Source organism: Semicossyphus pulcher, unplaced genomic scaffold, assembly GCF_022749685.1.
Source record: "Semicossyphus pulcher isolate SPU_LCO1_2020_fin unplaced genomic scaffold, fSemPul1.0.p SCAF_18, whole genome shotgun sequence".
Taxonomy (NCBI): Eukaryota; Metazoa; Chordata; class Actinopteri; order Labriformes; family Labridae; genus Semicossyphus; species Semicossyphus pulcher.
Genome location: NW_027211691.1, coordinates 19779147 through 19851235, shown reverse-complemented (window position 1 = coordinate 19851235; position 72089 = coordinate 19779147). Strand labels below are relative to the sequence as shown.

General features: G+C 41.8%; 1 protein-coding gene across 1 annotated transcript; it reads right to left on the bottom strand.

The window, feature by feature from the left end:
* Window positions 1-44766: 44766 nt before the first annotated feature.
* On the bottom strand, window positions 44767-49635 carry LOC138596138 (dermatan-sulfate epimerase-like protein). Its single transcript, XM_069667753.1, has one exon. The coding sequence runs from the start codon at window positions 49484-49486 to the stop codon at window positions 45830-45832; it is 3657 nt and encodes a 1218-aa protein (XP_069523854.1). The 5' UTR covers window positions 49487-49635; the 3' UTR covers window positions 44767-45829.
* Window positions 49636-72089: the final 22454 nt, after the last annotated feature.

The window sequence follows — 72089 nt, the reverse complement described above, 5'->3', positions numbered from 1 at the left end:
AAATCTGACATAATGACAGAACCTTTTTATAAAGAAAGGCAAAACAAAGAGAGGGTATACAATAGTGTGTTTGTAGCGTAGTAAACAATAGCATGCCATATCTGCCTGCTGTGTATATGAGCCCTGTGCTGTGACACGAGCTCTACTGTAGGTAATAAACTTCACCTCGGCGTCATAAATATCCTCGGCTTGTTTATTGCATCTTATCGCGCAGCGTGGTCGACAATGCATCATTAATTTAAGAACCTTTCTAATGAATGTGAAATGAAAGACTCTCCAGCAGGCGATTTCTGTGCACTTATCACGAGGAGGGACTGTGGTGGCCGCAGAGTCCTTACCTGACTGTGCTTGTGAAACTAGTGAGCTCTGCCGTCCCGCTTTGCTCGCCTCTCATCTTTCACCCGTGACAGAAATTACATGATTCAATGGGCCCGTGGAAGAACTGATGGGCAGCCGGCTCGAAAATGTTAATAAACACACTGTTTTATATAGCGGCCTCCCATTTTTCACCAACAAATACAGCTTTAACCTTGTTGCGTTGCCCCCTACGTCTGCTGCAGAGGTTACGGCTATACTGACATCTGCAATTCAATTCAAACACCCCCCCCCTCCTTTCCTGCGCCCGCGTGCAAAAAAAGACACGTGAAAACAGCTCAAAATGAGATTCAAACATTCTTGTCCTTGTCACTTTTGATCTCATCGATACAGGCGGTTCGTATGAAAGCAAATAAAAGGACGGGTAATGATTTTCAGTGGTGGTGCTTGACCTTCCAAGTACCCTAGTGCTTGTCCTCGAGGTAACGCTCCGGTGCTTCCTGAGGCTAAGCCCACCAAGCAGAACACATCTAGGATCCCCGACAAATGCTCCCATAAAGAGCCTGTTTTCAGCATCACTCAATGCACTTTGACAAGAGCGGCGTGCATGCTCGTGTGTGCGCAGAGGGAGACAGGACTGCATGAGGAAGTTCATTGATTAATGGCATTTGCATCTATACTAGATAATGATTTGTCTGCAGGAATCTAAAAACCCCACAAGAGAACATTTATGGTTCACTGTATTATCTCACATAATGATGTTATGGGAAGTTATGCACAAGCCGCTTGTTCGGATCGATGAACGATGTGCAGCCGGAGTTTCAATCTTCCTCTCCTCCGGCATATCAAACGGCAAATTTGCGGCGAATATTCCTCAGGTTCCTTTCATACTGTATTGACCTTTCACTGTGATGGATGCTCTTAACTACAGTAATAAGAGTTTCACACTGTGCGGGAGATGAGTCAGAGCTCCTTTTCTCTTACGGTGGAAGCAGTCTTGAAGACAGACTGAAACACTGCAGCTCTTTAATTGATTGTGAACTCTTATTTTATCGTATAAAACGAGTTCCTAAAATTATTGCGGCTTTTTTTTTTACTCTTTCAAAAAGATTTTAATATACAAGGATTTTTACATTACTGAGTGAATATTGGAATAAAATTGTTGCTTTAATGATTGGGCAATGTAAGGACAAGGTCAACTACGTGCTCTCTGTGTGTATTAGTTTAAAAGTAGATTGCTGTACAACCATAAACCATCGGTTTGAAGGCAGTGCCATCTAGTGGAGGTTTTCTGCAAGTACAAAAGCTCTGCCTTGTATGAAGATGATGGTTTAAGGAACACGACAACATTCATGGGGAATTTGGAGGCTGAGTCAGCACGACGTGTTCTGCTGGGATCCCTTGGGTCCTGCCACTCATGTGGATGTCACTTTGACACGTACCACCTACCTAAACATTGCTGCAAACCAAGTACTTCATGGGAACAGTATTCCCTAATGGCAGTGGCCTCTTTCAGCAGGTTAATGCGCCCCGGCCACACTGCAAACACAGTTCAGGAACGGTTTAAGGAACAACGAGTTTGAGGTGTTGACTCGGCCTTCAAATTGCCCAGATCTCAATCCAGTCGAGCATCTGTGGGTTTGTGCTGGACAAACAAGTCCGATCCATGGAGGCCCCACCTCGCAACTTACAGGACTTAAAGGATCTGCTGCTGACGTCTTGGTGCCAGATACCTCAGCACACCTTCAGAGGTCTAGTGGAGTCCAGTGCGTCGACGGGTCAGGGCTGTTTTAGCGGCAAAGTATAAATCCTCAAATTTTACATTAAATAGATCTCTGGCACTGAGATTTTTCATCACATTACATGAAAGAACATCATAAAGACTAGATTAAACTTTGGGTGCAACTGTATTTGTGAGGCTCTGGTTTGGCTCGGCTGGTCGCAGGTTCACGACTGGTCTGTGATCATTTTGTGCATGTCGTCCCCCGCTCTCTCCTCTTTTCAGCTGTAATATATAATAAAGACAAAGGACAAAAAAATCATATTAAAAAATATTAAATAAATAATTGTTCTGTATTTGTTTGTGTGTTTGCACTGTGATGGACTGGACCTGTCCGCCCTTTTTCACACAAATGCAAGCTCGGATAGACATTAGCCTTCTTAACGATTTTCAAAATAAAAGCAGGAAGAAGAAACGATCAAATGTACATTTTTTTTATAAAATATTATCTAACCATGAAAAGCCCCCTTTAGATTAAAAATCTCTTTTACTGGGCACCGGTTTTGCACAGCAGTTAAATCGGCGACCATATACCGTGGCTATAGACCCTCGGCCCCCTGCCGCGTGCCATTCCCACTCTCTCTGCCACCATCCACTGTCCTCTCTCTAAAACAAAGACATTAAAAAAAATTTCTCTTTTACAAAAGTGTCTTTGCCAAGACAGCAGCGATACATTTAGACAGTTAAGTTACAAACACAATTCAACACATCCTCCAACCTTCTTTCATCTGAGACCTGCTTTGAAAAAATAAAAGTGGCCAAGAGCTACTTGCATCACATCGCTGTAACCGCTGGTGGCGCCCCTTGTTGATTCTTTTGTCGACTGACACGTTGGTACCACAGACGAGGAAGACACACTTGTCCTTCACAGTCATGAATAAAAACTCGCTTTCCCAAATTGGAAATAGTACGTTTGAATGTCGACCTGTCGATGGAGGTTCTTTATTCTGGACAGTTCTTTATTGACAGCCTGTCCTATTATTTTGTATTGGAGGGGGCGGGACATCTGTGTATTTGATTGAACTGAAGTGGGAAGAGGCTTTCAAGGTGCATTTTTAGTCCAGAGTCTGTGAACCTCTTGGCGAGCGACTGAAATCAGGCCTGTTGGAGACCCCTGATCTACGACCTGATGCATCTTCCTCCAACGCCTTCAGTCTACTTTTTAAAAGATTGACAGAGATCAGCTCCCCCAGACCCCAAAAGCCTCCTGCAGCAGATTCCAAGCTGCAGGAGCAGCGTACCTTACACACTAAACTAAGTGTTGGGAATGGGTCAGAGAGCTTCCAGCATTTTTCAGATGAATCATTTTACTGAAGTAAGAGGGAGGCAAGTTATGAATAAGGATGCCAGTGACTCAGTCTACGGGTGGACGCTGAAGGCCAGCCAGTCGGAGCATACAGGGAGCAATGATGAGTGAGGGCCTTCAGGTTTGTAATGACCCTCAGTGCTCAATGGTAAACTAGAATATAAAAACATATTAGGATTAAATGTATGTTGATGTAAGTAAGTTTGCCTGAATAAAGTATTCATGTGCTGCTATGGTGTTTTAAACATAACACAACACAAATTATAAGAACATGTAAGAACAAAGCGAAGCCAGTGTTGTTTTCTTTGTATTATATGTTTATGGCCACTAGGTGGAGCTCATCATCCATTCCTTATTTAGGTTTAGAGCAGATTCAGCTTCAGTTTCTCGCGTCTTTGTGTTATAAATAATGATCATGTGTAAAGTTGTCCAACTAAACTAATAAAGAAAAAAAGCACACATGTCAAAGAGAGTCTAGATGTGCTCACACTACACTGAGAAGAGGTTTAACAATGCTAAGTAATGCATGTGTACCTGTGTCTGTAAGGTTCCTCAATCTGATGTGTTGTGCAGCAACATTAATGCAGGTTATATCTTGTGCTGCTCGCACCACCAGGACGATGTAAGCCATTGTGTAAGTTAACTGTTTGCACTTCTGAACAAAGACGCTTGCTGAGAGAATGCATCATCTAATAAGCACACATATTGACAACACAAACAGCCCTGCATCTCCTTTACTTCATTAGTGCTACCACGATGCAGAGCCTGTTTGTATTTACTTCAGCAGGATTTGACGGTTCATAAGACTGCTCTGAAAGGCTGTCCACCATGTTTGTGTTGTCAGCTTCGGAGGAGAAGCTCGATTGAATAGAGGATTATGAGATTCTCAGCGGTGACTGACCCAAAGCAACTGGTTGGCACTGATAAGTATTGTTTCTGTTAGTTATGTGAAGGGAAATTAATAGGAAGGAGAAAAACTCGACGGTGTATTGATATAAAATTAGTGCAGTTTAGTACGAGTTATTTTCCTTGTCATCAGTTTTAATGATATTCATAAAAAACCGAGTGAAATAAATTGCTGTAAATGATCAGAGTCGTAATGAATGAATCCTAATCAGTGAGCGAGCACAGTGGACGGGTGCAGCTTGTTGGTCTTAATACGATGCTTCTGATCCGAGACAAGAACAAACATAGTTTGCATAATAAGCTATATTTTAAAACCATCACAGTTGAGCTTATTATGTCTGACATTTAAAATCTGCCCGGAAATGCAAATGAGGGGACTAAGTGGTTCCCTGCCAGATTTTCAAATTACAAATCAGAAATTTATTTGCAAAGAAAAGACAAATGGGAGAAACAGCTGAGCCACTGAAAGTCATTTTCAAGGTGCTGTGCGATCGCTGCTCAGAATATAAAACATAACTACAACAAGTTGTTCAAAAATGATGCTCTGCATGCTGAAAAACTCTTGATGAGGCAAAGGCAACTACCTAGCTTAGCTTAGCTTAGCATAAAGACTGGAGACGAGGGAAACAGTTAGCCTAACTCTGTCCAAAGGTAAATAACAGCTCTATGTTATATCTTGTTTGTTAAATGGAGAAACTTGAGGATGAGCAGGAGCAGTGCGATGGTCAGCAGTGTGAAGCTGGCAGGCAACCAGCGGATGATCCGAGAAATCACCGCTCCCTGCAAACACACAGATCCACACGTAAACACCTCTAAGACCACTAAGTGTAATTTTTACTCTTTGTTTGTTGTGCAGATGAAACAAAAGAGGTTTAAGTTGATACATGTTGAGCTTCAGAGGGGTTTTGTTTGACTTAAGCATATTTGTTTTACCGTTGGACAAAGGCTAGCACGTTCACACACTCTCCATTCTTTATGCTCAGCTACGCTAACTGTCTTCTAGCTCCAGCGTCATGTTTAAGGGACAGATGTGAGAGTCGCACTGATATTCAAATCAAACTTTCAGAGAGAAAACAAAGAGTTCAAGTGGAACCAACACTTCTGGGTTATGTCCCATAAATCCCACTGCCATTTTTAGATCCCTAACAACTAAAAATCCAGCTTTCAGTATGAAATGACTCAACAGCATTTAGCGTAGGTCATCCAATATGTCTCGATAAGAACAAAGCAGATCTAATGTGGGTGTTTACTCAATACTAATGTATTTTTTTCAGTCTTTCAGGAACACAAATTCCCAGGAAATTTAAATGATCCATTGGCGAGTCAAGTGGTGGCAAATACACCAGAAATGTTTGTAATTACAGCAAAATAGAAAGGACTGAATTGTAGGGAGGGCTGACCTGAAGCATTAGAAAAACAACATTAAAAATAGTGATGGTAAATGCTGTGGATATGAGCCATGCTGATGTGTTTTTAGCATGACCAATGAAAAAAATGGGAAATGTCAGATTGAGTTACAGACGCCAGCGATATCAGCACTTCGACTTTCTACACGCTTATGTCCAACTATTCCTAAAATCATAACCTTCCTCAAATTGCTGGATGACATGCGTGCTAAGAAAACTCCACTTCATAATTTACCATTTATCCGCGTGGTCTGCCATATGTGGGAGTTTCGCTGCACATTAGTCCGTTCAGCTGAAATTGCCAGTGGAGTGAGAATCAGCTGCAGCTCCTGAAACGGACACCGAGCTTAGCAGGTTGTGTTTGTGTGTGTGCGGCCTCCTTGGAGATAAAGGGGGAAGCACTTGTAATGGATACTTAGCCCTGAATGAGTTATTGGCTGTTTGTTATTCTCTGTTCAGAGAACCAATTTGAGGGTTGCAGTGCAATTAGCTATTTATGCACAGTGCCCTGAAGAATAAGTGTGGAGACACCTAAGTGGGACCATCCAACACTCAAAAGCCCTGAACACACCACGGTAATACTAAACATTTCCTTTGTGTTTGGCCTGGCTGTAAAGTATCATCGTTGGATTTTACAGCGTTTCAAGAGGAGAGAGCGCCATATTAGCTAATAATAGAGTGTATTACCCCTCCACTTAAAGAGCCACCATTAAAACTATAGGCAGGTTATGTTATGGCGCCATTGGGGAACATGGTCTGCTTCAAGTTCCCATAAAATATCGAACTGTGTCATGATGAATATTCATAAATTGCTTTAATGAAGACCTCACATTGATTAAGCTCTTTCTAATGGGCTGTATCACAGTGAATGCCAGAATATAATTGGATTACGGTGACTTTGGGAAGTACTTTGAGACAGTGCCCACATTGGAAATGAAGATGTGCAGCCCGCTGACGGCATAATTGACAAGGATGAAGATGGATGGATCCAGGCGACTCCCTGGCTCTTCCTGCCCAAAGCAGAGGAGCATACAGCTGTGCCCCACCGCACACCCAGGCGAGATTTAATTAGCTTCAAAGGCCTGTTTTAGAGAAACCTGTTCCAGCCTGGAGTCAGCGAGAAAGGAAAAGATTTGTATCCAATTAGGTTTCAGAGAAAAGAGAGCTGGCACCAAAATTAGATGCAACGTCAAGGCAAGCTTAAAGAAGTAAGTAATTTAGGCCCATTTTATCAAATAGCTTAAAGTACAGTTTTTGAATTCAGTAAAAGATAAAGTAAAAATTGGTTTTAAAGTGCATCAGAGCAGATGCAAGATTGCTCAGCCCTTTGTTATTCCAAAGGCATCAAATACTCACAAGGTGAGATACGATGCGATACTATACGTTATTGTACCGTATTTTTGGTATCATAAGATACGATATGATAAGATACGGTATGGCACAATAAGATACGAGATGGTATAGTATAGTACAGTACAGTAGATGGGATACGATGCGATACGATGCGATACTATGCGATACTATACGATGCGACACGATACTATGCGATACTATATGATGCGATACGATACGATGAGGTATGGTACGGTAAGGTAAGGTACGGTACGATAAGTTATGATACGATACACGACAAAAGGCTGTGACACAATATGATATGGTATAGTATAGTACAGTACAGTAGATGGGATACTATGCGATACTATACGATGCGATGCGATGCGATACTACATGATGCGATACGATACGATGAGGTATGATACGGTAAGGTAAGGTAAAGTACGATAAGATATGATACGAAACACCACAAAAGGCTGTGACACAATATGATATGGTATAGTATGGTACAGTAGATGGTATACAATGCGATACGATGCAATGCAATGCGATACAATGCAATGCGTTATGATACAATACGATAAGGTACGGTACAATAAGATACGAAACGATAAGGTACAGTATAATAAGATGCGATATGATACACTACAAAAGGCTGTGATACAATATGATATGGTAAAGTATGGTACAGTGCGGTACAGTAGATGGGACACGATGCGATACGATACAATATAGTACGGTACAGTACATAAGGTACGTGTAAGGTAGAGAAAAATCGGTCGATAAGAATCGGTCGATCCTGGGAACTTTTGTTTGTGACCTTAGCTAAAGCTATGTTTAACCTCACCTATCTTCTGGAGAGGAGCCACACCTGGTTGTAGGATTTGAGTGGATCAAGAGATTTATGAGTGACATGGGAATCTCTTTGATGAAGGTAATACACGGATAGGAAGAGAAGCACGAAGACTGACAGGTTAACTTAAGATGGTGATCAACAGACTATTTAAACCATGTTGGTGTTCGATGAGCGAAGAGTTCAGTACACTTTCTCTCCTTCAGCTGAATCAACCAGCCTAATTGAAGATTGACTTGTGGTCCGTGTGTGTGTGTGTGTGTGTGTGTGTTTCTGACATTTCATCTCCCGGTCAAGGAATCTTTCCTATCAGTACGGTAGATGGGATACGATACAATAACATCCACTACTGTACCACGATACGATGAGATATGATACACTTTATCGTTCTTGTAGGGAAATTTGTCTAGGACTCAAATTTTTTTAATTACATAGTAGCAGCGTAGCTCATACCAATTACTACCACAGATTATCCATAATGAATTAAGCTTAAGTCTCCAAATGGGATTGTGTGCGTCTCTCTTTTCATCCTTCAATGGTAAATACAATAATTCATCAATACACTCCTGATTGACGGAGCTCATTGTTTTCAAAGCTCACTATAATACATATAGTAAATGTAATGTATCCGTAGCCAGCAGAGCACCAGCTAACGTCAAAAATCATCCCTGTTCAGATTTCAAAAACATCTTTATGCTAAGCTCATTACGCCTTAAGAACCCCTCTGTGTGCTCCTGAACTTCCACATATATAAAGCACACCGCCGTGCCAAATTATGCAAATCCCCCTCTGTCTTAATCAAGTCTACATCCCATTGAAATGTAAAACCCTGCATTAGTCCTTTACACCGGCTGACGGCCCCGTCCAGAAGCATCACCGCCAGGCAGAGAAATCGCTGTAGTCGTACATAAACTGCTTTGTGCGGCGTCTCGCGCAGACTGGGACAATGGCTGCTGGATATTTTATCACCGCGAGAGGCAGGAACACAGCTGTAGCATGTGGTCGCGGAATGTGCACTAATGAATGAGGTGATAGGCAAGCTGCAGAAGCAAAGCTGACGTCTCCCGGGCCTGATTAGACTGTCGCTTTAATGGGCTTTTTGTTGGCAGATCTACTGAAATGTGCCCGTTTGCTCGTCTTTGTGTGGATAAATGCTTGATTCTCGTGTAGATTTTAGAGCAGAACTTTTTGTTAAACGGGGACTAAAGTGGAAGACTTAGGTTTTGTTTGAGTTTGTACTGAATCTGAGATATATTTCCCTTCTTTTCCTTTTGCATACGCGCTGTTTACACTTCAGAAAAGGTCAACACTTCATTTTTGTTTGATAAAAACGCACAACTAACCACCTCCATCACCCAGTTTCTCCTCCTTTCATGTTATTACAGCCTCCTCCCTTCATGAGTGTTTGCTGAATTACTCAAAGCCTATACGCTCAAAGTCTTAGCACAGCTTTGCTAAATTGCAGCCGGGGGGGAGCACGAGTGGGAACATGAGGCAATTCTCCAGCATCATCGACAGTCACCTGGTAGAACCTTTTGAAAAGGAAACATGCATAAACACGTCTTTTTTTACGAGTCAAACAGGTACTTAAGAGCATTTAATGTGAGAGAGTCCTGTGGGAAGGTGCCGTGATGTGTGTCACAGGTCAGCGCGTGTTAAAAGGAGCAGGAACAGGCTTGTTTTTAATGATGACTTCACACGGTAAGCTGAGAGAAGCATTAGTCCTTTTAATGAAACTTGATCATGTAAAGTCTCATTTATAGTTTAATATTATAAACTACGAGTTACATGTCTATTGCCTCTTTAAAAACGTTTAACAAAAGTAACCCAGTGAGCACCAACCGGGATTTCAACGTTGAAATTTGGTTGAAAACGGTAAAATCTGAGACCGAATTCAACCGGCTACAGTACAGTTACAACATCAACGTGTCACAAGCACATTCTTGTTTTATAATGTTGAGAATTTGTTCATTTCAGCTATGAAAGGGCGATCGGGGTCGCCGATTTACCCGCTAAGCCAGACAACCCAAAATCTTTAAGTTTTAAACATTCCCAACTGAAGGAAGAGAAAAGAAGACTGAGCATGCCTAAGTACTTTGCTGTGCAGCTCTGACTACGAAGGCAGAACGAACCCAGGATGCTGACGTAGTTCATTAACACCTGACGGAAAGTCATGCCTCAGAAGACGCTGACGAGTTCATGACTTGAAAGCAGCTCACGTGAGACTGAATCCAGCTTCACCAATGTATGCAATCATTTTTTCGTTGGCGACTGTGACGCACGGCTCACTTATACAATCATTTTAGCTGCTATGAGATTTGAAACATCATCATCAACATCTTCTAACAGTCAGTGAAAAAACTTTTGAACCAGTTTCGAACGTCTTTTCAACGAGGGGCCATACTGTGCGTTCACACCGAACGCGAAGAGAATACTTGCCCCGTGCAAGTTTGACCGCCAGATCAAAATCAGGCGATTATCCGCCCTTCGCTTCCGGAATGGATGAGAGGAAGCAGGGCTTATCTCCATGGTTACCTACGGCGTCCAGAGAATCTAGATGTTGATAGGCTTATGCAACACCACGTGACGTGAATTAGCAGACGAAGTAACATTTTTTCACCTCGCGAATTTGCGACGTGATCATTCGTGGAAATTTTTTTCAACTCACACGAATTCGTGTCTACGCAGATTTGCGTCTATTTGCGTTCGGTGTGAACGCACAGTTCGTCGTCTTTTAAACGTTTTAAGCGGAAAAATGCTCACTATGAAAAATCCTGCATTTAAAATCCTTCAAAGTAAATATTCTTGCAAAATAAAAGTATTATATGTAAAAGTATTAATTCTGTATTTTAGTGTCTCATGATAATGACATTGTAAGATTAGCAATTTAATGTGTTAGCAGCATTTTACTGTTAAAGCTTACCATGGTGGAGCCAGTTACAGTTTAACCTACTGGTTCCCAATCTAAGGGTTGAGCCCCACCAAAGGGTGATTAACTGGGAAGGAAAAAAGAAAAATCCAGCCATGATAAACAAAATGTTTTAATCCTCTTTTGTGAAAGGATAGGTAGTTCCACCCATGTAGGACTCTAACTGTTGTCACGATGAACCATACATCATCTTAAATATGACATGGGTCCCTACATGGCCTCTGTTGTTGTTATAAGGCAAGACAAGGCGGGGCAGCTTTGTTTATACAGCTCGTTTCAAACAGAAAGGCAGTTTAAAGTGCTCTGCAAACAAATGCTAAAGAAAAGCACTGAACTGTAGAAGTGGTGAATGGTCAAAGATGTTGGGAAACACTATTTACTATTTAATCTTTAACCATGCATTGTATTTTATTAGAATGTTGTTTGTATTAAAAGTAATGAGTAACTATTTCCTGTCATTTCGAAACATGTTTGAAATATATTTCTGTTGAAATAGCAACACATTGAGATGCTAAATTAAAGTACGTCAAAATCCACCAGATTTCACATATTTTAGTTGATAAAGACGTAAAAAGGATGATAAAGCTGAGCAGCTGCAGTTACCCGAGGCAGCCAGAAGATGGCAGTAATGACAGCCGCTGCTCCTGAGGTGGAGTCTCTGCCTTATTGATTGTCTCATATCCATTGATTTGTTTACCTGCAGCAGACAGGTACTCTATCAAGCTCATATTAGAAGCTTCATGAAAACAGATTTTTTGGAAGTGTGAGCTAAGCTACTCTTGTCCTCGCTATCGACAGCCGAGCACATGATCGATCACCGCTCTCAGCGCCATGAAGCCACTCAAAAACAAATAACATCTGCCAGAATTTAGAGCAGAAGAAATCTGTTACTCCTCACATCCTCCGTACAAATCCTCTGTTTATAGTTTGCTGCGGAGAATCCCATCATGCAACTGTGCTCATTTCACTAAATCTGCCCTGATCAGGACGATTAAACGCTCATCCGGTGTGGAAGGAGTAATCTCTGTCCTGAGTCACACAAACTGCCTCCGGTCGCAGCCTCGTTTTTAAGCTGCACGGCTACGGAGCGTGACGGAGAGAGGGGAAAGGTGTCCAAACGGCTCCTCGCATTCATCAAAAGTTGCAGCAGCACAGACAGGGAGGAAAAAAACATGACAAATGGGTGGTCAAAGGCTTTGCCATCCTCAGCAGGATCCCTTTGGACCGCAGAGGGTCACAGAGGGCAAAAGTACACACTTTTTTTATACTCAAGTAGAAGTACAGGTACAGGTGTTAAAGAAAGAATCTGGTAAAGGTAGAAGTGCTGATTCAACTGAAGTGAAGTACAGGCTCTTACATGTACCAGAATAAAACAAAAAGTAGCCCCCTGAAGGACATTCCTACCAGATGTTTCTGTGCAAAGCTAACTGAGCCTCACGCCATGTTTGCAAGACTATTACATCCTTCTAACTTCTAACAAACCAAAAAATTACTGAAAATAGTTTTGATTCAGCTCTTAATCTTAGGGATGCACGATATTGAAAATGACATATCTGCATGCTCGATGAAACCCTAAAAGAGCTTGACGTAATGCCACGACATTAACTCAGTGTGCGTACGCACTGCCTGCGCAAAGTTAGCAACAATATACAAATACAGACTAAAAAGCCGCAGAAACTCGAGCCAGTAAGTTAAACAACTTTCGCAACTCTTGACGAGCTAACACTTAGGTCACATTCTCGTCATGTTACCGGACTTCACAACATCAAACACGCCAAAAATACACTCGCGGCCAAAGCCGACATTAACAGAGTGCAACATAAACATCACTGCAAAACTAACTTACATATTCATGGACACACACAATAAAAAGAGTCCGTCGGGGATCACTGATGTTTCCATAGTAGGTGCAGTAAACAAGTCCGGGCATGTCTCCCTCACTGCCGTGTTTCGGGAGGATGCTGCATACAGGTGCGCTCAGAAACATTAGCGATCAGACACGTGACCTTTTGTACGATGCCTCTTCTGTCAAGCGTGAAGAAGGGTCCAAGATGTGTGCGTTTTTTGGCCACATCAATAAGAACAGGCATGAATTCCACTACAGGGGAGACTTGATGTTCTCTGCAATTAGGTGGAAAAAAACGTGCCTAATATATCGGTATCGAAATCTGCATATGGGATATCGGCGAAAAATCCAATATCGTGAATCCCTTCTTAATCTGCTTCGTTTTCAAGTCTCAAGACAACTCCAAGGCCCTCTCTTTTTAAATGGTTAAAAAGCCTTTATTGTCACAGCATGATTATGTAAATGCTAAAAACAAACTCTGTCGGGTATTGTATCTAGCCTTTGTCACTGGGGCAAACAGAGGAATAAGAAAAACAACATTGTGACTCCCTGACAAAGGCTAGATGTTTGTTTTTCAGGTATACATGAGCATGCTGTGAAAATAAATTTCATTTGTTCAGAAAGTTAAAGGCCATTTTTGATAACTTTGTGTATCCTCATCCTAACTCGTCGAGTCCAGGAAGCCTTTCTTTACATTATTCTCATTTTCTTCCTTTAACTTCGCCTCCAATGTTTGCCTGTTCACTTCTAATCGAGCTCTCCCTGTCGGTCACAGATTTCACTGGGGTCGAGTTTCCCTCTCGTCTGTTTAGTCTTGATAAGTGTCTTACGGGGCTGCAAGGTGTCGCCTGTTAGCGCCGTCGGCTCGCAGCTAGAAAGCTCCCAGTTTGAATCCCGACTCGGGCGTAGTGGGCCTATCTGTGTGGAGTTTGCATGTTCTCCCGGCTTCCTCCCACAGTCCAAAGACATGCTCGTTAGGTTCATTGGTGGCTCTAAAATTGCCCGTAGGTTTGAGTGTGAGCCTGAACAGGATAAGCGGTATAGATAATGGATGGATTCCTTTTACTGTGTTTTCCTCATGTGACGACAATCATGCGCTGATGAATAGGCCTCTGGATTGTCTTTTTTCTATAGGTTATTGTCTGTTCTTTGTAGGGTTAAAATAGGTCTTGATGTTGGAAAAGTGGTGCACAATGAGGTAAAGTAAATATATTTGTGTAAAGGTAAAAGTAAAAATGTGTTCAGGTAAAGTACACATACCTGAAAACTCTGTTTAAGTACAGCAGCGACATATCCAAGGGTCATTAACCGGGGAGGTCAGAACAGGGAGAGAGGGAAACGACACAGCGTGACTCTGGGCCGTGACCTTGCATCCATCGTGGCTCTCGAGCTCCGCTTCCTGTCCTTCATTCAGTGTACACCCACACACATAATCTCTCTCCAAACAAAGCCTGAAACGCTCTGTATAAATGTCCACAAGCGAACGCCTCAAACTGAAACCAAGAGCAGAAACGATTTATTGTACGAGAGAGAATTTTCAATGTGGGTCAATGTCTCTGTAACGTGACGGCAATATAAGTTTGACCTCGGCTGAGGAACGAGGGGGCGGGTAAACGGGTGACATATGTCGTCTTTAACGGCACGAACGGCTCACAAGGTTGCAGGAAATGTGTCGAAGCACGAATCTTGTTAAAGGCGTTATTTACACAAATCACCTGCAAATACAGTCTGAAAGAAAAGTGTGTGTCGACCTCGCTTCTATCGCCGCTTGAAGCCTCCGGAACAACACAAACACGTCTCGTGCGCTGCCATTAGAGCGACATAAATGAGGGATAAATGCTCCCTGTCACTTGCTCTTTGTGTTCGTCCTTTTCAGACGAGTCATTTGAAAGCTTTTTGTCGTCGATGTTTTCGAGAAGCCTTTGTTTTCATCGCCGCCGCCCCGTTGTGCTGTTTTGATAACTTTCACTTTTGAAGGATGTGAGAGAGCGAATGAGGCAATCAGTGTTCCTTCGAGAGAGAGGGGGGGGGGAGCTCCTGCACGAGCGGCCATGCAATATTAATCCAATCTGCGGAGGTGGTTTGGCTTCCAGGCCGGCCCCCTCCTCCCGAGGGGACTTCTCCATTACCTCTCTCAGCTTATCTCCCGTTCCTCGCTACTCCATTAAAAAGCCTCGTCCGACTCGAGCAAAAGTTCTGCTGGATTTCTGCACTCGACTCGTTCCTCTCGTCCTCTCTTGAAGATTGAAGCGTTTCTGTTGTATAATTGATCAATGAGGCTCAAGCTGCTTTAACAATGCACCATGAATACATTCTGTTTCATGAGTTATCAGACAAAATGAGAAAAGTCTTCTCATTATTTTCATGCTGCAAGTGAATGTTAGAGGACGGGACCTGTGCTACGTGTGACATCAGTTTTTTCAATATTAAGGCAGGTGCATTAAATAAGCTTTTATAGATATTTAGCCACAGGTAGGGAGTGTTAAAAAATGTGAAAGTAAAATATTTATAAATTTATGCTTTGGAAGAATGACAAAAAAAATCATTTTTCTCTTTCATTCGATTCTATCCGATTCACTCTTTTATCTCTAAAATGAGCAGCTCTGAAAGAAATTGAAAAAGTCTCACATTTATTCCTGGAAAAAGTCTGATCTGTTAAAATATTAACTCACAGTCTTTACAAATGCAGCAAGAAATTTAAGGCAGGTATTAAAAAAAAAAAAAGTAGGATTAAACCAAGCGAAAATATTCAGCAGCTACCTTGACATTTTACATTTACAGGGCAAAAAAAAAGGAATATGTGTTTGACGTGTGTTTGTGTCAACCTGAAAAAGCCTCCAAAACCATCAGTCTTAAAGTCGTACATTAGGGCTCCTTCAGAAAATCTTTAACACATCTACGGGCTTTATGGTTAGTTAGATACTCTGTGACAGTGAAGAAGAAGAAATCGTTTAACGTTGCTGCTCTGTACAAAGGCAATTCACCATATTTACACAATGGCTATTTTCCTCTGAGGCTAAAATGCTGTTGTCACATATCTACGTCTATGTTATATGTTGCAATTTATATGTATCCATCCATTATCTATACCGCTTGTCCTGTTCAGGGTCACAGGGGGCGGCTGGAGCCTATCCCAGCTGTCATTGGGCGGCAGACGTAGTTCACCCTGGCCTGGACTGATCACCAGTCAATCAGGGCTGACACATAGAGACAGACAACCTTTCACGCTATCACTCACGGGAAATTTAGAGTCACCTATGAAACTAACGAGCATGTCTTTGGACTGTGAGGGGGAGAGCATGCAAACTCCACACAGAGAGGCCCACTTTGTCCAAGCCGGGATTCGAATTGGGAACCTTCTCGCTGTGAGGCGACGCCCCTAACCACTGCACCACCGTGCAGCCTTTAATATACAGTGTGTAAGAAATATGAAAAACATCATCTAAACATATATAATGGCATATTTCACAGTAAAACGTTAGCTTTAGCTACCGTAAGACAACAGCTAGTTAGCATGAGAGCACTTCCTGGCTAATAGTACCGTTGGATTGATTTACATGATACGAAAGGAAAGGTTTTTATTACTAAAGTTGAAGCTCATTTTTAATACTTTATATTTTGTTAAGAAGCTAAATCTATAGTAACTATATATATATATACTGTATATGTTGTGTTAATACTTTGAATCTGCCCACTAACTACAAACAAAACTGGAAGGGACGCGTGAATGCAGCGTTCAAATAAATGCAAAGAAGAAGGGACAATATTTGACATTGAAACGTACTGGAGAAACAGATATGGAGATACTGAAGTAAAGTACTTAAAATAATGTAATCAAGTACTTTCAACCACTGTGCACAGTAAAATAATAAAGTTGATCATTACTGCCAATCTAAACTAAAAACCATCCTTATTCCTCAAACAACCCCAGAATCATCACTGAGCCAGCTTTAGATTTAAACTTTAATCTGCCCTCAACTTTTTATACAGAAACTGTTTCACAGATTTGTAAGTTTGAGTGGAAAGTTTTTATTCTGGGACAGGCTGACACTGATTTTAAAGTATATATAATTCATAAGGACTCCTTCTAAAGCCTGTCAAAGCTGGCAGATTGGATTTAAAGTGCCTCTAATACTTTGATGGCCTAAACGCCACCATACATCGTAGTTAATTAGGAACGTTCACTGCAGACATGTTTGCAGAGCGAGGCAGACAGATGATTAACTGCCATCTGGCCATATATTAATAACTCAATTTCTGTTGTGACGTGCCCAAATTGGGAACAACATGGCTGAAAAACCAAACTTCAGTTTGTATTTGTATTGTGGGCTTGCAGAGGATAATTGAATGTACACAGGGTGTGAATATGCGAGACGCGGCAGGAGAAAATTAACAGCTCTTGTCCACAAGGCCTCTTTAGAGCGACTGTATCCCAATAGCGCAGGAACACTCTCGAGTTGCACTATCAACAGTTTTAAATATTTAATCGCGTCTGTCACAGGATCTCACTTTTGACATTGACGCCAACCTCTACAAGACGAGCTGCCAAGTGTTTCCATTACATGACCTCTTATGCTCCTTAGACAAGCCTTTCTCGAGCACGGCACTTCAAAGATCAAACGGTTTAAAGTTTAATCATAGCAGAGGGAACAAACAGAAGCCCAACGCTAAAGCCTAAAACGTTCTGGTGCTGATTCTGAAACCTGAATTAGCAACTAATACTAGTGTGAGACTATAAAAAGAGTGTATCCCATTAACCCTGTATGCAAGTGATATGATTGCTATCACTTCTGTGTTGTCTGGCTCTGAAAATGTATGACAGAGCACTTACTTTTACAGTCAGTCATTATTAAGAAAGAAACATATGTAGAAATCTAGAAATAAATAATTATGTATGTAGAGATTATTCAGTGTTTTTACTGATTTTAATTACCTGGTCTGTCTGTTTTGGAGAGGAGGAGAGCTCTGCGTTTAATTCTGCTCCTTTAAAAAACCCCAGGAACAACGAGCGATCAAGGATTGCTAACCGAAAAACAAGCAAATTGCTACAAACAAGCTAAGCTAACGTTAGCAGGGTCTTTGTATCTGCTGTGTCCGCTGTAGCATCCAAGAAACTTTTTTATTCTTTTAACTATTGCACTGCTTAAATTAGTGTAGCTCTGATTAACATTACATTCTCTGTTAGCGCTGCACTGTTCTTCGCTAACAAAGCTTAAAAAAAGGCGGGAAATCAGTTCTTCTTTGCTGCTCTAAAACAGTAGTTACCAACGGCAGCCGTAGTGCGCCCATGGTGGCAGTATAGTGCTGATTACTCTGTAGACAATCACTACGGAGCGGTAAAGAAATACGTTATTTCATACAGGGCTAATAAATGATAGTATCCTAAGGGTGCACAGACTAGCTAACTCGTTAGCCAATCCCATTTTAAGGCAGTCTCAGAGGCATTTTAGAGAGTGGTATCAGAACAGCTCTACCCAACACTGGTGTCCCCTAACTAATTTCTCACTTCCACAGTAATCATAGCTAGGAAAGGCCAGGAGGAATGAGAAGGCTCTGATCAGTTGTTTTGACAGTCAGTAATTACTGAGAAAGAGTATAAAAATAAAGAAGTGAATAATTATGTATGTAGATGTTATTCAGTGTTTTCACTGGTCTGTCTGATTTGGAGAGGAGGAGAGCTCTGCGTTTAATTCTGCTCCTTTAAAATCCCCTGGAATGACGAACGATCAGGGATTGCTAACCTACAACCCTACAAACAAGCTAAGCTAACGTTAGCAACGTGTTTGGATCCGCTGTGTTGGCTGATGCGTTCGAGAAGCTTTTAATGTTAGACTGCTTTTATTAGTGTACTTCTAAAACAGTAGTTACTGACGGCAGCCATAATACTTTCAGGGTGGCAGTACAGTGCTGCTTACTTTGTAGACTACCAATATGGAGCGGTAAGTTTATGTTTATGATAAATGATGATTGACTGAATGATGGGTGCTCAGACTAGCTTACTCGTTAGCCGATCCCATTTTCAGGCAGTATCCAAGCTATTTTAGATCAGAACAACTCTACCCAACACTGCTGTCCCCTGACTAATTTGTCACTTCCCCAGTAATCATAGCCAGGAAAGGCCGGGAGGAATGAAAAAAAGCCCTGATAAGGAGTCTAGAGACAGCCTTATGAGCTCCGGGAGGGTGTTTTTGCCTTGTTGTCACCTGGACAACCACCTCGCTGACAAACTTAACACTGAGCATCAGGGACTCTGCGGCGGATCCCAGCGGCAGCAGTGTCGCTGTAAATAGCATGTTTTTCTCCCATGTGTCCTTGTTCCTGTTGTTGGATTTTGCTTTGAACAGAAAAAAAAATAATCAAAAGGGTTGCAACACAATCAACAATCCTCCGAGTGGAGTGAGAAAATAGCAGCTCTTCGTTACACAAAAAGCTCTCTGAGAGACACAGCACCATTAAAATGCAAGGCTCCCTGGAGTTAACCTGTTTGCTCTGCTTTCTCTGTCTTCTTTTTTTAAAAATCACACCCAAAATGATAAACAAACATTCACTTCTGGATTCCTGAACATTTGTTTGGCCTATTTTCCGACTTGCCATTATTTTCTAAGCTTATCATGTTTTATTCATTGGGTCAGATTTTGATTTCAATAATCCCATTGTTTTGCTCCAAAAAGTAATTTACATTGCAAATGAGGAATCCAGTGCGCTCATTTTTCTGCGTTTGACAGTCCTGCCAATCCTTCCCCTCGTATATGGCCGTGCTTAATTCCTGCTCATTTTTTAATTACCACTGCAGCAGTTCAATATCACAGCCTGATTAAAATGTTATAGGACCTGGGTTTGGCAGTAATTACAGATTGGCTGGCCGGAATGTGCAGAGTAAATTATTTTATTTGAGGAACATAATTACATCTACAAAATGCATCACTGTGAACGATTTAACAGCACCTATCGGTTCTAGAGGGGAGGTTTAATGGGTCATTTTTGCAAGCCCTACTGGACATTATATTGACTGGGAATGAGTTAGGATCCTCGGATGAATTCAGCGGCAGCGGCGCTCGTGGCTGTTGTGGAAAAGCTGTGGAACGAATCTCTTTTGAAATAGAAGCAAACTGTTTTTATGCAAAGAAACCAGTGATACTTTTTTTAGCCCGTGGCTTCTGTTTCATGTTTTGATGATCCTAGAGGTCATTGAAAATCTTTCATACTGCAAATTAAAGTTTTATTTATCACAGTCATTACTTAACACTTGCAGGCACACATTTGTGCTTTAAGAGAAATGTGTAAATATAAGAGTTACAGTAAAGATAAGAACATAATGAATATAAAAAGCCAAACATTTCAACATTAATATGAGCATAAATTAGTTTTGTTTGTTTCATAATCTCTGTATGTATATATAGCCACATATCAGGTTAGTCAATAAGGCCTATGAGAATTTATCAAGGCCCAGTAGAGTCAAGATACAGTCAGTGAAACTCACAAAAACTCCCTCCACAAAAAAACATTTGCAAAGTTTCTGTGTTTTCGAGCTGGCCGTGCTCTCTTCGTTACCTCTGCTGTATTTTTGATGTGTTTTTGCCACCAACTGTCAATCAGGCTATTGCATGTTGTTGCCTCATTTCCACTGCATAGTGCAGCATGGCTGAACCTGAATGGAACCATGCCTTATTGGTTCGTCAATGACAAAGCTGTGGGTGGATCCTGGTACCGTAAAATCCGGAATATAAGATGCAGTCTGTTTTGAGGGGTATTCAAGAGGGTAAAAAAAGGTTATGAATAAAAACTTGAATACAAGTTATTTCAACACTATTTATTTTCATTTGAAAAACATAAAAAAGACACAAATTATAGCCTACCATCTGTTTTCGCCATGTCGAGTTTGCATGACTGCTAGCTACCGGTGCGGTTGTTGAGCTCAATGTACAGTAACGTTGATTGTTGTGAGGGTGGCGGCTGCACTCGCGATCATGACGGTGCATGTCCATGACGAAGCTTTAGCTAGATTATAGTGCCGTCGTCTGGGTGAAAAACCGTAACACAATAAAATACCTCTCTACATTTTATACTGGTTTATTGGTCGCAACCACAGACTGTATAAAAAGATGAACGACATGACAGCTCCCTAATAGTGAAGCTTAAACATCTCTATCGCCCCCTGCTGACTGGTGGCAGTATAGGTCATGAAGTCTGCCTCCTCCATGTTAACAGATGGGACATGAGTCTGTCATTATAGTTCTTATCATGCTGATTTACCTCCAAGTGTTCATTTTTCTGACAAGTTTATTTTTAATTAGTTATTTGATGCTGTCAAAAGGATGATTGACAGCTCTGTTGACAAATACGGCTCCTGCAGCCGATCAGAGTAGCGGAGGCGTAACTAAAACAATCACTACAGTCATTGAAGTTTACATATCTATGAACGTCTGCTTCAGACCAACACAAGAAACTGTTCTGCTGTTAAATACGCCGACGTGCGGCATCCTTGATGTTATCTTGTAGTAAGTGTGTGTTTTGGTTAGTGGAAGTGGCTACAGTGGTTTCACCCTGCCGATCTCTACTGCGCAACTCTGGCTCCAAATGACGTCACCATCGCAAGATGGCAGCGCCCGCCATGGGGGCTATTTCGGCATCAGTTTCATACAATGAGAGCAGATGGAGACGCAGCATACAGTCATTGGTCACATCGGCATATAGAACGCAGCCCACTTTTTAGATGAAAAAAAAAGTATAAGTGTGTCTTATACACCGAATTTAACGGTACTTTTTTGTTTTTAGGTATCACCTCAGTTGAACTTCCAAGCTAACGGATCCAAAGGTGGAATTAAAACACAACAGACCACTGATTGGTTCTAAAGAATCATCACTAAAAGAGTCTCCTGCCTGACACAGGACATCCCGGAAAAACAAGCTACTTTTACATATCAAGATCAAATGACAAAAGTGCAGACATCTGTTGCCTTGATAATGCTACGCAACGCTATCACGAACTGCTAAGATCCCACCTGAATAAGTACGCGGAAACAAATGTAAATCAAGTCAAGACCAGTCTTAACATGCAGTGTAATGGAGTTTTTAATGGAGGAAGGGGATGTGCAACATGTAGCTTGCGTTGCTAAATAAACAAAACAAAGGTATGCACTGAAAACACTGCTCCATAGCGCTACTAGTGGTAATAAATCCCCCTCAGGACAGACTTATATTCTTATATCGATTATATTATCACCATGCTCGTTCCCCCGCGTTTGAGAAAACACAGCAGAAGTAGTAGATCGAACAAAATGACCAAACGCGCAAGAAAACTTATTATGTACCCTCTAAAGTAGCGAAAACGTGACACACGTATTTATGTTAGTAAAGTTTTTCCAACTGCTTCACCTTAAGTCTATCCCAACTTTTCGTGTGCTGCTGCCCAGACACATGCAGCTGGTGCTGTCTTTTATATTTTTCACCCCTGCCCCTCAGCCAGCATGAGCCTGCCACTGGTCATCAGTATTCTGTGTAGATGCATTGTTCTATTGTCAGAGCCTTTCAATACAGAGCCTGTCTTATCTAACTTCTGCAAAGAGTAATGAAGGCCCCACAAAAATGTGTGCGTGCGTGCTGAAGAGAAAATTATTCAACAGATAAAAAATAAACTATAACCTTTTCACCTTTGATTTGATTAGTGCTGAAAAACTAATCCCAAGCTAATTATGATTCATAAGCAGAAAGTGTGAAATTATTGGAAAAGTTGCTACTACAAATGTCAGACTTCACAATAAAATACTAAACAGGACAACCATGTAAAACGCACTTTAATAATATAAAAGAGGAAATGCTGTTGATGTTCAAACTTATCATATTATGACGGCATAATCGTCTGTGTATCCACCTGCCAATTTCTTATCTCTGTGGCGCCACAAAACTGGAGCACAACAAAAGCAGAGGCAAGCGTGTACGTACATCATCAAAAACATTCAGAGATGAGAGGAGATGCTTTGATCTCACTTTTTGGCTCCGCACCTGGAATCAGGAGGAGTTTAAGGGTGGTAGAAAAAAAAGGCCCTTTCAGATAAACAACACTTACTGTCAGAACCTTTCTAAATGCCCCTAACAAGACCTCTCACTGCTTTAAAGTATCCACAGCTCTCCTGACAAGGTCCTCATACAGGAAATCTATGGTATAACATTAACCCCCTCCCCGTAGAATCACATTAAGTAAGTAGTTTCCCATCTCAAAGAACTATTACAAACATGCATCACTGTAGATGGCCCCTGTTCCCAGGATTGTTTGCCAGATCTATAACAAGATCTGCAGGTTTTTTGGAGCCAACTCTCTGCTGCACCTTGAAGCTGGGTTATGACATACTGCAGCATGTCTGCACCAGTCTGCACTAAATACATGTTTTGCTTAGAAGTTGGACTCTAAAGGTGTTTTGTATTCGCACAAACCTGGGAAGATAAAAGAGCAACAGTCTCCGCCCGACTGAAGGGAACATGGAGGTGAGCACGCACAGCTGATAAAGAAACAGCTTGACATTTTGGGAAGTGACCTTATTTATTCAAGTCAAATAAAAGGATCAATACAACTCTCATGTCTGTCCCCTGAATATGAAGCTGAAGCCAGCAGTCAGTCAGCTAAGCTTAGCATAAAGACTGGCAACAGGGGAAAACAGCAACTATTATTTATTGCTTGTTTGATTTGTACAAATATAATGTGTCAGGCAGTTCCTAGCCAACTGCTGGAACTGAACTGTGTGACCTTTGCCGCTAAGCTAGCTGCTTATCTCTGTTGTGAGTATCTATGCCAAGCTAGCTAGCTAACTTGCTGTTTGCAGTATTTTTACACACAACTTACAGGTATAGCGAGGTATCAATCTTCTTATCTAATAAGATTTTTCCCCAAGGCGTCTGAAGCTGGAGCCAGCAGTCAGTCAGCTAAGCTTAGCATAAGACTGTCAACAGGGGAAAACAGCGTCCACCTACCAAGCAACTGTTATTTATTGCTTGTTCAATTTGTACAAATACCCAAGTAAAAAAAGGTAATGTGTCACAACTGAACTGTGTGACCTTTGCCGCTAAGCTAGCTGTTTACCTCTGTTGTGAGTATCTATGCCAAGCTAGCCCACTAACTTGCTGTTTGCAGTATTTTTACATGCAACAAACAGGTATAGCGAGGTATCAATCTCTTTATCTAATTTTTGGCAAGATTTTTTCCCAAGGCATCTGAAGCTGGAGCCAGCTGTCAGTCAGCCAAGCTAAGATTAAAGACAGAAAATAAGCAAAAACAGCTAGCCAAAGGGGAACAAAATCAACCTAACCAAACAGAAACCTATGAATAAAAAGTAACAATATGTAATTTTACAGGGGTTGTGTGCTAGGAGACACATTATATTAGCTAAGCCACTAAGCTAACAAAATGCTTAGCTAGCTGTTTCCCTCTGTTTTGAGTATTCATCCCAAGCTAACTAGCTAACTTCTTTCTGGCTGTAGCTTCATACTCAACAAACAAGATTTAGCTCTCTCTCTGACATTAACTCTTCATTAATGTCAAACCATAACATCTAGAGCTACACACCGACAAGTGAGAAATGTTTTAAAGGAAAAAATAAGAATCTAAAACCAACCAAAAGGCTGGAGATGAGAAAAACAGCTTATAAAGCTGAGGAGTCAATCAACACAGGTGTCATCCATCCAGCTGACGGCCTTTCTGACACTCTCCTTCAGGGATATATCAGCACACACAAGCCCATGTAACACAATCAAGCAACTCGAGACAGCTGTCACAATACTGACGGAGAAAGTGAGGTTCTGAAATAGCAAGTATTGATTGTTTGTCACCCATTAATAACTGCCGAAGCTCACAGTAGATAATTTGACAGAAAGATGATAAACCTCGCCTACTATAGAGGACTTAACACAACAAACAGCAGACATATATGTTATTCTAACTCAGCATTTAAGTTACGAGCTTGTTTTCTTACACACAATCTTAACTACAACAATAATTCCCACTATTTCACTTTAAAAAGGCAAAAATGGTGTCACTGAGTTTGAGCAACGTGTTTCTGAAAAGCTTCTGAATTTAAAATGCTTTTGAGAGAGAATTGAGCCAATGAAAAGTCACTGTTTATCAGAGTTGTTATGAAAGTTCCTGTGATTGTCTTTGATGTCTCGCTTTGAAGCCTCTTTGAAGCTTCCCTGCCAACACTGAAAATTTGACTGCTGCTTGAGACCTACAGCCACATGTGAGCGTCTGTGATCACCGGGACATGAGCTGTACTCATCAAGGGTAGATTATATGGACTCAAATATGGAGGATATAAAAAATTCAAGCACACAAGTATCTTGTGGACATAAATTTTAGTTTCTGCAAGTCTTAAAATCTGTGTACTTTCTTTTTACTTTGGCAGACGTGCCACGAACACTCAAATATATGGTATTAATCCATTTATGTTTCTCTTCATACACTATAGACCAGGTTTGCCCTGCATAAAGAGAGCAACACCACTGTGTTAATCTTTTAAAGGGACTTAAATAAAACCTGAAGTTAGAGTAGAAAGGTCAGACTCAAAAGCATTTACAAAGGATCTTTCTTTAACTCAAGGACAAGGCACGATAATGTTGGAATAAAAAATGAATGAAGATCTCTTAAGAAATTCCCCCATCACTCAAGATAACCCATAAGATTGGAAATGTCAATTGTGAATGTCAATGCCCAAGTCTTGATCCTTTTTTAATGCTGCCGAAGCAAAACAAGGTTCAGCATATTGATAGATATCGATCATTCAACGCGTTACTTGTCCATCAGTTGCAAAATATTGGATTCTGCTAATGAGAACTTTCTTGAACCAGCAAATGACCTGTTTTATTTCTTCTTCTTTCCCCATCAAATATTAACCCAGCATCCCTGCCAATAACCCTGATGAAAGTCTGTCATAAATTGGCATGGCAACCAAAGAAAACACAGCTAACCGGGTTGGTATTGACATTACGTCTGCCAAACGTTGGCGCTGCAATCAGGCTGGGCCGAGAAACCTTGATGAAAAATGACATCAAATAAAGAAATCTAATTCTCAGTCCTTCTAGTTTCCACGTTGGCCGTGAGTGAGATGGTATTATCGGATGGGCGGTGAAAAAAAACCTCCAAATGAATTTCTGAATTGTATACCTTTATGTTACCTTGAAATGGCTGTCATTTATGATAGAGGGTTGTTATTTGACAATAAGTAAGTGTATTAACAACATCCTGGCTCCTTTGAGAATGGACGATGTTTATCTCCTTTCGTTCACATTAAGTCGTCCTTGAGAGAAAATACATCAAGTGCCAAGATGAGAATACATATGGATGGTCTTTATCTAGCTACCTGATGCTCAAAGGTTGGTAAATTAAATTCTGCGAGTTTTCAGTGAAGGGCACAATTCTCATTTGCTACGACCACACTCTGAGAAGAGCAAACACTATTACGAGCACCAAAGCAACACGAAGGCCGGCAATCTTTAAAGAGAATCTGATTGATTTTCTCAGGAATAAGCTATTATCTACAATCAGCGGTCTTGAGATGAGAAAGGGCCAGTTAAAAGGACACAACCGAGGCGAATACACAAAGAAAATCATGAGGGTAGTTGTGGCTTCAAGCTTCATCTGCTTTTTTTACACATAATAGAGAGCAGAACATAAGCGTGTCAGAAGAGGACAAAGGCCACGGACTCATTGAACTTTTTACACTGCATGCTTCTGAATTCACCTGAAAGCAGACGATGGTTACCGCTGCATTATTCCCAATCTTAGTCCTGTCTTTGGGTTTGTAGCCCCCTCAGTGCTGAAAACAATATTTTTTTTATCTTGCGTGCACAAGATTATTTGTTGTTTCCACACTAGTGCACCCAATAAATTGTCTTGTGTGAGCAAGATCCAAATCTTTTGCTCACAAGACACAAACACATCGTTTTTTCAGGACCTTGGGACAGCATGCTTGTAGGCCTGCTAGCAGCATGGCTGTAGAAACGGCAACTTGGGTCATCGGAGTGAACTATCCCAACTACTGGATTGAATTCTAAGAATTTTTGGAAGAAACTCATGGCCTCCAGAGGATCTTGTAGACTTTTTACAACCATGAGGCATTATTGCCTTTGAAAGAATATGTACGAATATATGCTGTGCTTTCTGTTCTGTGCTAATTAGCAAATGTTAGGATGCTAGCACATTAAAGTAGAAAGGTGAACATGGTTAATACTAAACCTACTAAAGATCAACATATTAGCATATTAGCATTTTTACCGTCAGTATGTTTTACTACATGTGTTTAGTATGACACCAGGAGTGGGGCAGACCAATTTAGCATATAATCATTAGCACGTTAGCATAGTAGCAATTTTACCATTAGTATTTTTGGCTGACCGTAGGGGTCAGCCCTACACATGGGTCTGTATGTGACTGACTGAGCGACGGTACTTTCACAGCCCTTGAGAGAGAGAGTTGCGACATCGCAATGGCGGATCATGAAGCATATTGGACCTCCACTGACGCGACTCTCTGTCTATACGGCTCTGGATACTTTGTTCGGGGAGTAGGCAGGGCTGCTCGTCTGCTGCTCGTCCGCTGTCCTCACCTACGTCTGCAGGGCGAACCTCCTTTCAGACACGTTGTCATCGGCCTCCTAATGACAGTCCTTGTACTTTGCCCACAAAAGCGCACATTGACCTGATGCAGTCAGCCACATACTAGGTTTTGACCTAGTCTTGTTACTACATGTGTTTAGTATGATATCAGGAGTGGGACAGACCAATGTAGCATATCAGCATTAGCACGTTAGCATAGTAGCATTTTTACCATTAGTATTTTTCTACATGTCTTAGTAACACATCAGGAATGGGGCAGACCAATTGACGGAAGGGAGGAAGAGCTTTTTTAGTGGCCCCTTTACCTCGATCAGACAACTCACGTTTGTAATAGTTTGAAACGTTTATTGCAGCAGCAGAACACAGCTTGTGTTCGGCGTCTTGGCTCGGAACTCATCGCTTCTCGCAGGTTTATTTTACATGCAGAAATTTGAGGAGTGATGAGATAATATTTTACATATTAAACCCACCCCAGCCAGAGCCTGCAGGTGGATGCTGGGGCTGAAAGTAAGAGCGCAGTACTGGTTCAGCGCAGCGGTGGCAAAGACAGAGCAGAGGGAGAGACTGGAAATCTTGCAGCTTAAATAGACACCAAATTGGGAGGAAGTGTTTGTCAGGTGATTGTGGAGAATGACGCATGTCGAGAGTGAAATCAGTGAAGCTCAAGTTGCATGCCTGAACTAGCTCACGTGCGTTGCTTTATAGAAATTGCCAAAGTATGCTGACACCGAAGCATAAACCCTGTAGAGTTTAGTTAAAATATGTTTCTGTACTATTATTTCAACTTCACCAGTATTATATAGGTATTTACTTACCCAATTAATAATAGATAACTGACTTCATGGTGTTTCCCTCATGTATCTGTACATCATATTGTGCCTTCTGTGCACTCTCTCCAGATAATGGGAGAAGGATTCATCAATCAGCCACAGATGCTTCTGCAGACGCCAAAGCTGTGCATTTTTCTGTCAGACAAATAAAAAAAACAAAACAAAGACAAACACCAAAGGTTCTATTTTACTCACCTAGCTGCCTGCTTCTCGACGAAGGCCGTTTGATTGCCAAGACAATGAATTATTCAGTTGCTTCCAGTCACAACAAATTAAATACAGGTTTTGTCCAGTTGCAGTCGTCCATACATCCTTCTCTGTTTCTGGCAAACCTGCAAATGACCACGACAAAATTAGAAGAACAGACAGCCTCACTGCATTAATGCGTCTGTTCGCTAGATATCGTTTGCAGTATTTCAGCCCTTGCACAGTTGGCTTTTGGAGTTCTACTTAACAGATATCCAGCGTCATTAATTAAAGACAGGATTAGCAAGATAAAAACAGCAAAACTTTGCTTTAATTTTGGAAGTTAGTACACAATTTAAAAAAAAAGAGAGTACTGGGTATTAACCTACTTCATGATGTCAAGAAAAAGTATGAGCTAAACTCCACATTTAACTAACCAAGGAAGAGAACTAAAGATGTGAAAATATAACTATATCTACCAATTCCAGTTTTCCTTTCTTTTGCAGGACTTTATTACACAAAGCCTGTAAGCTAACGTGATTATCTAGTTATGGTACAATTGCCTTTAATGGTTTCCTACTCTTTTCATGACGACCCTTTCCCCTCTTACTGCTGGAGTAAGGAGAATATTTTTTTACACATCCATATCCCGAGAAAGGAGGAAGTTCGATGTGGAAAAAATGAAACAGCTGAGTTTGTGAACGTAAGTGCTGCGTTCAAGTTAACACGTGAAATCAAAACCTGTCAGGCGTTTCAGCAGACATGGGCACGTGGTTAATGAACTACATTATGTGGTATCGAAGTTGGTTAATGCCTCAAGCAGCAGAGAGGCTTTCACTTCAGTCTGTGGAGTAATGGATTATTCGGATTGTCTGGACCCGAAGAGTGAGAAAGAGGAATGATCTCAACTGTGTTTTTTTAATTTGTTGAAAGACTCAACGCCACTGTCTTGATTAAACTAAGCAATTTGTTGACGTGTTGTGTCTGGGTTTTTTGGGGGGTAAATTTAATTGTAGTTTTATAATCCAAATTTAAAATTGGATTGCATCAAGTAGAAATGTTGATGTTTTCTCTTATCTAAATATTCACACACTACAAGATATATTTTTAGGATAATGTGGCAGAGAGAGTGACAAACTGCCTAATGTGATCCCCTGTGATCTGAAGTGAACTCACAGGAAGCAGGTGTAAACAAAACTTGCTCTGGTTGTAATATCTAACAGTGAGAAAAAGAATAGAAGAATTCTTAACAAGTCTGGATGACAAAATGTTTTGGAGACATGGTCAACACAGTTTTTTTCTGCATCAGCGAGAAGAGAGGGTGAGATTTAACCTGTCGATTTTCTGTCAACAGTAGCAAAGACATGTTAGCTATTGTCGTTAGCCAGCTACTGTCGTTAGATATCTACTGTTGTAAACTAGTTACTGTTGTTAGATAGGCCTATCTGCTGTCGTAAGCTAGTTACGGTCTTTAGCTACTGTTGTTAGCTAGTTACTGTCATTAGAAAGCTACTGTTATTAGATAGGCCTATCTACTGTCGTAAGCTAGTTAGGGTCATAAGATAGCTACTGTTGTTAGTTAGCTACTGTCGTAAGCTAGTTAGGGTCATAAGATAGATACCGTTGTTAGTTAGCTACTGTCGTAAGCTAGTTAGGGTCATAAGGTAGCTACTGTTGTTAGTTAGCTATTGTCGTAAGATAGTTACTGTCATTAGAAAGCCACTGTCATTAGATAGGCCTATCTGCTGTTGTAAGCTACTTACTGTCATTAGATAGCTACTGTCGTTAGCTAGCTACTGTCATAAGCTAGTTACTTTCATTAGATAGCTACTGTTGTTAGCTAGCTACTGTCATTAGCTGGCTCCTGTTGTTAGCTAGTTACTGTCATTAGAAAGCTACTGTCATTAGCTAGCTACTGTAGATGGCTATTTTCTGTCGTTAGCTAGCTACTGCCTCAGAGGTAGAGTTTTTGTTGCTTAGTTAATAGAATAAGCTGCTCCTTAATTCTCTCCTTCTCTCTCATTAGCTTATGTGGTCTCATTCTGATTGCTCTGATGCCATAATTCAGATTTTTAATCGTAAAGATCACTCATGTACGATATTATCAGGACAGCTCTGATAAGTTTAAAAATCGTTCAGGAATTTTAAAACTGGATCTATGAATGCCTCAAATCTTGGCTGAAAGTTGATACCAAGGTCCAAACCCAGTTTTATCCTCTGATTATTGAAAGGGGTGAACTGGTTGTAAATAGGTCCAACATTCCTTTAGTCTGAGCCCTGCCTTAGACTGATTATTTTTTCTTTAGGAGTAAAAAAGCCTATTATTTGCTCACACCTGTTTACCTTGCACACACCTGCTTTCAGTGAGTGCACCAGCGGATAAGGCACTGGCCTGAAATGTCTACGAGGCAGAAAGACGTGAAACTGCTTTCGTGTGGCGTTTAGTGTCACATTCTGATGGTTTCAGCGCCCAGTCATGACATTAAACTGACTGCAGCGTGTTTTTTCAATACTTAAATTATTCTGTTTATCTATGTAGTCTCCTGAGGGAGCTGAGAAAGGCTTAAGACTCCAACCTTTAACATGAATGTAAACTGTGTGTGACTGCAGCCTCAGCTCGGGGACTCATTATGCTGCCACAGAGCCACACACACGGAGGAACAGCAAACAGCACAACAGTTGTGTTCTTTGCATAACAATCTAAACTCCTCACTTTGCTACTTTATACTTTGGAATTTTAAGACATGTTTGCTCGGGTTACAGTTCAGCAATGTGTCTGTTTCCATTGCTAGCATACTGCCTCAGGGCTTCGGTTTAACGCCAGGTTTACCTCATACTTCATAACACCTCATTGTAAGGTGATGGGAAGCTATCCCTGCATATGCAATGATGGAGTCAGTAAATGTCACATCAAACTAAGGGGTAAAAATGAGTTTATGTCCTTTAAGCATTTTAAATGTGAGTCAGTCTGTAATATATTCTGCCTTTATGAATTTCAAATCAATGTGGGCTTATATATAAGTCATTTGTTATTGGCAGTTGCCAGGAGGGCTTGTAATTTCCCCTGGCATGACTTCAGACGGAATCCTGATGGCAGCCTTGATGGGTTTTAATGGGAGTTGAGTGAAGAGAATGGATGAAATTTGCATGTTGACAAAGGATGGAAGGAAACAAGATAATGGAGGTTTTGTAGCCCCGGCCCAAATCAGACGGTTGGATCTTCCAAAGTCCACATTTCCAGAAGGGACGTGTCACGAAATGCTGATAGGGCCTGTCCAAAGCCAAGAAACACAGGTACGTTTTCCTACGTGAGACAAATAAGGCCCGGGTGTGCTTGAAACAAACTACAACATTTGTAGTTTGACCACATCTAAAAGATTTTATAGCTAGACCTTTGTCTTTAAAGAGTAAAGCAAGACTTAATGATTCTTTAAATGTTAATGGGCATCGAATGGGATGTCTCGAAGGCATTTATGGTTTTCACAGTCTATCAGGTTCTTTTTTTATTCCTCAGATTATTTCACTAGAGAAACTTCACACACTGGCAGAGGAAACGTTGTTCAATGTTTCCTAAGGATAAAGAAAATACGTTTCGTCATCATGCTGTAAATCACAAGGCGTTTACAGGAAAACAAAGCTTTTCTGATAATGTTTCCATTAAACTGGCGCACAATTTTGCCAGTAGCTTATCATGAATATCACATCATGAGTATTAGATTGCCTGTATGAGTGTAAAATAAAAAATAGGAGGAACGTTGGTTTAAATCCAGAGATCACTGACCTGTGAACAGCACAGGAAATGCTGTAAGTCTTGTGTATAGATTAAAAAATGTAACACTTTTGACCTACTGTGCCTGAGGGTGGTCGATACTGTTGTGAAAGGATTGTGTATTTTCCTCACACTGCTGCATTAGGGATGAATACCGTATATATATAATTGAATTGAACACGTTTGAGTTTAAGTAACATCATTACTCTTACTTAAAGTAGTAATCTCGAAGATTTCAGCTTCATTCTCTTTGGCGGCACCTATGGCGATAAACGGTAATTGCAGGAGCACACTTCTCAGATATCCAGACAGTGCTGCATGTGTGACGTCCACGGTTGGCTCCGGCTCTAACTCTTGATTTTCCTGGCTGACGGTCGCTTTCCTTTTTAGACTGTTTGCCTTCATCTGAGCGTCGAGTTTGTTTCTTTTTCTTTGGATCTTCACTTCTTTTTGAAGATTTATCTGTAATCATACATCTTTTCTTTGTTTGTTCAGCCATAGTAGATTACTGTTTACTCGCAACACTCGCAGAGAACGGAAAAGCAGCCGCTTAGCTCCGCCTACCCTCTCTGGCAGACCAACCACTGCTGGCTGATGGAAAACGCGTCACTAACTGGGCGCCGCTTGTGATTTTTTTCCACAAAAGTCGCCACAGACACCCAGTCTGTAATACTGCTAATGCAAAGGCTTTCATCAGTGGGCCATAGGCTCAATCACCATCGTGTTACCTCATTCGGTGATAGACAGTGATTTAACAGACATTTATTTAAATGAAAATCTTCGAGATTATTACTTTTTGGCGTAATGAACCTTTATTCCAGTTGCTGCTTATATTTTCACTTTGTAGACCATCTGATGAACCTCACCACTGATTATCTTGGACATGTGTGACTTTATTAGTTGGCTATGAGCACCTGAATGCATCATTAGTTTTAGTCACTGTGAGGATAAACTGTTCAACCTTGCCTTCAGATCAACCTCAGAATTGAAACTCGGCTGCTAACTCTCTTTAGTGTCGTTAGCAAGTGATTACTTTTGCTAATTCCTTTTGGTCCTGTTGCTCATCTTTTGACAGCTTCATCTTTTATTTACACCAGTCGCCCCGTGTCGCAGGTGCAACAGTCTCCAGACACAAATGTCTGTTGTTGTTTAATACTAACTGACACTCTGCAGATTGCCTCAGGTTATTACTCCCACCTGGACCTGTGCTTACACGAATAATATCAGTTACAGCGTCCATATTTGTGATTGCATACAGTACATGTTTGGCTGTGTGTGCCTGTGCAGAATCACAATCAAAATCTGCGCTATGCGGCATCTGATGAAGTTGTTCACACAAAATTAAGCTACTTACTCCAACTGTGCACGCATATACGCCCACGCACGCACACACCCTCCCCTGCTGTGGAGGATATTTTCAATTAATCAGCCTCTCTCATCAATAATGCATCACCCCTGCAGCCAGTCACTCTTCTCCAGCCATTTAATGAGGCAGCCCAGCCAGAGGGACACCATCCACACATTACTCCCATTATAGTGAAAGCTCAGGAGCAAAGCCGCTGTGACCACGGCCGCTTATTAAAGTAATGCCATCATTTGTGCCTTCGAGTCAAATCAAAACTGTCAAAGACTGTTTGCAAAAGAACAAAAATGACAATGAGTAAACACCCCGGGAGCGAGTGTGCGGCCGTGTCACCTCTCAGTCACCGGAAAGAAAAACTCAGGTTGCTACGGCGGGAATTCAGGAGACCAGAGGAGGTTTGTCAAGAGTGATGAATTATTAAAACCAACTTTGCTGTGACACAGGAGACTGTCCCTGCTTGATAACATTTTTAAAGTTTAAATTGCGGCGCTGATTTAAGACATTACCCCCGAGAGTGAGGACAGCAGCTGTTGAAGATAAATCTTCACATACTGTAAATTCTTTGCTACATTCTGAGCTGCAAAGTCTCTAAATTAGTCGTAATGTTGTACAAGAGTCTAAGCCTATCATGCTTCTTTTTGGCATTCACAGCAGAGAGTGATTAAATGAGGAATGAATTGGCCTGGCTTGTTACTTAACTTCAAAAAATAATTCTGGCATTGAAGCAGCCACCATTAGCTTCCTGTTGTCTTTGATTTTACTGATTCATTTGGTGGTAAACAAACATCTCTGGTATTTTCCACCTAATTAAAAAAAATGAGAGTGCTGTCTGCATTTTAAAGACACTCCGTGTTTTTAAACTTGGAAAGGCACCGACAGCTGCCGCGTTTCTAGCTTGGAGGCAGTCACTGGCCTGCCCCGAAGCGACTCGCTACTGGTGCTAACAACCCAGTTTTTCAAAAACTGCACACTAATGTGACTGCTTGTATGAATTTAAAAACCTACTGTGCAACAGATGATTTCTTTTAATGAATCCTGTGAAACCAGGTGTGTAGTCTTTTGTAAAGTAGGATAGTAGTTAGGATGAAGTGAGGTAAACGGTTGTAGATTACTTACTTACTTACTAGCTCTCTCGTCATTCAGAGCGTGTTTTAGCCTCACATATCTGACCACTGAACTGCTTGTAGATTTATACCCACCAAATTTAACAACTGTACATTAGCCGTACGCTAGCTAGCAATGAATATAAGCAAGCTAGCTATCAATAAATCTAAGCTAGCTAGCATAGAATCTAAGCTAGCTAACAGAGAATGTAAGCTAGCTATTGGCAGACGCAGACTCTGGCTCAACTCTTTCAACTCATTTTCCCCAAATTTCTCTAAATGTTCCTTAATTCTCTTGTAAATGAGGCAGATAGATTCGCTAACGCATTTTTTTTTTTTACATCTTTACGACAATTTAACTCGTCTTTCCACTGACTTCGGCCTCTAAACACTGTTTTACACTGTGTCTAATCACACAAAGAAGGCCTAAAAAAAATTGAGGGTACTTCCAACATCATAAAACATTGCTACAAAACAAAGCTGACTGAAAAAAAATTTAAATTCTACATTGTTGACATCCATGCTGCTAGCTGGCAGACAGGCTAGTGCAGCATTTACGTCCTTCCAAAACTTCCAAACAAAAGCGCGCGTTTTAGCCTCACATATCTGACCACTGAACTGCTTGTATATTTACACAAACCAAATTTAACAACTGTACATTAGCCGTTCGCTAGCTAGCAATGAATATAAGCAAGCTAGCTATCAATAAATCTAAACTAGCTAGCATAGAATCTACGCTAGCTAGCAGAGAATGTAAGCTAGCTATTGGAAGATGCAGACTCTGGCTGAACTCTTTCAACTTATTTTCCCCAAATTTCTCTAAATGTTCCTTAATTCTCTTGTAAATGAGGCAGATAGATTCGCTAACGCATTTTTTACATCTTTGCGACGATTTAACTCGTCTTTCCACTGACTTTACAGCCGTGCTGCCTCTAAACAATGTTTTACACTCTGTCTAATCACACAAGAAAGCCTAAAAAAGATTGAGGGCACTTCCAACATCATAAAACATTGCTACAAAACAAAGCTGACTGAAAAAATAATAATAAATTCAGGCTAGTGCAGCATATGCGTCCTTCCAAAACTTCCAAACAAAAGCGTGCCTGTGAACGTAATCCAGGCAACGGTTACATTGTCAGCACAACTTTACTAGGAAGCTATTAGGTAATATACACACTTGATTTGTAACAGACAGGGTTGAACTCGTGTCTAATCAAATTACTCGACCACATACTTTGGGCTTCAGAGTGTAAAAGGGTCCAAGGAGCTCTTTTACACCCTGAGGCAGATTGTAGGTAATTGGTGGCGGTGGACAAACTGTCCTGTTTCCGCCTACGAGAAGCTCAGTTGGGAACATTTGTAGACTTAAATAGATAAAGCCAAACCATGTGGCTCTTTGTCCTGTACGATTCGGATCATTTTATCCTGTTATGGAGCAGGTCCTCAAGGTGAATCTGGAAATCATCAACGTGTACCAGCAGAGATGACATCAGATTATAACCTCTTATAAAGTGGTGAAACCTGTTTTTTGTGTCTGAAATGTTATAAAAAAAAGTGTTTAATCTTACATTAAGTTCTTAGTTTGTATTTTACTTAAAATCAGAGCGCAAAAGAGTCCCCTTTAAATTGCACTCCATGGTAGTGGTGTTTTATTCTGCCCTCGTTCGTTTCTTATCATTTCTCATCATCTCTCCTAACTCTTATTATTTTTTTCCATTAGGCCGCGAATGGTGATCTCTAAGGAACGCAACCATATGAGCAGAGAATCTGACCATCTGGCTTCCTCTGCTGCTGAAAATCGCGGGGGATAAGAGAAGAGTGACGAACGTCCCCCGTCTCCTGCCGCCTGTCAGTGTCAAGATGTCTCCTTTAAAAATAAAACACTGTTGTCGGAAGCTGCACCGAGCCAACAGCGTGTTTGCGAGGGAATGAAAGACCGTCTGAAAAGTGAAGAAAGAAACAAAAAGTCGCTGCAAAGGAAGAGGAAGGACAAAAACTCATTTTGCAATGTGTCCTGGAGTGATTCCAGAGGTGTAGATATCCAACGCAGGGTGGGAGAGTCGTGATATAACATCTGTGAGGAGTATAATGATTGGGCGAGGGATTCTTGCACTGTGAGCCGCGCAGATAAGCCAGCAAGGTCTCCTGTCAATTCTTTATTGTAGGAAGCAGCTTTTCCATTCCGGCTGTGTGAAAAGCCTGAGAGATGAGGATATGTAAGTGAGGAGGAATCCTGCAGTCGTTCCTTCATTTCTGAAGACTTTACACCAATCTGTTGCTCCGCTGCGATTCCCCAGGCTCGCTGTGACCAATGTCAGGGCGACCGTTACTCCTCCTCAAGACATAAATTCCACTAATTAGAGATCAATGACTCATGCTTGATGTAATTAGGCCGGATGGCACGCCCACACAAAAACTCAGACGTGTATTCAGCTCTTTTTCCGCTATCAGTGCTATTGTGTAAAACATAAAACATGAAAATGACCCCCTCGGCAGACGCACTCGGCCCAGACGTGGTTCAGGAGAGCGGCGGCGACCGCGGCAGCACTTTGACAGGCGGGTTATGGTTTCTGCTTCCCAGTAATGAAGGACTACTGAGTGTGTCATCCAGGGAAAAAAAAAAGCCTCTCCCCTGTCTGTCTCTGTGCGTGTGTGTGAGCCGGCCAGCTGGATTCAATCCTACACCTCGGAAAAACACCAGGCCTCAAACGCTGCAGCACGGCCACCCTTTGCTTTAACACGCAGGAACAGCTCATTAAATCACACAGGCGGCTAACCCTTTCCATAACATAATTTGTAAACTCACACAAGTCGGACAACAGCTAAATCATTTCGCCCATTCTTCATCTTTTATCTCTTTTTTTCCAGCTCATTCCTCTCGTTTTTTTTCTGCACAGCCAGCAAACCGCAGCGGTTGAAATAGGAGAAACAGAGCAGCCGTGCACACACTAACACCACAGTGGCTCAATTTCCACAAGAGTCAGAGCGGCTCAGTCGGCCCTGCAAACTGTCTGCGGCGTACAGAACAACAGAGGGGATTAACCAAAATGTCAAGAGAGGCAGGTTAAGCTGACAGGATATCGCTTCATACTGAAAGGGTCGCACTTTCAAAGTCAAAAGTCAGAAACTTTTCAAAGCAAAAGCAGGTCAGAACGTCACACAGCGAGGCAGGAGGAAATTCACTTTCTACAGACTTTTATTGGACTCTAAGATGCTCAGAGACACTGAGCTCCTGCCACATGACACAAACAAATCATCAGTATCATGTTTTATGTGAAAAACTTAAGGTTATAACATCAAGTTATTATGAGACGTTAAAAAAAATAAAGTCCTTTCACATTATAAAATTATTACTTCAAACAAGCGTTAAACTCATGTTTGAACAAGGAAACGTTTGGAGAACGGATATTCAAATCCAGACAACTTTATTGATCCCAAGGAGGGCAATTCATTTATAGCTTACCCCATCGCAAGCTCACAAACAACATCTACAAATACACAAACAGCGTCCAAAATGTCAAGCACCAAAACAGACCAGACGCACAGAGGTCGGTGAAGGACAGCAAATAAGTTATAAGATAAAATATAATAAATAGAAATAAAATAGATTAAAATATAATAAACAGACAATGTTCCATGTTTGGTCATGTAAAGCTGTTAAGATGAGTACCGTCTGAGTTTAACAACCTGATAGCAGAAGGAATAAAAGATTTGGAGTAACGGTTAGTTCTCCTCAGAGGTGCAACGGCGGCCTGAATGCCGACCGAAAGGCAGATCATTATTGAAGGAATGTGGCTAAATATCTACAATTCTACATCTTGTTTGGGTTGAAACCAACGACCGTACGTAAAGATGGACGACGCGTCTCCATCAGCTCTCATTGTACAAAGTTGAAGCCAAAATACCCCCAGAAGGGGGCGATGCCATCTTGCGCTGGTGATGTCATTTGGAGCCAGATCGGCAGGCGGAGTCGCCGTGACCACTTCCGCTAACCAGAACACACACTAAACTTGCCGGGGAAAAAAAAAACCTGGCAAAGATCCCGCATGTCGGCGTGTTAAACAACAGGACAGCTTGTTTGTGTTCGTCTCTACAACTTGAAACAAGACTATTGTTGCCAAGCAACCCATACATTCTCCTGCATTCCATGTCTACAGGTCACCACAGAGCAGCTGTTTTTTTTATCATGTACATGTATCTGTTTGTTTTGTATGTGAGATAAGAGTCTGCTGTGTGATTCAGAGCCAGCTTGATTAATGTAGACATACACGCTCTGCTGTGATGTTAATTAACAGTATTCAGAACACCTGGCTGAGGCGGAGTGATACACAGAGTGAGACGTCCCAGTGATGTTTTATATTTGTATCAGTGATATAGCAGCACTCATGGAACGCCTCTTATCCAATCAGATTACTTGGTTGGAACTTACTGTTGTATAACTATGATCCATGGCTACAAGCTACATGATGGCTTCCACTGTAAAAAGTTACAACCAGTAACAAATACAACCACAGTAAATATCACGGGATGTCCACCGCTGACAAAGTTATCACGTTACAGAATGAAACATTTGACTTTTTAACAAGACTAATTGCAAATTGTTAAACCATAGAAATATATATTTTTTCACATTATAACTTTTATAATGTAATTGTGTGAAAATAGCTCAGAAGAATGATAAACTTTACACGTTATCACAGGATACAGATCCGTGTTTTTCCTGTTACTGGTGTAGCAGCACAACGCTGCCTGTGACGGCCACAGCCACACGAGGGTAACATCACCGACACTTGCCTCATTACAAAGCACATCTATCAACCACACAAAAAATTAATACACTTCGTTAGATATGGTATTAGTTTTTGCATTTAATCTTGTTTAAATTTAGCGCACACATTTTTACACTTTACTATCAGAAACACATTTCTGCTTTACTAATCGTTGTTTCTATGTCTTTGAGTTACCCGGCTGATGTGGACTGCACTTCCTGGTTGGCGCTAAAGGCGTGGCCAAGCGCGGTGGACACTCTTATGCTGGAGGCAGCTCATTGGAAGATACCAAAAGCTCTGCTGCCATGGGGGGGATTTGGGTTTAGTTAGTTTAATTGTTCATTCGTTCAGTAAACTTTTTGTAACTTCATGTTTTATTTGGTTATTCTTTTTATGAATGGGTAAGATTGTAAAAATGAATTGCCCTCTGGGAAGTATTCTGAATCTGAATCAGAGTTTAGCTTTGTATTAAGTTTCACACTTTAGTTCTCATCAGCTTAAGCAGAGTTATATTAAGCTGACCTCTTTTATAGGCCTTGTAGTTATAATTTGAGTTTGTACATTTCTCTTTTGGGTGAAATAAAAACTTTTCTTTAACAACCTGCTGCTGTCTGGAGCCTTCCTGCTCGGCCTCTACGCTGCCGTGGAGAATAAAGAAAACTCTTTAAGAAGGAATTCTAATTTAAATGCACAGAGTTCCTTTAAAGCCTCACATTTAAAACCCAATACTTCAATGCATTGTCTGCGGAATAATCTCATTTTGACAAATAAAGGTTGAATAAATTGGCAATAAGGACTGAGCAAAGCGTTAAGGAGGGGCTTCTGATATACTACTGTGAGCCCGCCTCGGTGTGTGAAATCAAAACTCCTCATCTGGTGTGATTTCCCTGCGCTGTTAGAGCAGGCTGGGCTTCATTAGCAGTCGCCGCTGTGCTTTATTGGCACGGAAGATCCCATTTTCACTACAGAGATGACTCTGCCACCGACTGCAAATTGACAACATGCCATATTTCCTCACAAGTCAACTCTTATTAATAGCGTTTACTGGGATGTGCGCGTCCCCACATCCACGCGCAGCGGTGCCATCAGCAGGTTATTCTGAACAGTGGGGATGTTGGGACCTCGCAGGCTTTGTTTACAGAAGAGGAAATGACTAAATATAGAAAAGATGGCGTCGCAGCTGCTTACACTTTATCAGATCACATCCTGAGCCTCATCTGAAGGTCACAGGTCGAGTCACGCATGTCAAACTCATGTTTTAAAACTCTCTACTATCTCAATCCATCAGCTAATTCTGCAGCACAATAGCCTCATGGAGTATCGATGATTACTCCTCCCTCTGACTGATGGCGGCTGCAGCAAAGGTTAATTAATGAGCAGTGGCAGGAGCGATGGCTGCCGGCGAGGGAGAGGCTCCTCGGGGACCTGGACTCACCAGCGCAGGAAGATAAAGGTGGAACAGGGAAGGGTATGACTACTCAGCTGAAATTGAGTCTCCCTTTTTTCTCTTCGGATAACCTCCGTGTACTTAATAGTCTGAGAAAGAGACTTGATCACTTCCCTGAGCCGCTGCGTGGAATTAGATTATAAAGCAGCTTTTCATCATTTCCTCTATAAAACCCTATTCCATGCAATGATTATGTATTGGTTATCAAACATCAAAGATAATACGCGAGGAAACCTTCCAGCTTAAATTAGTTCTGCAAATCTGCTTCTTGTGATCACACATCAAAAGGGTTTCACAAAGTGTATTTGTCTGTGTGTGCAGCAGCAGCAGCAGGGTTACAATCAGCAGGAAAACCCGGGAAACATATAGATTTATTTTATCCTCTGTGTAAGACGCCATTACTTTTCATTGGTGGAGATTATCTCTTCAGATTTACAGCTAATGCGTCAACTAGCCTGATTAGCTTTATGGGGAAGGCAATTTATGCTTTGAGCTGTCGTGTTAAAAAGTCCAATCAGTTTATAAAGTCTGCAGTTCTTTCTTTAAAACAGTTAAAAATTAAGGCTTTATTAATAGTTAATAAATAATTTACGGATTTTTATACTGCGACCGAGTTATAAGACATTCAGAAGAGGAAGTTTTGGGTTGCCAGGTTGTAATAAATCCCTCTAACTCAGCTTGAAAGTAATCAATAATAATTCCCTTGTTAAATAATGCGTTTCTCACATGCCAATAGTTAATAATAAAAGTTAATAATAAATGTCCACGTTTTTCTACTTTCTTACAAGTAACAAGAGTTTTCTTCATAACCATGGCAACCTGAAACCTTTTCTCGACCATAGCTAAATGTGTAATTAACCAACTCCTGTTTCAAGCTGTAAACATTCTGTAAGCTTTGCCGACCTTACAGTCACATAATCAGGAATGACTTAAGTGATGATGATGTGCAGCGCCAGTGTTGCAAACTGTATGCACAAGCCAATACTACAGTACAGCTCAAACGAAAAAGCTTCAGGTAGGTGGACGAGTGCACGCGATACGTGTTGATATGTTTGCATCTAATGAAAACCTTCCAACCTTCCACGCCGTGCTCATTTAATGTTTAAATTTATGAGTCGGTTACGTGACTCTAAAAATGTAATCATGATGGCACGATGTCAACCCACTCTCAGTGATACAAGGTGTTTTTCTTGCTTCTGGAAACATTGGAAAAACTGTCTTTATGTGTTTTAAATCGCAGCTGTAAACTGTCATGATTTCATCCTTTCATTGTTGTCTATTTACTCTGCTTTTTTACGCTGATTGGGACATATGTCCACATCAGCACAGAAACTTTAACGATTTTATTCCTGTCGTTGTCTTTGTCTTTTATTGTATGTGTTGTGTTTTTATTTGGACGTAAGTGTCTGAAATAATGAAATAAAGTGGATTTGAAAGTAGTATTTTAAATTACAAATTTGGGTTTTAAGTTGTAAATAGCTTCCTCTATGGTGAATGAACCATAGATCAGTTATTAGTTATAACCAATAAACATGAGCAGTGCAAGAAGTATATAGATCCTTTACTTAAGTTAAAGTACTTACACCATAGTGTGGAAAACGTCCACTGCAGGTAAAAATAAATAATAAATAATATAATAATAAATATAATAAATAATAATAATAAATAAAAGAAATAATATAATAATAATAAAACTCCTTACATACTCTTTAAATGTATGAAAGTATTATCCGCAATATGAACATCAAGTATTAAAAGATAAAGAAGTCATTGTTTAACTAATATGATGTTTCTGATTTAGAAACAACTGCACTACATGTTAAATGCTGTTATAATTGTGTCAACTTTATATACTGCTGGGTGGTTTTAATTTAAAACAATGCATCATGGTCAATAACATAATCATATGTTTGTTAAAGTCTGCGTCTCATGAGCTCAGACAAACCTGTTGATGGTGCAAGTTGTGTATTAATAGTTTATTTTCAAGAACTTGGAGAGTTTTCTAAACCCATAAAGGAACACTAAATCCTTCAGTTTATCCGAAACTCTCAAAATCTGGAAATGCTTTGTTTGCAATAGAGAGGAAGGACATAAAAAACTAGTTATTAAAGCTGTCAGACAAATGTAGTCGAGTATCTGCCTCTGAGAGTAGAAGTATAAAGGTGCATAAAATTAACATAACCAAGTGTAGTAAAGCACCAGTGCATGTACGGACAGTAGATTGATTCCCACACTGTATAAACAACTGATAGCATGTGAAATTGGTACTACAGGGAGAGCTGGTTTAGCTCAGGTGGTCGAGCAGGTGCTTCATGTACAGAGACAAAGTCCTCGCTGGTCGGCCCATGTGCTCGATGCATGTCATCCCTCACTCTCTCTTCCCCACACTTCCTGTCACTCTCCTAATAAAGGCAAAACATTCATCTTTAGCAAATTGGTACTATCGACTGTTTCTGTAAAAGTGAGATGCAGGATTTCACAGAACTGAGGCTTTAAAAGCTACTTTAACAGACTTTTCTATCTGAATAAGAAGAATTTAAATTAGACAGAGCATTGATAGTGTAATTATTTATGCACCAATACGTCCAATGAGTCTTAATGCATCACTAAAGGCTCACTTACGCCCATCTAGTGCGAGTCGGTACACGAGGAAACCTCCCTTCCCAGGCATCTTTTTTGCCTGAGGTTTCTCAGTGAAAAACGCGCCTGTGCATGGAAGGATTACACAGAGAGGACTCTGCCAAGCATTAGACTGTTACAGGAGGGATGAAGAACAAATGACTAATGAAATGAGTGACTCACTGAGACCGCTCTGAGACACGAGACACGGCATGTGCTCCTTCAAAGCCCTGCTCCTGCTAAAGCCCCGTCTCAGTCAGAGCATGACATAAGAATTTCCCGACATGTTTTTAATTGTTGGCTCCTCCTCGCCGTGCACGTCAGCCGCACACAGCAATTAGGCTTCTGTCATGCATGTCTAATAAAATGGAGATTTTGCCGCTGCATGGAGACATCTGCATAAGTAGATGTTTTACTAGTGGGTTAGCTGTAACCAGAGTGAGACTGCGCACAAATTAAGATTTATGCTCTGTCTTTTGTAGGGAGAGATAATAGCTTTTAACACGAGTATAATGAGAAAATCTGCAGCTGCCGTGGATTGATGTTGCGTAATCACATGTTGCATCCTTTCATCATTGTGCAAGACAACACACTGCATCGTTTGCCGATATATTTATGAATTTATTATTTTCTTTACACCTCCTCACAGAAAAACCCCTCATAAAGAAAATGATTGTAATTCAAGGCCACAGAAGCAAGGAACCATATCCCCACGAGCAAATACAAAACAGAGTTGGTAACAGGATTGCAACACCAAAGTGAAAGCATGTCTGCCAAGTCTACACATTCAAAGAGCACAAACATCAAACGGGTTTTCCAGGCAGTCAAGGGTTTCAGTGTTCGTAGAGAAAGAAAACAAACAGGACTGTCTCTAGCTGAGGAAAGGATGGAGATTTCCACATGGGCACAGTATGTCTTTGCTTGTGTACAGATGCAATAAGGAAGTCTATAATTGAGTGCATGTTTATGTGATCCATTTACAGTACAGAGATGTTCGAGCAAGACGGCATCAAAGGTTACTGAGGAGCGTACATATTCGCCCAGGCCAAAGAGCAGAACATCACAGAGTAGAAATGGTCTCTGACTTTTCTTTTCTCCCTCCCCTCCCTTCTTTTAGCTGTACTTAATATTCATCCCTTGTTCAGCCTACGCCTCGCTGAACTCTTTCAAAACAAAGGGCCCGAAAAGATCATCGGATTTCTGATTGACCGCGACAGGAAATGGAAACTTGTGCTGTTTCCTCCAGGTCTTTTTTTTTCCTCCTCGGTGAAGACGGCACAGCAATAAAACACAGAGTAAGACTCTGAAGCTGTGACGTTTCGCAGATTAATATGAGTAGCTGAGGGGGATGCTTTGGAAATTGCTTTGACTAGAAATGTGTCAAGGCTGACAGGTTTTTCCCCCCATTTTGATCCCTATTAAGCACTTCCCTCTGATCTAATTCAATAAATGCCAAAGGGAGTTATAATAATCATATTCATTCCCAGATTCTTTGGGATATGTGTCTTTGGAACCCATAAATACTTCTAGCGTTCTTTCTTCGAGACTTAACGTCCTTAGAGGTTTTATATTTCCAAGCTAACGGAGTACATACAGTAAAGTTTAGCTTTGGAAAAAAACACCCAATCCCAAATACAATCAAAGGAGTCCCTGTGAAAGTGCTAAGCCATCAAGCCGACATCTTACAGCTTCAAAATAAAGTCCCTCCTTAATGAAAATACAATCCATATCATTCATAGGTCTATATACGAGCAATAAAGCACTACTGTCATCTGTCTCTCTCTATATATATTGCAGCATGTTCTTAGTTTTAAAGGGAACAGCACACATTAGGTTTGGGTATTAAATTCATGACAGCTGAATTAGTCCTTAAAAATTTCTCTGCCAAAGCTACAAATTAGAAGTCTGTCAATAAATAAGAGTCTTAATAAGCTTCAGAGCGCTGCTGTTTCAAATCGCTAATGTCCCTTGGCCGACCCCTCCGAAATAACGCCGGTAATAACAGATATGGATTTTCTGAGCAAACATTTCTCTGACATCACAGATTAAGGACGAGGGAAACGCTTGTTTTTCATCTCTAATTAAAGACAAACAGCATTAAATCTTCACTAAGAAACTGATCCGCCGCAATAACACAAGATTAATGCTGAAATGGAGTGGCATTCCTCTGCTGCAAAAGTCTAACGTTTCGATCTATACGAGTGCTACAAGTAAGTGTAAAGGGTTTCTGATGGGAAAGAACAACATAAGCTCCCTTTCACCTATTTTAATGTAAAATATTCCTCCCTCATAAAACATCTGTTGCTGTATTCTTTACAACACCTTACGTACACCCAAACAACGAACAGAAAATACATCTTTTTAAAGTTTAAGGTCAGTGCAAAACAAAAAAAACTTTCAGAACTCATAAGACTGGCAGCTACAGTAAACAAGACAGCTTAATATCAGCTGACCAGCAGCAGTAGGTTAACTAGCAAACCTGGAGTAACCCAGCCTCTTCATCACACTCCCACATATGTCCTCTATAAGTCTCAAGTCCTTTCGTGGCATATTTTGTCTCCACTTGTTAATGTTGGCCGGGGAAATGTCTCCCTCATACATTAGATTGTACAGGTTCGTGGAGGTGGTGAAAATAAGTTGGTTGAGGGCTGCGGGCGAGACGGGCACCCCCAAGAACGTGTGTATGCTCTCCGCCGTCTCCTGCGGGAAGTTGACCACGTCCTCAAACCTCACTTGGAGGTAGGACTCCTCTGGGAGGCCCTCACTGACCCTCAGCACTCCTGCGGTGTGAGCCAGCCACAGGTGGGCCAGAATCAGGATGGGGTTTGTCTCTGAACGGGATAGAAGTCTCTGTATTACTTTAAACTCTGGCGCCACAGTTGGGCACCCATCCCTGACTGCATCGCCCTTGAATATCAAGGAAAGGTGCTGCGGGATGTTTTTAAGGGAGTAAAGGCTGGGTTTGCTGTTATAAACCATGAGATAAATCCATGCCCGAGGGTCTCTCACCAAGTAGATTGTCCTCAAAGAAGGTCCAACAACCTCCTGAATGAAAGGAAGTTTTAGCGCCCAGCTTCCACTCCGCATGTTGAGGACCACCCGGGCATTAGGGTACTCCGCAACGTGGCGTCTCATCTCCCGAACATACTCTGCATCTCTGTCCAGACTGGCTCTCAGTTTGCCCTTCAGCTCGGACGCTGGCTCTCTCCTCCTCGATCTTTTCTTTCTGTCCCTAGAGGGGACGACTCTCTGGGGCTGTTTGACCCTGCTGCCCTCCACCAGCTGAATATTTTGCAGGTGCAGCTTGGTGTTGTGGACCAGCGAGTGCAGCCACCCCTGAATAATCTTAAACCGTCCGTGCACGGCGTCCGACCTTGACCACTCGCAGGCGTCGACCAGAGAGTCAAACTCGAACTCAGTCTCGGGAATGTCCACGTGCTCGGTGGGAACTCTGATGTAAACAAAGTCTGAGTTGTTGTAGAAAAGGTGCTTGAGTATTTCCGAGCCCGATCCTGGAAGGGTTGTTATGACGACGGTGGGGAGGGGGAGCCGGTGCTGCTCATAGAGTCTGATTTGTTTGTTTACTTCACTTTTGGCACCCGCACCTTTCCATTTTACCCCACAGAGAAGCTGATCGCAGCTGTTAGACACAAACAGCAGCTCTGCAATCCAGAGAATGAGCACAGAGAGGAGGGCGTAGCGCATCAGCCTGCTGAAGCAGACATAAAACTTTCTCTGCATGGTCAGAAATCCTATGGCCACACAAAGAACAACCCCTGCTATCACATTGACTGTGAACCCAAAGTCAAACAGCTGATTATCACTGCTGATTGGTTTAGGGATGAGTTGCGTCCCAAGGCCGTATCGAGTGATTTGATATCTATCCTCAACTTTACAATGACCTCCAAATCCTAAATAACTCAACCTTGCTCCTATGTCTTTATAGTTTGTAGCAATAGAAACGATCCTCTCCGTGTTGTTTATGGTTAAAGAAAGTTTCACACCATTTTTGCTATTATCCACAAATCTGCAGCTGGACACTTTGACATATGGCCCATGCAACACGTAAGCTACCCTGCTGACTGTGCCTGTCATTGGGAAAGTGACATTGACATACTGCGTCCACCTCTTTTTAAACTCGGCCGCCTGCTCTGCCTCTTGTATTCTGGTCTCAGGGCTGTGACCCTGACTGTCGAACCAGAACATTTTATAATGAGCGTCCCAGACATCCATCATGGCGCCGTTATATCTGTCCATGAATCTGAAAGGAACGTATTTAAAGTCAATGTCGAGATTGTGGAAGAATGCACTGAGGGACTTCACAGGTGAATCGGCCCACTTCTCCACGTGGTCGAGCACCAGCAGAGTCTGAGAGTTGAGCAGAACCAAAGCTCTGAACACACTCTTTAGTCTCATAGCGGGGGAATAAGCCGCCGCTGCCTCCCCGCTCACAAACATGGTGTCCCTGTGCGAGGAGGCGACAATCACCTCCCCTCTGGCATCACCCACACCCTCATCAGTCCAACGAAGCCACTTGGCGCACTCCCCCAACTGACCCTCCCACGGATTGTTACACTGACTTGTGGGAGACGGACTGAACACCAAAACGTTGTTAAGGTAGCTGTACTTTGGACCGTAAAGCGCTTCAGACACAAATACTTGTCCATTAGGAGCAAATGTGAACGAGTTCTGATCAGGGTGCTCGTGACCGGGGTTAAAGCTGTTCCAGCCTTCCACCCAGGAGTAAGGCTTGTCGTGGACGATGTCGTAGACTGCACGGCCACCCAGCTTGCCGGACTTAAAAGAGACAAAAGTATTCCCCTGTCCGTTGGGTAGTCCTGCTCCGTAGGTCACCACACCCCAGTTTGAGAAAATGTGCATCTTAGCTTTGCCAAAGTCATGTGGAGGCTGCGGCGTGAGGTGGTTGTTGTACCATATGTACTCTGTGTGAAGTGTAGCCCAGCGCTGGGCGGACGACTGCCCCATGGGGCCATCTTTGGGTCGGTGCTTTCTAATCTGTTGAGCCAGCCAGTTCCCTGTGCCATTCTTCATGACGAATGTGTCCAGGAAAACAAGCTGGCTCTCCGGCCCATAAAACCAGTTGTAGTTTGAGTCTGCGATGCCAACGGTTCTCTGAAACCCCGGCAACAGAGTGGCATAATAAAACCAGAAGTGTCCCCGCAGCCAGTTGTTGGACAAGTTGTCAATGTTGAAGTGACGCTGAGCTAAGAAGACGTACTGTGTGATGGACTTGGCTGTGTAGCTCCCGTAGGCGACCCCCTCATCAAGAGAGCCATCAACAACATGGTTCAGGAGGAACATTGTTTTCTCCATGTAGTTCACTGACACTTGTTTCCAGATCATCGTCTCCGGGTCGTCATGTGATCCAACCACTAATGCACCAGTTAGAATAGCTAATATGTTAGTGGTTTGATGATTTTGGAGATACTGTTTCCCCCAGCCTCTGTGCTTTGACAGCTCATACAGCTCCTCTGTCTCAGAGCGGATTTTCTTTAGATAAACATCCCTCCTCTGTGCATCGAGGTAGGAGTAAACAAAGTCATAAGCAGTAGCAAACCCTGTGAGAGAGTGCGCCATGGGGACCTCGTCGTTCGGAGCACTGGTCACCTTCCAGTCCGGATATTCAGCCATCCTATCCATAAACTTGATAAGAAACTGCAGGGCAGCAGAGTCCTCTGGGCACAACAGGCAGTAGAGCGCCAGGGGAGGCAGGTTGTTCCCATAAATCTCATTCCACTTGCTTGTAAACTCTGCATGTTTCACAGGGGGCATGTAAAAGGGAGCGTTGGACAGCATGGTGAGCGCAGCAGCCCGGATGACTTTAAATATGTGACTGTGGGTGGTGGAGGACCTTTGCCTCAAGTGCAACACATCCACTTGGTTAAAATACAGGTTGGGGTGGAAAGAAGAGGACTGGAGTTTCCACTGCTCAGCAGCTCTGTCTTGCGTGAGCCTGACCTGCAGCAAATCGTCTGTAAAAATGTCTCTGTCTGTTGCGTTGAAGACACCCGAGAAAGCTGTCCCCACTGCGAACAGCGGGAGCAAAAAAACTGAATATACAACCCAGTTAACTGCCATGTTGCCAGGCATACGTGAATACATTTTACTGCATTTCAAAATAAGGCTGTTTTCTGTTTTTCTTTCAAAAAATGTCCCATAACTTCAGTTGTCATTTCAGAATAAAAGTCCAGGTGACATATATTTGTTAAGAGTCCAAAAATGATATTTTAACAGGAAAACATGATGCAATATTAACGTCCCATGCATGATAGTCAAAAAGAGGGGGTAAAACTTTAGTGCAGGAGCAAACACGATCCATGTCCACTTATAAAAATCTTCAATCAGTTTGCAAAGGCGGCAAAACACGTCACATTAAATGTACATAAATGTCTGGTGGAAATCAAGTCTTTCTGGTCTGTTTTGATTTAAAATCCAAGAGATTAAAATCCATATGTCTGCATGTTTTCCTCCGTCCTCATAGTAAAAGGTGTGCTCGTGAAGACTGGCATCTCCCCCCCACCTCGCGTGCGCCAGTAACTCATATTGATCTCCTCCCCAAAACATTTCCTCTCGAACAAACACCAGTCAGCCCCAGTCTGTGTCCGGTCCAATCACAGCCACCCAAAGGCTCCGTGTGCAGCCCGACCGAGCTGCAACATCCGCGGATATGAACCTCAGCAAACCCCGCATCTCCGCAGACAGCATCGCTGGGTGTCCCCGCTGCAGAGACCCCAAACTGCCTCGTGCTTAAAACTGCAAATCCTGATCGGGAAATCGATCCGTTTGCATTGTTAAATCCACCACACTCCTTTTTTTTTCTCGTGAAGTCCGGAAAGAGGGAAAGTTGTCGTCACTCCTCAAGTATTCAAAGCATGAGACATTTTTCGGCTTGTCCGCAGCAAACAGTAGATCCAGAATGAGGAATATTCCACATGTAAACGTGTTACATCTGCAGGTTTACTGATGTATCCGCTGCCGATTGAGACACACATCTCACAAGTAAGGCTGCGTGTGTGTGTGCGTGTGATCTCCGGACGCGTCTCCGCTTGTGTCCTCGCGACTGTTCAACACAGTCAGTTTGATTGTTTTCCTGCCCTGGATGGAAAATTTCCACTGTACAAACTGTAGAGGGAGCCGTGCGTTCAGAAGCACAGCCTCTTTCTCTCATGTAGAGAGTGGGAAGGCGGCATATTCATCTCTCTCTCTCTGTCTCTCTCTCTCACTCTCTCAGTATTCCTAACTGGATGGTTGACTGATGTTATGCTAAATTCCAGCTCATTATAAAGACAAGGCTACTGAAGCAAAATCCATCAAGTGTTGTAAAAATGCACCGATGTTTGGAGGAATCATGTTCATACATACCTTTCAAGCAATAAAGACACAACTGATATTAAAGGAATAGTTTGACATTTTAATAAATTAACTCCCTTAGGCTTCTTTTTGAACATAAGCTGAGAAGACTGAGAGATGTTTTTAAATTTTATTTTTACTCCATTTTGCTTTTATTGACAGGAAAGCTGAAGGAAATATTGGGAGAAGAGAGTGGGGGGATGGCACGCAGCGAGGGGCCGAGGGCGGGAGTCAAGCCTGCAGCGGCTGCGGCGAGGGCTAAACCCTCTGTGTATATATAGCAATATTGGATTATTTTATTTATTAATTTTAACTGTGGAAAATATCAAGTGATTACTGATATTGTAGACGATATAGTGTGGAGTGTTTTGCACTGATATGCAAAGGTATCCAGAAGGCTGCTTACAAATAAAAAATATTTAACATATATTGCATAAACTGCCAACAGTGCTAAGAGAATAGGAACAACTATCGACTCAGAGAGCTCTGCAAGAAAAACTACGTGATATCACCATTTCTTAATCTCCCCAAGCATTATTTCCTGAATTATGTGTACGGCAAAAAAAAGGGTTCATACCAGCATAAAGCGAAAAACACGTACACGGATACTGATATACAATATTGGCCTTATGCTATGGGCTGATAGTTAATCAGTTGGGCTCTGTCCCTCACATCTGTTTGTAAACCCACCTGTTCCTTTGAATTTCCATTGGTGGGAGTCTTATTTGGGTTTGTCTTTGCACAAAACTGAACACATTTTCTAAATCAGTGAATCCGTCTGGCTGAAAAGTGAGTTTTTCCTATCGCGCTATAATTAGTCTCACATGGGACATCTGTTTTATTATCGTATATATTTCATCATACTAAAGGAACAATCAGTTGCCCCATGTGCCAAAAGACCAAATATAGTACGATATTAAAATGGCAGTATCTCAAAGGAGCACAATCAAGTGTTTGGTATTTATGAATTCTTGACAAGTTGAACATCAAAGTTATTCAGACATGTAATGATAACAATCCTGGTGTTTTTTTCCCCATTAAAAAAAACAACAACTGGACTTTGACTATTGATTTAAGTGAGATACTTCAAGGGGTATAAAGATTCTGAAGATGTACTGTTAGATACCTGCCCAAAGTATGTCTGTACCAGAATACAAGACTTTAGACCAATCAGAAACAGTCATTTTTCCTTATAATAATGAATATAAGCTCAGGCTTTGTGGACAAATGTAGCTACAGCTAGCAGCTAGTTAGCTAAGCTTAGCATAAAATCTTGACGTAGTAACAACCATGCTCCATCTGAGTAATAAAATAAACCTTCTAGCATCTGTGTAGCCCAGAACACATTTTATCTTGTTGAGAAGGACATAAAAGAGGAGTAAAGTTTTAGTTTTTTTAGGGGGGGAATATTTCCCTGTAACTCGCTGACAATTCTTTAGTGTTTTCATTTTATAATATATTTAACTCGTTGAACAAACTTGATATAAAGTGGCCATTGGAGAACTGAAGATGCTAGCTGTTTCTTGCTGCTGCCAGTCTTTATGCTAAGCTAAGCTAACCGGCTGCTTTATACTGAAAGTACAGGCATGAGGGTGGAATTGATCTCTACAGCTAACTCTCAGAAAGAGAAAAAATAAGGTAAGGCCAAAAGAAATATTTTGGGACGCCTGACAACTTTAGAGGCAGATTTTGTTTGCTTTGGACAGAGCTCATCTAACTGTTTACCTGTTTCCAGTCTTTATGCTAAGCTACGCTAACAAGCTACTGGCAGTAGCCTCATATATAACAGAGAAATATAAGTGTGGTATCGATCTCCTCATTTAACTCTTAGCAGTAAAATGTTGGTAAAATAATTCAGTGGAGGAGTAATTTTTTGTTTACTATATTTCACATTTATACCAGCATTTGAAGGGATCCAGTAAGAATCCATAATTTTAAAATTAATAAGCATTAAAGGGGAGGTCTCATTAAAATATTAAATTCAACAAACTTTTTTTGTCCTCATTCTTTTTATCAGTTTCAGTTTCATGTCTTTGTCCCACATTTCCTGAGGCGACAGAAAAAAGCATCCAATAACCTCAAAGCTTCTCCCCTTCGAGAAATGTGTGACATTTGCCTGTCCTAACAAGCAGCACTGTGCACTCATTGATCAGCTCATTCTGGGTATATTATGTTTCTGTGCAGCATCTTCAGTTGATGATGGATGACTTTCTCTATGCCCAGTTCACATGTCTTCTGCAGCGTGCTGTCCCACGGGGAACGCTGTCGCATGATGCTTTTCTTCTCCCCGCGGTTCAAACGCACGCCACATGCACACAGCGGGCCTTATCAGGATCTCTGCAGGAAGCACGCACAGCAATGTCTCTGAGGACAAAAGTCTTTCATATGTAGAGGAGACGCATGTGTTAATGAACAGGTTTAATTTAAACTGATAATAAACTTGAAACCACATTTATAAACATGCAGACTATTCTGCAGGAATCACTAAGAGGCTTGAACAATCTGAAAACAACTAACAGATGTTTTAAAAATCACTTTAAGAAAAAAAGATTTTCTCTTTGGCACATGTTCCTTCTCTGCAACAACAGCCCACTCTGCCACTCTGCAAGTCCCCACTCATTTGGCCTTTTTTAGCCGAATAATGCATGATGATTATGTGGTCTCATAATATCTATAATTATGTCATTATTATTGTTGCGTACATGGCTTCCATTTCTGCACAAAGTGTTTCCTCTAACACTCAACTCTTGGCAACAACTGTGGTAACTTGTGGTTGCAGCAAGGTCATTTTCATAACATAGATTTTCTGCAGTTTGCTAAAATTTCACAAAAATACCACAAAGTCTGTAGCGGCTGCGCCTCATAGATAAAACCAATTAAAGTCATTGCAAAGTTGCGGTAAGGTGCAGTACCACCCTCAGCCACTAGGTGATACCATTAAAAAAAGTCTGAGCTTTTTCCTCAAAATACACTAATGTAGAAATTCTGGTATCAGAAGAAAACCATACTTGGTAACACAATGGTGATTGAGCCGATGGCCAACTGATGAAAGCCTTTGCATTTGCAGTATTACAGACTGGGTGTCTGTGGCGACTTCTGCAGAAAAAATCACAAGCGGCGCCCAGTTAGTGACACGTTTTCAGCCAGCGGTGGTTGGTCTGCCAGAGAGGGTAGGCGGAGCTAAGCGGCTGCTTTTCCGCTCTCTGCAAGTGTTGCGAGTAAACAGTAATCTACTATGGCTGAACAAACAAAGAAAAGATCGATGACTACAGATACAACTTCAAAAATCAGCTACTTCCTCTAGAGAGTCCCCAGTATGTGGTGTGCATCCTCCTTTTGTGAGTGTATAAAATGTGCACATTTTCTCAGGAATCTGCCCCCCCCCCTCCTGCTTCCAGCATCCTCTTCTCTAGAGATTAAAGATTTGCAGCGTTTCTCTGAGCTATGAGTTTTAACCACATTACGCTTCTGGCCGCACCATCACTCAGTGATGTCAGGGCTGGTATTTCTTCTCTGGCAGCTGCAGCGGCTCAGCTTTGTGGCCTCCAGTAGAGATGTGTTAACTGAGGTAAACTTATCCTGCTTCCCTCTTTCTCCTCCACCTTTCAGCGTGTCTGGCGTCAGCTGCTTCACTGCTCTGTTATCGTGTTACATATTGCCAGTAATCAGGGCAGTCCTCTGACGCAGACTTCATCTCAGTCTGTGGTGTGCATGGATTTGGTTCACGGCGAGTTCAACCCTCACTGGTGAGAGATGTTTTCTCCAAAGTCCCCTTTAGAACTTCTACTTAGCTGCAAACTTTTTATTTAGTCTCACAATGTGTTTTTTATTTATTTATGAAATCTGTGTGTGGGTAAAGTTTCAGTGAATATATCTCCATTTTTAATCTTAAAGGGCCAGTTCGCCGATTTTCAACCTCAGTCCTATCATGCTATTACGGGGAGCTAATGCCATTATGGTAGCAAAAAAATGCAATTTAGCTCTTTGCCTTTGGAGGACACTCTCCGCTTCTCTAATGGGCCCTGGAAAACCTCCGTCAGACTACGTAAAATGCATCATCTGGTGGAGGCCAGGGAGCTCGCTAAACTACACTTCCTCAATCTAGGACGCCCGCCTCCGATGTCATGTCTCATTCAAAATCGTCAGGTTTGAAATGTAGACTGCAGACCTGAAGAGTTTTTAGACGATCCACCGGTATATTCTCGCCGTATTTCTGATTCTCGCTCTGAGTTGTTGCCTGCAGTGAAACGGTAGTATTTCACTCCAGTGTCTCTCGCCGGGCCGTTCCTTCAGAGGGAGGGGCGCAATGCACGCTGGGTGTTGTAGGAATGTAGATGCTATGGCGTCAGTTTCAAATATTATTGCTTCTATCGATTACAGAGAGAGAGCACCAGCTTTGACTGACAGCGGCTTTTTCCAGGGGAGAATTGCTCCTTTAAGGGGAGTCATTTTCTTAATTTAAGTCCTCAGCTTTACTTTCTTACAGGATGCTCAAACTTATTTCATATATGGATTATAATACATAAGAAACCGCCAAGCTGTCTGTTCACATTTCTGACTTAATTCTTGAGTAAAAAAACTCACTTAAACTGACTTACTTCTTGCAGCGTGCCCCCCTCTGCTGTCGGCTCTACCCAGACTTTTACTTCCATTAGCTGCCCATCTGTTCAACCTTTCTCAACAGACTTCCTTTGACTAATTTGATGTTCATTTCGTCGCCTCCACTTGAATTACATCCTGTCTTCACTGGAAAATTGCTCCTGCAAATGGTCTCTGAGCGAGACAAATATTCGTCTGATGCACAAAACCACAACCCTCTTTTGAATGTTTACTCTAAAACTAACCGGGATAACGTCTAATCGTCAGAGCGCCGCTCATCAGTTCCTCCCTGTCAGGCTTGTATTTTTTTTGGTGAAAGAGTTCAGCTGAGTTTCCTAATTAGAGAAGCCTCAGAGTGATTGAATGATGTGAACCACGGTAAACTAACAGTCTAATCACTCTCATCTGCTGCTGCGCGGGCCTCGGGTTGAGCAGGAGGTCCTCAAGTTTTTGCTTGGCGACGTTTCAAGCACATCTGATCAGAGGAGATAAGTGGCAGATTGCCAAGGAAGTGTCAAACTTCGCAGCGGTGATTGACAGGTGGCAACTAGTGTCCGTACGTCCACCGTAGCTCTCCTGCTGTTTGTGTTTGCTGTTTGAAGCTTTTCCAATCTTAACTTTGCTTGTTGAGTGAAAACAAACCTCCAGCCATACATACTGAAGACAGAGGTGTGCGCCCTTATTAAAAATACTCCACGCTGCGAGCGCAGGGAGGTGCAGTCCAGGCCCTTGAAAGCGCCCCTCTTTCTGGCCCTGCGGAGAATTTCAATTTCCCCCACTAGTCTGTGATCGCTCAGCATGCCGGCGTCCTGCATCCGGCCCCTCTGGGTAAAGGCACAGGGAAGATTGGCTCCAACTGTTCAGGTTTCAAAGATGGTTTCAGTGCCTTCCATTAGGACCGTCTGTCAATCACAGTAGCCTCGCAAAACAAAAGCGTGAAGCATCAGTGTTTGCCGGGTGCTCTCAGAATCATTGTTGTCCCTCAAAATCCACTCGTCCGGAGAACAGGAAGCAGTTCACCTGATGAGCCTGGAAATAGAAACAATCAATGCAGAAGGGCCCTTGATGCTAATAACAAGTATGTGTGCGCACATGGATGGAAAACATTTCATAGTTATAATCAGAGACTGACTGTGTTTCTAGATAAGAGTTTCCGATGTATATTAAAAGGGCCGGCTCATTTTTCAATTTATAATTTTTCCATGAATGAAAGAGAACAACACTGTCTGCGACTGATTAAATAATTAAAAAATTGATTAAAGACAATCTCCCCTTACTCTACACCACCTGCCTGTTGTGAGTAGGGTCTATACAATGGACGAAGGGTTGGCCACCCCTGCCATAGACTGTATAAAAAGATGGACGACATGACAGCTCCCTAAAAGTGAAGCCAAACCCTCTCTATCGCCCCCTGCTGACTGGCTGCAGTATAGGTCATAAAGCCCGCCTCCTCCATGTTAACAGATGGGACATGAGTCAAACTATAAAATCAAAATACAAGTCAAATAAATGTTTCTCCAACATGGTTTCTGTCATTATAGTTAGTTCTTATCATGCTGATTCAAGTGTTAATTTTTCTGACAAGTTTATTTTTAATTAGTTATTTGATGCTGTCAAATGATGATTGACAGCTCTGTTGACAAATCCGGCTCCTGCAGCCGATCTGTTCTGGATTAGCAGAGTAGAGGAGGAACAGCGAGAGGAGACGTAACTAAAACAATCACTATAGTCATTGAAGTTTACATATCTGTGAACGTTAACCTCAGACCAACACAAGAAGCTGTTCTGCTGTTAAACACGCAGGCATGCAGGATCCTTTCTTTTTTTCCGGTAACTTAAGTCTGTGTTTTGGTTAGCGGAAGTGGCTACGGCGGCGTCACCCGCCGATCTCTACTGCGCAACTCTGGCTCCAAATTACGTCACCATCGCAAGATGGCAGCGCCTATCACAGGGGCTGTTTTGGCATCAATTCCGTACAATGAGAGCAGATGGGATGGAGACGTGTCGTCCATGTTTATATACAGTCTTTACACACGCTATAGTTATAATGTCGGAACTCTGTTTAACGTTTTTGGTCCTTATTTAAAGTTAAAACAACATGTTTGATAGCTATTTAGCTACAGTCAGAAGAAAGCTAACGCTAGCATTCAGCCACTTAATAACATTAGGGTAAACTAGAAAGTGACTGAAAGCTACTATAACCGTTTGGTAGTGGTTCATGATACAATAGGAAAGGTGTAAATTCCTAGCTAATGTCTTGTTAGCTAACATAATGTAAGCTAACATAATGTTAGACGGGAATTCACAACCAATTCCTTTCAAGCATTATGTTAGCAAGTGGTTGAATGCTAGCATTAGCCGCGGTCTAACAGTAGCTAATGGGTTATAAAATATGTTGTTTTACATTGAAATATGGCTCAAGTCCCTTCAGCCTTTCATCACCAGCGAAGTGAAATGTAGTAATAACGTGAGCTTCCTACCCTGAGCGCTCCATCAGAGGAAAATGGCCGCTGTGTAAGTGGTGCTCGTGTCAATTCGTAGGAAGGGGCAATTTTCTAAAACATACTGCTGATGAAGAAGGCCAGAGGAGACATACAGAGAGAGAAACGAAAGCTACTTGGTACAGTGAGAGAGCAGAGGTGTCGGAGTATGTACGGATAATAAGGTGGAGAGTAAAGTAAAACTAAAATGTTGATATAGGAAGTAGCCTTCACGTGTACACTGTAAGAAACACTGAATGATTATTGTGAGACAATATTTGAGCCTGAATATCTGAGGAAAACAAAGAAGAACGGTTCGGGTCCTTGGAGCCTCATCGACAGTGTTTTAGTTGTTGATCACACCTGAAGACGATCACTTTCCGAGGCTGTGAATGTGTGATGCCTCCAGCCGCACAATGTAATAACCTTGTGTATGAAAAGTGGGACAAAAAGCCTTTCTGTGTGAGCAGCTCTCATACTTCTGTTGTCTTCTTCATCTACTGTAACTTTAAATACACCTACAGGGCTATGCTGTATGCTGTTTCCTCATTTAAAAGCATGATACTCTTGTTTACATATTTTACACATTGGATTGCTGTAGCTGTTTGTCAATGACTGCACCGTGCTACCTTTCAGTGTCATTAGCATCTGTCTGATGTCCTTAATACCTGCTGCTTAATGTGCTCTGACATCTGTTGGCGCCTCTGTTTGCTGACGCCGTTTCATCTCTCCATCGCTCGCGCCGTTCATTTCAGTTTGCACATCACTTCTGTCCCCGCTGTTTGCACGTTTCTTTGGATGTCTGAGTTAACGCATCACCGTTATCTTTGCAATTTGCACATCACTTGTGACATTTGCATTTTTCTGTAGCTTCAATCTAATGGAAACAATAGCTGGCAGGGAGGAAGGTGAAAAGATTAGGCAGATGCAAATGCGAGGTACTCGTGTTTGAATTAAAATGCAACAAAAGTGCACTAAAATGAAACCTCAAATTTGTCTATTATGGCACAAAGTGTTTATTTTTTATGGGATATATTATAACTGTTTTAAGCTGTTTGAAGGACCTTGTTGAGTATTAAGTGCTTTGATTATTTATTACAGAGAGGATGGATAAATACTAAAATGAATTAAAGATTACAAAAGAAGACCTGTTCACTACTTCTTAACCAACTAACACCCTCAAAGATCAAAAGAATAGTTTGTGACTTCTGGCCAATCTCTACGGTGGCTCTGAGGAGCCAAAATACAATATCATAAGACAAAACACATTAGCAAAAAAGCAACAACATTTTAGAGGACATCTTGATATTGAGAATAAGATTAAATGAATGTCCTGCATTGAAATATCTCATTACTATTATAATCTCTTTCTTCAGCCTCCAAACTCTGCTTACAATTCTCACAATGTCACTGCTGAGGCGTCGCGAAGTGGGTAACAGGAAACAGGAAATTACTTTGACCTTTGCCAAGGAGGTCAAGACAAAAGGAGATATGATGGTCCAGTCGGTGCAAGAGGCTTCTACCACAGTAAAACTACAAATACCACAGAGTAAAAAGAGGGCAAAACCACCTAATTAAAGTATACAACGGTCAAAGTACTTGTCCATTCTGACCGACAGATCATCATATATCTCATTATTAGATAGTTCATATCAGTGTAAAAAGGCATTAGTCGTATTTAACTGTTACAGCTGATTTTTTTTTTTTCACTGTTAGACAGTTTAGTTGATTGTTTCTCAATCAATGGATCGGGCCCTTACAAAGAGTAACAACATAAATCTGAGTGGATGTGGTGATAAGGTGAGGTAAGAGGTGATGTCACCTCGTCATCAGGCGTCTGAAACATGGCAGGGTGCTACAAGAAGACACCGTCTTCTTTTTTATGGGGTTTTCAAAGCCTACAATGTTTTATCAAGTAATATCCTGATTTTGAAGGTAACAATAGCTGTCAGATAAATTAAGTTGTTAGTATAGAATAAAATGGAACTAGTCAAGAGCTTAAAAATTGCATTGCAATAGTGCTTACTTTTACCAACTTCCACTTACAGCTAACACACAACATTTAATGCTAACTTTTTGGTTCCGGAATATTTTTCAAATTAAACGAGGTAAATTCACTCGTAAAGGTAATACATAGTTAGAGTTGGGCAAGCTAAGCAAGCTACTGAAATGTATTGAGCTAAGCTAACAGTTAGTCTACATTAAATTAGGCTTTGCTACACTAAGGCTACCCCTCAGAGAAATGTAGCGAGCTAAGCTAACAGTAAGTCTACATTAAATTAAGCTTCGCTACACTGAGGCTACCCCTCAGAGAAATGTAGCGAGCTAAGCTAACAGTTAGTCTACATTAAATTAAGCTTCGCTACACTGAAGCTACCCCTCAGAGAAATGTAGCGAGCTAAGCTAACAGTTAGTCTACATTAAATTAGGCTTCGCTACACTGAAGCTACCCCTCAGAGAAATGTAGCGAGCTAAGCTAACAGTACGTCTACATTAAATTAAGCTTCGCTACACTGAAGCTACCCCTCAGAGAAATGTAGCGAGCTAAGCTAACAGTACGTCTACATTAAATTAAGCTTCGCTACACTGAAGCCACCACTCAGAGAAATGTAGCGAGCTAAGCTAAAGCAACCCGGCAAAAGTAGCTAGCTATTTTTAAGCTACTCTCTTTTACAGTGAACCCATTTTCTTCCAAGTCAATGCTGTTATTACGGTATTATTAGCGGGGCCGCTCTGTACTTAAATAAGTAGTAATAGCTACATTTATTTCAAGCTAACACTTTTAGCCAAAGAAATAGACATAATTTCATTGCCTTATAATATTGTATAGTGTGGCTCAATTTACCCCACAGCATTTGGCTCGACTGGATAGCATAGCCAACATGTTGGATAAAAAAAGGCCCATTACCCAACCACTGTACATAGTTAATTAATCCTGGGAAAGCAGGCCACAACAAGACATTGCTGCATTTTTAGGAAACACATGGGGCTGTACATTGTTGATCAATTTCACAAGACTAGACAGTGCTACTTTAAGACATTGTATTTTGTTAAACAATCAGTTTGTACCTGACGTGTTTAACGTTGAGTACTCATTGATCTGAGTTCTGCTGCACGGTGCCCATGAAAGATTTACGAACACAGGCGGCGGTGTACGTACAGTACCTGTTCAATTCCTCAGAGGTGTACAACACAAGCTCTGAAACTAGCCATGAATATTTCAGGATGCTAATTTCAGCTTCCCAGAGGATCATTTGAATTTTAAAAAGGCTGTCTTCTATGAGAGGTGACAGGAAGAAGAGATGAAGATTGTGAAGCAGCACGAGCCAAACATACAGCCAATTCAATCTCACAATAGTCGCTGTCACCGCCGCCATCACAAAACTTCTGCCTGAATTGATTCTGTTCTGTTTCCCTGTTTGCTGATGCAGATATTGGTTTGTGTAACACGACACATTGACTCTGCACAGAGGCGAATAAACATCCCTCAGAACTAATTCCAATCCCAGAGAGTGACGTGTGATTTTCTACTCGGGTGCCAAATTAAACATCCCACTGTGACTGATACATCGTTCACTCGCAGTGTTGTGGTTTAGCTCTTCGCAGGGTTGAGATTACAACTCCAGCGATTGAACGTTTCCCCCCTCTTGTTGTAACTTTCAGACAGTCTGCGGTTTAATCTGACGCTGTCAAGAGTCGTCTTTTCGCAGCAAACACATCAAAGACTCTCGGAGTGAATCTGTGTTCTCCTAGGTGCACATTATTCAAATAGGCGAACTTGCTTCTCATAGTACGGCTTCTACATCTCAGCTTCTGCGGCTGACATGTCGGCGTGGAGCGGGGGAATAGGAGATGAGTTTCTAGTGTCACTCACGGCAGCATCCAGTGGGAAACTGCAGTGTCTCTGAAAAGGGACTAAAAGATGAGACGCAGTGCAGAGATAACTGTGTCTACTTCACATCATGCAGTGTTTGGCAGGAGAGCACAGACCTCTTCCACAGCTTGCACCACTGGCCCTTTTCCCCCCTAGCTCTGACTGTGATGTACACAGCCTGGTGTGAGAAGTGTGTGTGCGTGTGTGTGTGTGTGTGTGTGTGGGAGAGCTTTACATAAATTCATGAGACTATTTGGCCCTAATTAAAATCCATAAACAAGCGAAGTGCAAGTTCATCTGCAGTTCACAGCAAAATGTCTCATTGATTTCCTGTGTTCTTGTAATAGCCGAGGAATTCTGAATGGTGGCCTTTCAGGGCAAATTCATCGTTTTACAAATAATCTTCGCCCTCCGGAAAATCATTCTCTAAATGGATATTCATGCTACAGAGGTTTTATATCTAAACCTTTGTTTTCAGTATCTCACATTTTGGTTGTATTGTTTAATGGGAAATGTGTACAGATATCCTACTTCCTGCAAAGCAGCCACAATTTGCCGCAGCATTATGGCTCTATGGATGGCACTGTATAGCCGCTTTCCCATTGGTCAAAAAACCCACTAACACCTGCTAACACCTGGCTTTTTTGCTCAGTAAAACGATCAACATTGATGGGAACACAAAACCTGTGTCGACATGCTAATCTCCGCCCCCTTTCCAGCGCGATGCTATGCTCCGTCGGTAACTTCTGCAACTCCTTTTCATCTCAGCTACAAATTCCGCCCCTCTCCGTCCAAGCTTCGTTACAAAACATCGTTACAAATTCGACGAGTTTGATACACAGACTGAATGAGTAATAGATACAATAAAGACCTAATCACCGTAATATCTTCACTGTTTCGGGCGCATGTGGACGTCAGACAGTGACGCAGCAGAAAAGAGACCGAAAGCAGGATCCTCCACTAGCAGTGGGAAAAGAGACAATCGGCATCTATGTGCAGGTCTTCCCGGGAAAAGGGTATATGTTGGTTGGTCGGTCCCCCACTTTGGTCCGACCAAAATATCTCTAAAAATATTGGATGGATTCCATTGAAATTTGGTACAGCCATTTAAGGTCTCCTAAGGAAGAATCCTAAAGACTTTGGTGATCTGGTGTTTTGGTGATGACTGTTCATCTGGCGCCACCAACAAGTCGAAATTGACACTTCTACTGTGAAATATCTCAAGAATTATTGAGAGAATTCACACCTAGTTTCAGTGCAGGCATTCATAGTTCATAGTAATGACTCTTATGTTCCTGTGACTTTTCCTCTAGCTCCACCATGAGGTTGACTTTCATGGTTTTGAATCAAACTTTTAAAAAATCAGTTGGATTGCTTTGAAATTTGCCCCAATCCCTTTTTGAAATCTGTTTAACGCCTTAAGTTTTCCTCTAGGGGCATCAACAGGACATATTTTTGAATTTGTTAAGGCTTCAACCTCAGTTCACTTGTGTTTGGTGCTACTTCGCAAATGATGCCATGCTAACATGCTGAAATGACAAAGTTTGCATGGAAACACAACTGCTAAACATCATGTTAGAAATTTTATTTTGGTCACTGAGAGCCTATTAGCATGCTGACTTAAGCATTTAGCTGAAAGTACCACTGTGCTAGCATTTCTGGGGACCCCTTGGGTGGAGGCATCCTGGAGAGGGGGACAACGCAATGGTTTTAAGTCTGGGGATAACGGTACACATTTTAAACGATGTCTTATAAGGTATTCTACAGTCGTTTGTACCAAGAAGTGCCAAAAGTACTACAGAGAGAAGTCCAAACCCATACAACCTTTACAAACTGGCCTATCGCAGCTTAAGTGGATGTCAGATTGTACCATTCAAAAACTCTTAAAATGCCAGGTTATAAGGGGTTCTGAAGGGGTTGTGAGGCTATGCGGCCAACAAGCATTTCAAATGGAGTACACCGACTGCTTTTGTCTTGCTGTATTACCATTGCACTTAATCCCCAATTTCACTCAATATATACCACATAAATGAGATCTGCTTCGCTGGTTTGTCGAGTAAAAACATAAAACCAGATCATGTTTTCAATTCCATCTGTCCCCTGAGGTTTTCAGCATGTCCTTATTGTCGTACCGCCATCATTTCCTGCCTGGCTGACACACAGTTGTGCTTGGAGGCCTGGCCTGAAGCTCCGCAGGCCACAGAGACTCCGACTTCAAAGGGAGTCAGAATAAGAGTGACCAGTGGCTGAATGTTCCCTGCATAATTCTCTGGCAGGGCTGAGTTTTTGTGTTCCCTGCTTTGTTTAGGTTGCAAGCTTGACCCGGAGGCAGTGTGATGTTGTCTGGAAAGATTTCTTGTTTCCCAATTTCTAAGGAACAGCAGATGTTTCTCTATTTGTGATACACTCAGCGTACCTTAAAAGAATCGGACTGTCGATGCCTTAACAGCCAAATCGCTGAAATTATGAACATTTGAAACAGAATTATGCACAGTAAGCAGTCCTGTCTTACGATTTGTTGGAGGAAATCTTTCATTTTTCAAGTTCAAAATTGCTTAGGCAAGACCGGTGGGGAATAAAATAAGAGATAAGGACAGTGGATTCCCTGTTAAGATGTGTCTGCAGCGCACGGAGAATGTTGAGATTAAAACATACTTTGATGAAAAATGGAATTATGAACACAGGCTTGTCCTCACTGAAGGATGCCTCAACAGAAAACGGGGCTGCCTTCCTGAGCCTTGAAGTAAATCCCTTGACATCTCCTGATGTGATTTTTAATTAATTCTGAAGTTTCTTGCAAAAACACGGAAACTTTCCCCTCTCAGGGAACATCCTTTTTAAGGGCATGTCTTCCTTCAGCTGCAAAACGCCAACCAAATCAATTACACTGCATTATGCTAACCGCACCTACGGTGAGGTTGTGCCAAAAGTTACTACTTGGTTTGATGTCATCTGATTAAATAAACGTGTCAACCAGTGATTTGTATTTCCAACGCCTTCAGTAGCTTTTTCCTGCCATGGTTTGGATCCACTCGTCTCTGGCAGCACAGCTAGTGCTAATTACAACGTATGTAGTAATTTGGAGAGATAATCTAAGCCTTCCATATTTATGAAGGCCTTGGCTGAAGAAAGCCTCAAACACATTTGCAGACTTGGAGAGAAACGCTCAATTTGCATCAGGTCTGGTTACTGAAAAGTCCTTGGCAAATCCTGATCCTAATTATAGTTGAGCTCTTCATTGGACGACAACTTGTTCCTTGTTGACATGAAAACTGCTATTCTGCGAGACGTCTTCTTCCATCAGTAATGTAACGGAGCCAAAGTGACGTTGTGTTTATAAGTGCTGAAAGGAGGCCAGTCAATCTACTCAGCACTGTCTCTGCACACTGACACACACTGAAGCACAGTGGAAGTAGATCACTGCGGCAATTAGTGAAGTTCAACAGCAGCAAAAACAAGACTTTTAACTGCTACTAAATTGGTCTTTTATTATTTATGAGAATATTTAACGTGATCTAGCAAAAAAATTAAAGTTGAAGCTGAAATGTGAACAATTTGAAAATGTCTGACTTTGGTGCCCCCCAGTGGTAGAAACAACAAATAACTTACCTAAGAATAATTGATACATACTTTAATGAAAGGAATAGTTCAACATCTTGGGATACTTTTTAGCTTCCTCAGCAAAAGGTAGATTAGAAATTGATACCAGTCTTCATCCAGCTAGCTTAGCTTAGCATAAAGACTGTTTAACAAGTGTTAAAATTACCGTTTTTTTGTTTTTAAGGAGTTGATCTGCCAGACTATATTTTGCTCAGGTAAAACATTCTGACCCAGGTTAGCTGTTTCTCCCTTTTTGGCTGACACAAGGGTCTGTATGTACTTATATAGCGCTTTCTAGTCTTTGCCACTCAAAGCTGCATTCAACCATTCACACACACATTCATACACTAACGGCAGAGGCTGCTACGTAAAGTGACCAGTCATCACATTCATACCCGTTGGCAATTTGGGGTTCAGTGTCTTGCCCAAGGACACTTCGACATGTAGCCTGTGGGAGCTGGGGATCGGACCTCCGACCTTCCGATTGAAAGACGACCGACTCTACCACTGAGCCACATCCGTATGTAACTGACTGAGTGACGGTCCTTTCACAGCTATAGAGAGAGAGAGTTGCGACATCGCAATGGTGGATCATGGAGCATATTGGACCTCCACTGACGCGACTCTCTCTCTATATGGCTCTGGATACTTTGTTCAGGGAGTAGGCTGCTCATCCGCTGTCACTCACCTTCGCCGCAGCACGCACCTGCTTTCAAACACGTTGTCATCGGCCTCATAAGGACAGTCCTTGCAACACATTGCCCACAAAAGCGCACATTGACCTGATGCGGTCAGCCACACACTATGTTTTTGACCTACTCTTGTTATGCTAGCTAAGCTAAGCTAATTTCCTGTCGGATGTAGCTATTGTGATATCTTGTAATCTCGGCAAGAGACAAATAACAACTATTCCTTCGAATTTCTGTAATAAAACTAACAGAACAAAATATCTGCACACCATCATTATGAAATCAACCAAGTCTCTCTAATGGGAATTCTCTGCTATGTGAATGTGAATATGCATGACAGAATAAAAAGGCACATTCAGGACAGATTTCCACTTTTGGAGTCACAGAGAAATATTCTTTTTAGTCTTCTGAATATTTTTTCTTTACTATGAACCCTTCATGTTACACCCCCGTCCTCTTTTTGTTCCACTTTAAGGTTTTTAGAGAAACGGCACCAGTTTTCAAACTTTCATCTCTCCCTACATGTGTGAAATAAACACCGATTTCTAAACGGGTTCTGCATGAAAAAGAAAAGCAATGTGATTAAAATTTCTAACCAAACAAACAGCGCCTGGTCCCATTCAAACAGGCAGTGTTGATGCTGCACGTGCTTATCATTTACTTATCATTTTTATGTAAATGTGGCAGCAGCAGCAGCAGCCAGGCGGCCTTTTAAACAGAGCGTGCAAGAGAAATCTACATGTGTTACAATAGCTCTGTGATTTACACAGACTGCAGGAGGTGAGTGAAACCAACCGTCCAACAGCCTGTCAGGCGGCTCAACCCTTGACAAGGAAAAAATCACATCATAGCCTGCTTGGATTGATTAGCTTCAGGCTCCTGCCTCTTGATTGGCAGCTTCAATTCTGCTCCACTCAGCAGGGTAACATAGTATCGAGTGTCAAAGTGCTCCACTGATTGAGCTCCACCGACCACAGCGAGGACAGGGGGAAAGTTGGAGAAAATTTTTAAATGTATGCCACCAGGCTGGATATTGGTATGAACATTTCCATATCAGAGCGGCAGCTGCCATTGAGGACACTGAGGTCATGTCCTCAGGGGGGGGGAAACTTCTGGGTTTTTACACCCTGGAGAAAATTAACATCCTGTAGTTAAAAATGTTCACACTTTTGGGGGGCGGATTTGAACATTTCTACATGCTTTAAGTGAAGTTTAACTGTGTTTAGGCTTAATAAATAAAGTACTCACTATCTCTAACAGGATGTACTATCTCAGAGAAGGAGAGGGGTTGTCATGGGGGTGTTAGACTCTTTCAACTTGCAGAGTAAAATGTGACTTTACCGCAGTAATTGCTCCAATATGGTTGCATTGACAAGAAAAAGTAGATATTCGAAAATGTTCAGATCACTGCTTTGTCCATCCATCCGTCCGTCCGTCCGTCCATCCAGTATCTATACAGTTACAGGCAGCTGGAGCTGGGCAAGAGGCGGGGTACACCCTGGACTGATCGCCAGTCAATCACAGGGCTGACACAGAGAGACAGACAACCTTTCCCGCCCATATTCAACCTACGGGCAGTTTTAGAGTCATCAATTAACCTAATGAGCATGTCTTTGGACTGTGGGAGGAAGCCAGAGTACCCGTAGAGAAGCCGCACATGCACCGGGAGAACTCTACACAACTCCACACAAAGGCCCCCTACATCCGACCCGGGATTTTAACCAGGAACCGTCTTGCGGTGTACTTACCATCGCACCACTGTGCTGCCTATCACTAGCAAACATTTCACACTCCTTTATGGTTAGAGCTTCTGTAACTTTCTCGCTAATTAAACCTTTTCAGATTCCACAAATGTTTCATAGATTGGTTTATAGTGACAATTAGCTGCTCTTTGACTCTCTTGATAAGAAACTTACCTGTATTGTTAGCCAAATGCAACTGCTAGCAAGCTTAAATGCTCAAAATGAAAATGCTAACTGCTAAAGTTTACCATGTTTACCATTTTAGTTCAGGTTGTTAGCATGCTAACATTTGTTAATTAGCCTCAAAAACATAGTATAGCTGCATTTGATGGGAATGTCATTAGTTTTCCAGGTATCTCATTAATAAATAGTCATGGGCGTATAAAGAATGGCCTGATTATAGATCCAGATGAAACGTAATGTATCACCAAAGTTGTTAACAGTCATCCAGAGGGGTAGATAAATAGCTGTGCCAAATGTCATGGTATACCATCCAATAGCTATCAAGATATTTCCATTAAAAGCCCAAATGTCAACCTCACGGTGGCGCTAGAGGAAAGTGTAGGATTGTCAAAGTCATGAGGATTCATCATCTTGGCATTATGAATGTTGCTACCAAATTTTGTTCCAATACAACCAATTGATGTTGAGATATTTCTGGGCCAAAATGGTGGAGCAGCCTGCCAACACTGCCATCCCTGTGTACAGAGCCTCACTGCTAAACAGAATCAAAGACTCTGCAGAGTAATTAACAATATCAATATTGTCTTAAAAAATGTGCTAAGTGAGAGTAATTTGCATCTCCGTAAGTATCGATCGCTTTTAACATCAATTAACACTTTCTGTTGTGTTATGCAGTTCAATTCACTTAGCATTTATAGCATGCTTAGCCCAGCATATCTGCTGTCTTCGTCTATTCATTAGGCTACTCTATACCATAGAGGTCACAGCTCCTGTTTGATAAGCTCGTCCTTCTGCCCTCTGCTCAGCTGATTTGATTAATCGACATCAATTAGAGCAGCTTAGGGAAGCGCGCAGGGAGAGCACAGTTATGCTGTCTTCACTGAATATATGGAAGACTGGGTGCTCAGAAAAGCACTGTCCTGTTCTGCATCAAATCCCCCCATTAACAAATCAGCTGCTACACATTCATGGCTGCTCATACATTAAGAATATATCTGTGATTCTGTAATGATGGTTTGTGTCTAAAGGCAGGGTAATTTATTCCGCCAAGAACGACTTCTAGCCAAAGATCAGCCGAAGAAAACAAGCTTTTCTTGTTTCAGCAATTTCACATTCTTGGATAAATGGCAGCGGCAGAAAGCATTTGCATGGTTAGGCAGAGCGGGCCCATTTATCTTAATCAGGACTAATATCGCCATCAGGGAGATAGAGGGGCTGAGCTATCTATCACATTCCTCCCTGGTTTTCTTGGGGCAAAAAATTACTTTCGATCAATCTCCAGAAGCAGATAAGTCGACCGCAGAGACCTGGAGCTTCATTACTTCAAAGGAGGAGGGGATTTTTTTGGGGGGGAGCTGCCAGGTCAAATTCCATCTGGGATGAGCTATTAGCTATTTGAGACCACACAGTCTGCAGTGAATCAAAATGATCGCCATGGTAATGTTTCCCAAAACATCAGGGGTGCTCTTTTAGGTTTTATTCTGCAGGTTGCTCTCTTAACCTTACAGTATTGATTTCAAATACTGTGAGAGGGTGCAAAGCTAAGTCTAAGCTTACACTGCTGCTAGCATCATAACATATCATCCCATAATAATCTGAGGAAGGAACATTTAATATTGGGCAGGTGTCAGTATGCTGCTAATAAGATGCTAAGTAAATGTCAACAGATCTACATCGTAGACGTGTTCATCGGTCCTTTTCGATTACAACACTTTCATTTATCTGGTAGCCTAATAACACTTCATTTATTAACCCGCTAGACCTCGTAGAGCCCAAGACCACCCGCTACAAAAGGGAGAGTTCAGTTTGTTTGAAGTGGGGTTGTATGAGATACTCATCAATAGTAGGTGTACTGCATACAGTGGATGCCAGTCATCACGGCCCCGTTGTTTAGAAACCGGCCAGAGTGCCAGCACAGACTATCTAACGCCAACATCACTCAACAGTATAAAACACTTCACACATGAAGGACAACAACGTCCTCTGGTCCCCACCGTGAACGGCACTTTGTCGTTTCCATAATTTTGTATTTTCTTTAGTTTGAAGCAGCTGATCCGACACCGTACGATGCAGGCGTAGTGACACGTATGTGTTGCAGTGCACACAAAGTAGTACCAAATAAAGAGGTATTCTTACTGAAAAGTGAAACACTGTGAATTATTCAAATATAGCATACAATTGACACCACTATTGTTTTTTAGGTGAGACGTCCTTATAAGTAGATAAACTATCTGTTCCGGCGCATAGCCTAGCTTCCATGACAGCACACCGGCCGGTTTCAAAACACCGGGGCCGTGCTGACCAGCATCCACTGTATGTAGATCTATTGATCTAGTAAGTGTACTAGTATCTCATACAACCCCACTTCAAACAAACTGAACTATCCCTTTAATAGCACATAGGAATGATTGAGTTTTAAATCCTTTTAAGTCCCACTTCCTGTGGGTCTCAATTCAACTTCCACTAGAGAATCTAGAAAAGGCTCCACCCACTCAGCGTCTCCTTCTTTATTTGCTTACGAAATCCGTCATCTGTTACTGCGGGAGATTTTTTGGTGACACTAACAGCTCTTTTAACAGAACTGTGTTGGTTGAAGATTTCTCTTTTATTTAGAAAGGTTAGCAATATCCAACGAAGGATCTGTTTTGTTGTCAGATTTTAAATGTGGACTGAATGCGTTGGATCATATATTCTTTGGAGATAGCTTCTTACAATTGTTGTGTTGTCTGTTGTTTTTTTATTATTAGACTTAAACCCCACGTTAAGACTAGAATGCTACACATTTAGTATCAAATTCAAAAGAAGTTTTGTCTTTAAAAATAAAACCATAGAGCTGGGATAGAGCGGTGTGTTTGGATTGTTTGAAAATGCTCATTTAAGCGAGTGTCCTCAGCGACCTGCTGCAGCATTCTACAATCCAACTAGATCAGGTCTAGAGGCCTAACTTGGAAGTGATTTGAAACTTCTTTGCTGTCAATTTGTTCTCTCATTATTTAGAAGCAAATCAATTTTAAACTCAATTAAACCCCCCGTGATGTGAGTGACAATCTTTCTGAGAGCAACTAAAAAAACTTTCATTGCAATGGATGTGACCGTGCTGTCAGACGCTGTCAAAGTGTGAGTGCGCTGTCTGACAGGATGTGACAGATAGGTGCTTTTCATGCTCTTGCGAATGTATATTTCCCAAAAAGTGGTAAGCGCAAACCATGCGACACATTACCCCGTCAATTGGTGCGGGGAACGCAGCCGGGCGGATGGCAGATGTCAACACGGAGACGCTCCATCGTCCAGGAAAAGTGGAGGAGTCTCTGCGACCAAGACGTGAGATCAACCTTGTTCTTGACACGGCAGAGTGGCTCAGCAAACCCCGGCCACATCACCCCACCCGGCTCTCCGATCCTCTCATCCCTCATCACAATCAATCCACGGCAGACCGACCGTAATCCTATTTGTTCAAATAAATAATGAAATAGCTGCAGCCTCACACGGAGGCACACAGAGGGTGGTAATTGCTGCGTTTCAGGCTGGATCAGATGGGCTCTGTGGGAGGCTGGCTCGGCTCCACTGTGACCTTGTGTGTGTTTGTAATTTTCCACAAGCTTAGTGGATACGCAGCAAGCGGGGACCCTCAGCGAGTGCACAGGAATCCTAGCACCTGGGGAGTAAGCCAAGGCCATCTGAATGAATGGAGCCTTTCCCACGACGGAAAGCTAAAAAAAAACCCACACACACTTCGGAGGGGAAGATGACATGACAGCCATTAGGCAAGTGCAAGGCTGTAGAGCGAGTGTTATGTCCTTTGCTGTGCTCCGATGCACTGTTATATGTCTTGTTCAATTTGTTTACGTGCGATGCCTCAGTGCCTTACAAGGACTTTTGTGGAAGCAAAAAAAATCCTAAAGCTCCATCCTCCAATTGAACTTGGACTTCACTCTCCAGCAGATTAACCTGTAATACCAGACCTCGGAGCTTTAAAATTATGTTTATCCCATCCTGCCACGCTGTGTTCGCCCTCATAATCCCATTATCCCTGACAAAATATTCCAGATAATGGAATATTTCCAATGTCGTCCTGACCAGTCAAGCTCTGGGTCATGCTTCACTCATTGCAGCAGCAGTCTGTGCTGTTCGGGAATTGGCAGCAACATCCATTTGCAAGGTGAAATATTGCAGCGAGGTAGGTTTTCC

Bases quoted from the DNA above. Each gene is read 5' to 3' on its own strand.
- LOC138596138 (XM_069667753.1), bottom strand. From the start codon at position 49,486: ATGTATTCACGTATGCCTGGCAACATGGCAGTTAACTGGGTTGTATAT.